The following is a 72089-nucleotide window of genomic DNA, read 5'->3' as shown; positions in this document are numbered from 1 at the left end:
CCCTCCAAGATATCATGGACAAAGACCATTCTACAATGCATACCAAGCAAATAGACATGGTGGACAACCTTATAATCACCAACAAGCCCCACCCTCTGCTTATAAGCCATCCTCTTAACGTAACTTTGAACCACCACACTCACAAGCTCCTTTTCACCATTCACTACCGTATGATCCTCATTTACTCCAGTTCCAATCCAATCACTCCCAAACACCACCACTTCCCCCTGTGCCATATCCAAATCTATCACCCCGAGAATCAGAGGTTCGCCTCAAGGAAACAGTAAATCGACTTCAAACAACCCTTCATCAACTGGAGCAAGCAGTAAGTCAATTATCTGCTAGACGTTCGAACATTCAAGGACATCCCACAGCCCCATGTGGACAATCTAATGAAGAGCGTAGCATGAAGGAAATACTAGAAACTCCAGTAGACAAGACAGAGCATGGTTTCGTACTGGAACAAGTAGAGGAAGCTGTCATTATTGAAGAAGAAGAGTTGGTTGAAGACTTAGGAGACGCTGAACCTCCATGGGAATCCAAAGTTGTGGAGCATTCTGTCAAGGATGTTACAATTGATGCTAAGGAGGATTGTGCGCAGTCCCCAAGGCAGGTATTTCATGAAGAACTAGACAGAATAATCCAAGAAGCAAGTTTCCTTGATGACAATAATCTCAAGTCAAGTTCTTCTAGTAATGAACTTGCATCCACAAGTGAATTCTCTGAGATCGAAGAATCTTCCCCAAGTGAATACGAAGGCGATGCGGAGGTAGATTTCTCTCAACCTCCAGTCTATGACTTAAGTGATGAGGAAGACATAGATAGCTTTGATCAGGACATGGATACATTTGAAGAATCTTGCAAAGAAGTGAAGAATTTCACAGAAGAGCACAAGGGAGTGGAACTCACAGAACCACTGGAACCACCTATCCCAAGGCCATTACCACCCAATACAAGTTTCAAATGGGTACAATCCTTAACCTTTAACTGTATTTTTCCACTTGAATATGGTTTGCTTGAAACAGATGGCCAGCTTAGAGCTCTCTGCGGCTTTAATAGTAAGTGAGAAATAGCTCGTACTCAGAGCTGGTGCACAAGGTTTAATAAGGTTCCACGCTTCAACTCGAAGTGCACGGATTGGCATCATGATCAATCGGATGGATCTCGAAAAATGTTTGGTTATTCTGGTGAGAATCTAATTTCTAAACCGCCCGAATGGAAAAGTATAGATCAAGATGAAGGTGGATTCAAAAGCCAAGTTTGGGATCCTGGAATCTATTCTGACAATCATCACCCCGGGAGCCTGAGAATCTATTTGAAGCTGCTCAGAAGCTTCACATGCCTAGTTTGGGACCCCGGAGGCTATTGGCATTCCAAGCATTGGTGGAGATTTCTGGATGAATTTAAGCACAAGCCACCATAACAGGAAGCTCATCCAATGTCCAACTTAAGGACTTTAACTAAAAGTGCTAGGTGGGAGACAACCCACCATGGTATGATCGTTCCTTTTTCAATTTTTTTTATTATTTAGTTTTATTTGTTTTCAAGTCTTATTTCATTTTATTATATTGAACCTGGAGTTTTGCATCGCATTCATATTAATCATTGCATTCTGCATACTGCATTAAAAAAAAAAGGGTGCGCGACGCGACCGCATCATTCATGCGATCGCGTCAAGTTGCGAAAAACACTTCCTACGCGACCGCGTCATTCACGCGGCCGCGTGATCTGGAGACCGGCGTAAAGATCCAACGTCCAGAAAGTTAGGCTGGAATCGTGCGGCCATTGTGCGTTTTGCACAAAATGCCCACGCGATCGCGTCGCATGGATTGCACAACCCCCCAAAAGGAGACAGAGAGTTGCGCTGAAACGACGCTGGATTCGTGCGTTTAGCACAATTTCCAGCGACGCGATCGCATGCCCCAGGCGATCGCGTCATTCACTCTTTTTGCCCTCCACGCGATCGCGTCAACCACCATTTCAGCCCAACCACGCGACCGCGTGCCCCACGCGATCGCGTGGATTCAAATTTATAACCCCCCCAGTTACGCGAACCTTACCAGTCGCGCCCCCCCTAAACCCCTCTCTTCCCTCTCTTCTTCTCCAATCACACCACCACCACCCAGCCACCACCACCGAACCACCATCACGCCGCCGACCACCCAGACGCCGCCGCCACCCACCCCCTTCCTCCTTCCCCCTTCTTTCTTCTTCTTCCTTCTTCTTTCTCCTCCCTCCACCGCCATTGCCCCCCTCCACGAGCACCACCCATCGCCGCCGCCCCGTCACCACTGCCCAGTACCACCCACACGCCCCCCTCCCTTCCCCTACTACCCCTACCCCCATTACCCCTACCTTTCCCTCCCTCCCTCCGAACAGCAGGCACCGCTGCCGCGCCACCCTCTTCTGCCACGCCGGACGCCACCGCCGTCATCCCCAGCCACCTCTCTGCCCCACTATCTTTCTTACGCCTACCAGGTTCTGCGAACCCTTCTATCCTTCGTAGTTAATTCATATTTTTCTGTGTATGTTCGTCATTAGGCTAGTTAGATATGCATGTTGTAGTAGATTTTAGGTTGTTAGGTAGCCTAGGATGTGGTTAGTGGATTTAGGTCTGTTTAATTGCGCTGTTCGTGTTTCTTGTTTCATTATTTTCGCAATTCTGCTGTTGCTGTGATGTTAGTTTTGTTCATATGCTGTAATTTCTTGTTTCATGCTGCTCTTTACTCTGATTTTTCATGTTCCTATTCCTTATATGTAATTGCGGCTGTATTTTTGATTCATATGAACTATTCTGTTGTTGTTTATTTTCCGGGACAATCCAATTTTAGCCGGAATACTGCCCAAATCTCTGTAAAATGTTTCCATTCATGTCTTGATTTTGGCATTTTCAACTGTGCTTTCCTTAGATTTAACCAAAATAATTCATGAATGCCAGGGCAAGCTTTCTTATTCTTTTTTATTTTCTGGTTCATAATTTGCATTTTTGATGTTTGATTCCAATTTTTGCTATTTCTATATCTATTTGAATCATCATCAACCTGTTTTCCTTATTTGGATATGAGTTACTTATAGCTTCTAACTGTGAATACTTGCTACTTGGAATATTTTCATTATGCCACTTACTTTAACCCACTTTTTACTAACTCACTAATGTTAACTTCCTAAACTCTTTTTCAATTCTAACCAACCTAACCTTTCAAAACTTCTCTTCTGCTTTTCTTTCACTTTCTTTTAACATTCTAACCATGGCATGATGATAATTTTTCTATTTAACATGAATTCAATTACATTTTTGGATTGTGAATTCTCCTTTTCGGACTTTTAACTCCTATACAATCCTTAATGCACATTTACTTAACTCATTTTCCCTATCCTATTGCTCTTTTGCCACTTTGTGTTTCTTTTGACTATTTGCCTATTTATTTTCCTATTTTTATTATATCCTGGTTTTTTGTCTTTCAGGATGTCTGCCAGCCAAAGAAAAGGGAAAGCAAAGGCTACTACTGGCAAACGTAAAAGAGGAGAATTCGCCATGTCCATCCTGGACATCATGCACGATGACTCCTGGCGGGAGAAAAATTTTACCCCGCAGGAGAAGGCCGACCAGCTGCTCCCTGCTACTGATCCAGTAAAGTTTGCAAACTGATACTGTGAGCTGAAGTATCCGGTGTTTGCAGCCTCCAGAAACCTATACCTGGAGAGGACTCTGAAGATCCCAGAAGAACTCCAGCAATACACCTCTGATCAGATCAAACAAAGAGGCTGGTTCTTCCTGGAGAGAAACCTGACTGAGGTCAATGCATCTTGGGTACGGGAATTCTACTGCAATTACTTCAAAACCTCCCTAGATGCAGTGAACCTTAGAGGAAAGCAGATTCTGGTCACTGAAGAGGCCATTGAAGATGTTCTGAAGCCTCTGCCTAAAACTGATCAGCTGGATGGTTATAAAAAAGCTGAAGAGGACATGCGCTTCATGAAGTTTGATTGGGATGCAGTCAAGGCCAGGATAGCCCTTGACCCGACCGTTCCTTGGATTATGGGTCAGAACACTACCATGCCAAAGGGAATCAAGCGGATTTACTTGAATGATGAGGCTCGGCTATGGCATCAGATACTTAGCAACTTCATTATGCCGAGTACTCACGAGACTGAGATACTAGCCGCTATGATCACCTTCCTATGGTGTGTGATGGAGGGTAAGGACCTGTACCTACCACGCTTTATCCGGTACTATATGGCCAGGGTCCACGTCTGAGGCACTCTTCCCTTTCCTTATCTGATTACACAGCTAGGCCGTCGAGCTGACGTGCCTTGGGAGGATGCTAATGAAAAGCCACCTGCTGTAGAATGCAAGAAGATTATCCCTCACAGCAGGAACTTTCTGGCGTTGGGCTACAAACCTCCTTTCCTCACTGCTACTGCTGAGACAGCCACACCATCTGCCAACCCCTCTTCTTCCACAGCTACCCCTACCACCACCACGCCACCTCCACCTGCCCCAGAGCCCGTCTATCATCTAGTGCACCGCCTGTTTCGACGGCTTGACCAGATGGAGCATCGCAGCAAGCGACGCTATGAGCACCTGAAGCTGATGATACGATCTGGCGACATCCCCTCCGAGCCTGACACACCATCCGAGGCATCTGAGGAGGAAGCAGATGATCACGAGGCAGAGACCCATCCAAAGAGCGAGGCTGCGCAGGCAGGCATAGAGCAGGCCGCATCACATCAGGAGGCTCCGCCTCAGATTCAGGCTGTAGACCCCGAGATCCCTATCCAGTCAGCACCTCCTCTGCAGCAGGTAGATCTTCCGACCACCACCACAGAGACTCCAGCTACCCGTCCTTCCAGTGATGACACCCCTTCACACCCTGCTTGAGTGAGCATCAGGGACGATGCTTCATTTTAAGTGTGAGGAGGCCGCCATCTCTGGCGTATTTTTTTGGTGAACCACTACAGACTCTTTCATTTTATTTTGATACTTTTCTATATTTTTATTTTTATTTTCTCAGTACTTATATATATTGCTATTTTTATGTATTTATTCTATATTGCACTTTAGTTCATATTTTAGCCATTTAGTTTAGTAGCAATTCTAACTTATTAGTTATAGAAATTGTGGATTAATTAGTATAGTTTACCCTTTTTAGCATAAGATAGCTTAGTTTAAATTGAAAAATATAAAAAGGAAGTAAACTAGGGACTTGAACATAATAGAAACAATCCACACACCTTGTATATATAGCATTACATGTTAGTTAGTTAACAACATTTCATCAAGGAGAAACACTAGAACTTTAAAGCCACCTTAAGTTTTACATTGAGAATAATGGGAATTTTTAACTAAACCTGCATGACATGCATAACTGATAAATGATTTTTGAGCTAGAGAACACACAGCCTGTGAGTTTTGAGCTTAATTGTATGGTTACATTCAAACCATAATATTTTATCCCCGTGTGTTCCACCCTTCTTATTTATTCTGGTGTTCTTTATTTTGTTTTAATCTATATGTCCGATTATAGAATAGAAATACATACCAAGAGAGTGATTGAGGCCATTGTTTAATTTTAGCTCACTTATCCCAAATTAGCCTACCCTTTACATCACCCTTGTTAGCCCCTTGAGCCTTTAAATCCTCCTTTATTCTATCAGCCACATTACTAGCCTTAAGCAGAAAAACAAAATAAAAATCCCAAGTTGAATCCTTGGTTAGCTTAAGATAGAAAGTGTGTAATTGTTTAAGTGTGGGAAACCTATTGGGAACATGGATGATAAAAACAAAAGGTAGAAAAGTTGAAAAGAATAAAATTATTCAAATAAAAATTTTGAGAAGCATGCTCATGTAAAATCAAATAATTGAATTACCATGTGCATTAAAAAAAATGTTATTTTTCAGTAGTTAAATAAAGGGGACACAAAAAGAATTTCCCAAATGTGAAATAAAGCAATGCACATGGGATAAAAAAAATAATAATAAATATTGAAACATGAGCATGTAACATCAAAAGTGGGAAAATATGGGAACATAGGTAAAGAAGCTTTGCTTTACAAAGTATGTATGTTAGGTGAGATCTTAGACTAATTAAGGATTCACTTATTAGCTCACTTAGCCTTATACATATACCCTTACCTTTACCTTGGCCCCATTACAACCTTAACTAAAGACCTCATAATTTTTGGTATGTCTATATTCTATAATTGTTGATTGGTTAGATGAAGAACAAAGTTATAGAAAGTAAGAATAAAAAGAAGAATAGAGTGATTAACCCAATAACCACTGAGTGACTAGAGAGTAAACACAAAATTCAGTGAGGGTTCAATAGCTCATTAACATATATCTCTGCTGAAATTATTAATTGTCTTACAAGTTTATAAAATATTTTTCTCTCCCATTCCAATTGTAAAGGCACTTTATCAACTATCTAAGGTTTGGCTATATGTATATATATATGACTCCTTGAGAATGTGAATTAATTCAACTACATGCAAGCTTTATATTCAAGTGAATAAAAATTAGAATTGCATGATGCATCATTCATTTAGGTAGTTGCATTTAGATTAGATTGCATTGCATGACATTCTACCACTTTAACCTTACATTACTCTTTATCTTGGACTTAGCATGAGAACATGCTATTGTTTAAGTGTGGGGAGGTTGATAAACACATATTTTATGATATATTTTATGCTTAGTTTGAGTGATTTATTCAATCCTTCACCCACTTATTCATATTAATTGCATGGTTTTACTTTCCCTTCCTTATTATGTGATGTATGTGAAAAACATGTTTTCTATGCTTTAAAATTAATTATTTTAATCACCTTTATTTCCATTCGATGCCGTGATTCGTGTGTTGAGTAGTTTCAGATCTTCTAAGGCAGGAATGACTTAAAGGATGGAAAGAAAACATACAAAAATGGAAGGAAAGCACAAAACAGAGTTTTTGAAGAAACTGGCAGCCACGCGATCGCATGGGCGACGCGGCCGCATGCCAGCGCGAAAAGGCATTGATGCGGCCGCATGACTGACGCGACCGCGCGCCTCGAGCAAAACACATATGACGCGGTCGCATGACTGACACGACCGCGTGACAAGAAAAACTCTGAATGACGCGACCGCGTGACCCACGCAGACGCGTGATAGAGGCCACGCACCAGAAATTGCAGAAAATGCTCATAGCGAATTCTGAAGCCCTTTTTGGCCCAAATCTAAGTCCAGAAGGCATAGACCAGAGGTTATGAAGTGGGAGAATGCATCCATTCAAAGAGAGTCTCCACTTTAGTTAGTTTTCATGATTTAGATTTAGTTTAGAGAGAGGTTCTCTCCTCTCTCTTCTCTCTTTAGGATTAGGAATTAGATTTAGGATTTTATTCGCTTTCAGAATTATCTCTTTATCAGGTTTAATGTTCTTTTACTTTATATTTATCTCTTACTTTCAGATACTTTAATGCTTATATTAGTTATGTTGCCTATTTGGCTTATGCCCCATTCATGTTATGATTTTCTTAATTAATGTTATTTGAGGTATTTCAGTTTAATATTGCTTTCTTCTATTTACATTATTGTTACTCCCATCTGAAGACATTTTTATTTCAGTAGATTTACTTTTCTCTTTTTGGTCTTGGTTAAGAAATCAGTAACTCAGGAGTTATCAAACTCAAACATGATTGATAATTGTTATCTTTGTTAATTAAATTGAACTTCAATAATCCCAATCTTTTCTTAGGAAATAAATAGGATTCGAAGATCAAACCAATTAATCCCTTGACCTTCCTTTATCTTAGTAAAGGTTAACAAAGTGGAATTAAGATTCAATTCTCATCATCATTGATAAGGATAACTAGGATAGGACCTCTAATTTCTCATACCTTGCCAAAAGTTTATTTACAGTCATTTATTTATTTTACTTGCCATTTAAATTACTTGTTCTTCATTTACTTTATTTGCTAATTAGACTATTCGCTCCTCATTCTTAAAACCCCAATTTACAATCTTCATAACCAATAATAAGAACATACTTCCCTGCAGTTCCTTGAGAAGACGACCCGAGGTTTGAATACTTTGGTTATCAATTTATTTAGGGGTTTGTTACTTGTGACAACCAAAACGTTTGTACGAAGGGATTTCTGTTGGTTTAGAGACTATATCTACAACGCGACTATTTTTATAAAATTCTTTACTGGCAAAAATCTCCGACGTCATGAGGGCTGGGCGGTGAGGCGGTGAGGGCTGGGCACAGCTGGCGGTGAGGCGCTGGGCACGGCGGTGAAGGCTGGGCGCAGCTGGCGGTGAGCAGGCACGGACCCACCTTCATGAATGGGGGGCACTTGCCCCAGTGACATTTGATATTTTTAAACCCAAGAAATATATATATTAGATGAGGGGTTAGTTTTCTCCCCCCCGTGCCAAACACGTTTTTTTTTATAACTTTTTTATTAAAATAGGGGTTAGTTTAGGAATAATATAAAAAAAATTTATTAAAAAGGACGATTTTAATACAAAAAAAACGTTAAGGACGATTCTAAATCAAAAATTAGATGAGGGACGATTTCGATTCTGGTGAAAACTTTTTGGGACCAATAGATATATTGGATGTTCATTTTACTAGGTGTACGGATTGTTATTTTAATATTAAGATTTATGTGGGTAATTTAAAAGTGTAATGTGTTTTTATTTGATTGGTAGTTTTTCATGTTGTTCAAAATAGTCATTCTTTACTTAGTACTCTCCTTTATTTATATAGTTATTATTAGATTAAAAAAAGGGAGAAAAGAAAAATTTACAAGAGGTGTAAATATAATTTAATCTCACATTAAAATTTGTAATTTCAAGTCACTTATTTATAATTAAATATGTTTTTGCTCTCAATAACATATTTTTTGCCAACTCTTCTAAAGTGTGTATGAATATTATTAGATTGGTAAAAGCTGCAATATGAGAAATTCAAGAGAACCGTTTTTATTAATGCATCTTTTATATTTTTTTTTTATATCATCACAAATAAGGAATTTCTAGAATTATTTTTATTTTTTTTAATATTGCTCTATTTCAAGCACCAATTATTTGGAACATGATTCAATTGATCATAATCGAAAATAAATGAAAGCCAACAAAATTAGTGTTCAACAACTTACGAATATTTTTATGACTTTAGATATGTGATTATTAATTTTTTTAGAAGAGTTGACAAGAAATATGTTATTGAGAACAAAAACATATTTAATTATAAATAAGTGACTTAAAATTACAAATTTTAATGTGAGATTAAATTATATTTACACCTCTTGTAAATTTTTCTTTTTCGTTTTTTTATCTTATAATAACTATATAAATAAATTACTATTACTGAAACTTTATAATAACAAAAATAGATTGAATGAATTATATAATTTTTTAAGAATAAGTTCATCTTATTAGAAACAAAAATCTATCTTTTTTTTTGGATGTGAAACAAAAATCTATCTAAATATAGCATACAGGTAACATTCAATTTCATTATTATATTTACAAGCCCACAATCACATGAAACACATATATTGATCCAATGTAATAAGCCCAAGACACAATAAATTATTATAAAATACTATTTTATTAATAAATTTATTAATCTGCTACGATAAAAAAGAAAACTTTATTGATCTTTCTACAAAATTGTAAGTGACAGTTGATGGAAAAATGTCAACATTAATTTTAAAAGATTTAAAATTGTTCAGTTCACCAGATGTCTTCTCTATAAGTGTGCCACGATAATTCTATAGGTGTAAAAAACTTTTTTTTATATATCATAAAATTCACCAATAAATAAAACTTTTGAGCTCTGAATATTATTATGGTATAATTAAATATAACATTACTTTGAAATGAAGATATAATACCCTCATTCGACCTTAATATGCATATTTTGATACTAATTGGCACCCACATTGAGCTTAATCTTATTATCTCAACATTTAAATTATTGGTGTTGTAAAATTTAGTGAATATACCAAAAAATATTTTAAAGAATAAATTAATGTTTTTGAAAAGTGTGAGAGATGTGATGAAGACCACGTCCTAGGAGCTTTTGTTTCATTATTAGAGAATGTTACATCAATATTTTGTAAAAAAAATATTTTTCTAAAATTTAAGATTTAGTTATATTATTTGTTAATATTAATTGAGGAATATGATATTTCTGAATATAATTAATAAAAAAGTTTTTTTTTCTTTTTATAATAATACACAAAACTACAAAGTCTATTAACGTTGGTAAATATTCATAAACTAAGAAAATTAATGTTATACTCATAAAAGATGAGTTTCATAGACAAACTCACAAAAATATCTAAATGTTAATTTTTTATTAATTTTTTAATAAAATTTTCAAACTACCTCACCATAACCCCATTCTACGGCACTTCCTCTCTTCTCACTTCTTCTTTTCTCTTCACTTTTTCTTCTCTCAAAAATCCTCATGGTCACATAACTTTTCTCCTATTTTTTTACTGCTATCCGCCACCTATTTACTTTGTTACCGACAATATCCTCCCCTCTCAGATTCTCCCTCTCACTCTTAAGGTGACTACAACACTTTCGTTGCATGCTTGTGACCCAACCTAAGGAGAACGTCGCCGTGGCACGCCTATTCCGGCCGAGGAGAACATTATCGTAGTACCGTTGTCGCGCACTTAAGAAGAGAGAGGGGTGGTGGTGCTGCATGCAGAAAAAGTGTTTGATAAACTTATAACTAAACCAATTGAGGTTCGATCCTTCACCACTACCACCATTGATTTCGGCAGGAGTAGTTTTAGACTCTATGATAAGGGTTTTAAAGATGCAGGATAGGTTATAAAAGGTTGAAAAAATAAGTTGAAGTTGAGGGTTTGGGAATTTTATTAAGTTGAGGGTGGAGTAATTTAAAAATTTTATTAAAAAATTAACAAAAAATTAAAATTTTAATATTTTTGTCATACGAAATCCATCTTTAATCAGTACAGCATTAATTTTCTTAATTTATGGATACTTTTGTCCGTGTTCTCAAACTTCACAGGTGCTTTTAGTAGTTTTTTGTAAAACTTATGATTATGAAAATGAATAACAAATAAAGCACCATTTTTTATTTCCCAGTGGTTCCAAGTTCAAAGCATTGTGTGCAAGAGCAGCTCAACTTCTGTCTCTATTTCTGTTCTCTCACACGGAAACGGAGGCAGCTCCGTATTTCTGAAGAAGCAATATGCAGGTATGAACCTTCAATTTCACCTCTTCCTTTGGCTGAAGTTTACGTTCGATCGTTCCTTTTTCAGATTTTTGGGGATTTTATGTAGGCAAGTGATAGGTTTAACATCAATTCCCAACTTGAGCATCTCCAAGCTAAATATGTTGGAACTGGTCATGCCGATTTGAACAGATTGTGAGATTTCTTTGTTCCTTTTGGAGAAAAAGAACTTTCTTTTTGGCATTTTTATATATTTATTATGCGTATGTGCAGTGAGTGGGCGGTGAATATTCAGCGTGATAGCTATGCTTCATATATCGGGCACTACCCTTTACTTGCATACTTTGCTATTGCTGAAAATGAATCCATTGGGAGAGAACGCTACACCTTTATGCAGGTTATGCTTTGAGCTCTTTTTCTTTTTCTTTTCTCATTTCAGTCACTTTATTAATTGCAAGATTCAATTATTATTATTGCCATTCCTTTTGATATATAGATTGTAGATTGTATTATGCCTGTGTTCCTATATCTGCAATTTGGCTTGTTTAATCCGTTGTCCTGTTTGATGATTAAGTTCTTAACTCTTGAGATATGCTCCAGGTTTTGGCTAGGGCTCATGAGAAATTGTTGTTACTGCTATCATCCTACTTAATTCTTTTTCATGGGAGTGTTAGCCCTGCCCCCGACAAGTGACACCTCCCGTACTATAGTTTTTTTTTTCATTTGTGCTGCACATGGTCGTGGTCATAGTTTAACAATAGGTCTCTGGTTATAACTTCTAAGAATTATAGGTGAATGTTGCTTGCCTTATATTTTGTTTTTATTTCATATTGGTTGGACATTGGTTTCTCAAATCATCGCTGTTCATAGATGTTTATTCTGAAGCTTCTAGTTTTTTCTCTCTTTGGTCATCTTCTTGATATGTAGAACTATATCGTAAACTTGATGTTAGAAAAAGTTGAAATGGTTAAGTTGTAAAGTGAGATAGGAAATCTAGATGGGTTTGGGATGGAATACATCCAGTTTTTATTTCTTAAAAAGGTTAGATTGTGAGAAAATATATAAAGTAAGGATGTTGAATCATACACCTCATTGCATCACAAACTGTATGCCTTCAAAAGGTTGTGCCAAGCAATTTGGAAAAGTTGGCACTTTAAATTTTAATTGTATATTTATTATTTTAGTTTATGTTTGATTGGGCATATTTTATGCTTATTGTTACTACATACTATGAGTGATCCATATGCGAATTCTTCTCTAGGTGTGCTAGCATATTGTAGAATTTCTTACTCGTTTTATTGATGAATTCAACTTTGTGTGTAGAAAATGCTCCTACCCTGTGGTCTCCCTCCAGAAAGAGAAGAAGATTGAGAATTTTCATCTGGATTACAAAGAGTAGATCACAACAGTTTTATCCTTTGATAATTCATTGTACTGTGCTATTCTGATTGAAAACATATGGTTGTTGATTAGAGGTTACTGAATCATCTTTCTCTATCTTGTAGACGCTTAAGATTTGGTTATAATGCAGCTTGGAATATTAGCTCGAGATGTTCAGTTTAGCTTATATTTTATGTTGGTTTAAAGGATAGTCTCTATAAATTATGAGCTTGTGTATGTGCCGAGGTAGATTTTCCTGCTTCATGCCCCCATTTTACTTTTCTCTAGCTAACTTGGTTCCTCATAAGATATTTATTGATGGATATTTTGCTCATTTGTTTTTGTTAAGTACCAAGTTTTGTTTGTGTTTATGGTCCATGTTATAATAGCTTAGTATTAATATTGTGAAAGATCCCATTTTTGAAGGTTCTCCTACCCTTAAAAACTATGGTGAAGTTAGGCAGAGTTTGGCAGCTGGGCAGGACACATACAAAGCAGGAAATTTGTATTTGTATCTTGTGTGGGCTACCAAACACAGCCTTATATAATAGGAACAAAATTAAGATTAAGGGTTCTGTTTAGTGTAAATAACTACATATGGGGATTGGAGACTACTACAGATAATCAGCATACCAAACTTGTAACCCTGCTCTGTGGCATTTCTCTTCTCTTTTTTATTGATGACTGCTGTGACCTCTGCATGTGAAGTAAGGTCTAAAGGGAACACATTAATTTTGAAGTGTTAATGCCTTTGTTGTAGAATTTTTATGCTTATTGGTTTAGTTTGTGGCATTTCTGAGTGTTATGTTTCCACCGATGAGCGATGAGAGGAATATTTTCAGGTTGACTTATTTAGTGAGGTCTTAAGGAACTCAATGAATTTGAAAGTGATTTCCAATGCCTGGTTAGATAAATCAATGTTTAGTAGTTTGCTTTGTGACATTTCTAATATTTTCTCATCTCCATTCATCACTAACAAAAGTGCTATACTTGAGTAAACTATCAATAGCACCCTCGAATTATTAGAATGTTGACAAAAATAATTCTACTTTTATTAATGACAAAAATATCCTCTAAATATTTAAAAACATTATAAAAATATTCAATTGTAAAGAAAATCCTTCTCTAATAATGAAATAGGCTGGTGTGGCAAACGGAAATGTCAATATGGCATCCGATACATATTGAATCCTATTAGGTTTTCAATACCCCAAATCGAAAATCCTAATTTTCCTAATTTGAAACTCTCTCTCTTCCTCCCTCCCTTCCTCTCTCTCAATATAATCTTCCGATTCTACATAGAATTAATTCTCAGAAATTATGTATGAGAATTCGTTAAACATTCGAGAATCACCTCATTACGACATAATAAGGTCCAATCCGTTAGTGTTTTTAATATGTTTAGCCCACTTTGGACCAAAATCTTTAGAATTAGTGTATGATTTTTAATTTTAAAAGTTTTCTTAAGATTTCCTACTGTTTTTATTATTCTCACACAGTACCAAACAGACTTAAGCCGGTACTGTCGACCAAATTACCGATATGCGTTTTTACGCAATTTTCTGCTGAAAATTACATTTTCCCACTTAGAAAAATTTACTGAATTCAAATCTCACCGTTAAATTTCTAAATTAAGACTTATAATATCTTGAACCTATTCCGAACGATTAAATTATTTTATATTATCTAAACGGTTGATAGGAATTACGGTTCTTACACTTAGCTCTCTCTCTTTTTCTCTCGGCCAAGGCTCCTCTTCAAGCTTGGATATTGTTTGGCTTTGTGAACTTAGAGGAGATGTTAGTGATGTCTTTAGCTAGAAAAAATGAAAACCTCTCATGGCCTAAAAAGAGAAAAGTGGTGTTGTTATTTCTCACCTAGTTGCTATTTTTCAAGAAGCTCCAAAGGAAGATGGTGAAGAAGACCAAGCTCATTGGACTCCTAGGAAGATGGTGATGCGAATTCAGAATTTGGATGAAGAAGATTGGCGAGTGTAAGATCAGATTTTTGTTGAGGAAAGCTTCATGAAGGTTGAAAGAACTCACCCTCCTCCTTGCTCACTCACTCTCGGCTCACTCTCCCTTTCTTCCTTCTATCACTTTTTCGATCTCCTCTTCCTCTCTTGTTGTTTTCTCTAAGTTTCTCACTCACTCACTTCAAGCTTGGTGGAAGGGATTGATATGAAGATTGGATGGTAGAGAAGGTATTGAATATATGAAACTCCATGAACTCTCTCTCACACTCTCGGAATCTTTCCTCACCCTTTCTAGCTTCTTTCTTGTGTTTGCGTCTAAATCATGCAAGGGCTGAAGTAATAAATATGAAGATGGAGTGGAGGAGAGGGGAGGAACGTTGCTCCTCATTAAGGGGCCACACTTATTGTCATGCATGCTTAGCCAAGTTTTCATATACATTAATGCTTGCCATTGGTTTAAACTAACACTTGGTTAGTTTGGTGGGGGAGGGAGAGCTTCTGTCATGATGGAGAGAGGAAGAACTAGACTGGTTTTTATTGGAGTGAGAGAGAAAATCGGTTTGGTTTAAAAGAGAGTGGGTTTGGTTTGATTCAATTTAAACTCGGTTAGATTTTAACTAAGTTTGTTACTTCAGTTCTTTATTTTTCTCTAGATAATCTTCCTAGTGGATTCATGATTTTTATTAAGGAGAGTTCCTTGGTGTATTGGCCGAATTATTTAGGAAAGAGAAAGAAGATAATGGTTTAATGGCTAAACCGTGAAATTACTGTTTTAAACCGTGTTAGTTTAAACAATCATCATCTGGGATATTGGTAGCAGAGAGTATCTCAGCTCCAAAATATATTTAGGATATTTTACTAAAGCTAAATCATTCAAGAAAAATTAGTAGTAAAGTTTTTGTAAATGAATTCGAACTCGACGACTGAAATTCATCATTATCGATACAATTTTTGGCTTTTGACACGCTTTTATTTTCTAATATACTTTCTTTTGTTTAACTTATCTTATCTAAGTACGCCTTGTTATGTTGTAATGAGATGATTTTCAGATGTTTAACGAATTCTCATAACATAATTTTTGAGAATTAATTTTATGGAGAATCAGAGTGTGAATTTATCTTCTTTTCTTTGAGGTTTCTAAAATGCGTTGTTAATGGAATGATGCAGAAAAAGAAAAGCAGTGATGAAGAAGAGGAAGAGAATGTGGCAGCTATGGTATTGGTTCATGGAAAAAAAAGATTAATTTAGTCATTTTATATCAATTAATTAGGAAAATGAGAGTTTTTAATTTGAAAATTAAACAATAATGATATATTAGCATCTCCGTTTACCACCTTAGCCAATTTCTTTAACGGAAAAGATTTTTTTTCTCACAGTTGAGTATTTTTGCAACATTTTTAAATATTTAAAGGACATTTTTGTCATTTTTTAAGCATTTTGATCATTCGAAGGGCGGAATTAGTAGTTTAACCGCTATAATTTTAGGACAATTGAAAAGATGAACGAGCCAATGAAGTTTTATCCGTCTTTTATGTCAAATGTTTCTATTTTTCATTTTATAGTTGATGGTAATCAATGGCTAAGAGAAGGGAGGGATTGAATCTTGACATTCTTTTAACTTTTCTTGAAACTTTATTCTCTGATGAGGAATATAGGAAAAATTCAGGTTTTGTCTCCTGATACAGGAAGAGCTAGAATAAAGTAGCGTCAAAGAACAGTTATTGTGAGAAGTTGCTAGGTAGAGAAAACAGGAGACACTTTACTTTTATCTCCTAAGTTGTAGAACCATAAATAGAGAAGAGAGTAGAGTGTAACACATAGATGTATCCTGGTTCGGCTACTCCCTGCAATGTAGCCTACATCCAGTCTCCATCACAACAATGATGGAATTCCACTATTTTTCAATAGATAACAATCACCAATTTTTCTAGGATCTACCCAATCCTATATGGGACAAGTCCAGATTCTAAGCCACCCTGAACTAGATTAGGACTCACCCTAGCTTTCAACAGCAAAATGCTAACCTAACTTGCAAGGGGATCTTCTCAGGATCATAACACAAAACAGAAATTCTAACAAAGGATTTCTGAAATAACTTAGGCTTTTTCTCCAAATCTAGCTCACTGCCTTTTTCCACTCATTGGCTTTTTCTTATAAAATTCACCATATTTGCCTTTTACTAATGAAACTCAGACAGACTAAACTGAGAAAAAGAATTACAAAATGAGAACCATGAAGGAGAAGAACAAGAATAACTCAAGGAGCTATGGGAACCGAAACCAATGTTCTATCTCTCTTGCTTCAATACTTGGCCATTCACCCCTATCATAGAGGAGTGATGCTTCCATGGCTTGAGGCACCTTCAACACATGGCTTGTCTTCTTCTCCAACAATCAGAATTAGCAGCGACGTGGTCAGAGGAGAGAGAGGGGACCGAGGCAATGACATGCAATCTTACCTGTCTCTTTCATCATTTTTCCTCAAACTTCTTGAATCTGAGCCGTGTATCTTTGCTTTGACCCCAAGTTTGATTTTTGACCATACCGTTGATGAGCCATTGAACACCTTTGACTTCTCTGTCTTCATAGTTGCATGAAAGGTGCTTGAGACATAGAAGATTTCTTCACGGTTTCTCATTGAAGCACGAATAAGGAAACCACCTTTTGTGATCTTCTGTTCCGTTGAGATCATCCCTTTGTTGTAGCCCTTTAACTTTCCCTTCTTGCTTAAAAATGGAAGCTAGCTTTTCATTCTTCTTTATGCCCTAGCTTCAGATCTTTTCTCTTTCTTCTTTCTTGTTTCAGAGATTGATGTGATAAGAAAGAAAGGTAAGAGAGAGAAGAGAGAGTTTGTGGGTTCGGTGGAAGTGAAAGAGGATTCAAATGAATTTTAATTTGTTTACCTGGTTAGTAACTATGTTGAAGTGAGATGAGTTTGTGTGTGGTCACCAAATTGGGCTTAGATCTTTATTTGGGCCAAATTTGATTTCCTTCATTTGACTAGAGACTTGATTTGTTTCTGATGGAAGGATTTGTGATGGTAACCGTTCAAACTTTGGATTTAAGTATGGAAAGAATAGAGTGGAACAACTGAGTTTGGTATAGGGCCATTGACGAACGAATTTCTGCTAGTAAAGAATTTTACAAATAAGTTCTTGTTGCTAGTATAGTTTCTAAACCAACAGAGAATCCTTTCGTACAAAAACTTTGGTTGTCACTTAAGCAAATCTAATGAAAATAAACCGGAGTATTCAAACCTCGGGTCGTCTCTCAAGGAATTGCAGGGAGGTGTATTTATTATTGGTTATGGAAAAGTATCGTTTTGGGTTTTTGAAATATGGAACAAGGAAAGTAAATTGCAAGAAAGTAAATTAATAGCTAGAAAAACTCTTGGCAAGGTATGAAAACTGGACGTCCTATCCTAGTTATTCTTATCAATTGTGATGAGAATTGTTCATTGCTCCCACTTAGTTAACCCTTACTAAATAAAGGAAAGTCAAGTGGACTAATCAATTTGATTCCTCAAGTCCTAGTCAACTCCTAAGGAAAGACTAGCTTTAGACGGATCCAAACCAACCAGCAAATTCCAATCATCAATCAACAAAGGAGTTTGATAACTCAAGTGTCTCCAATTACTCAACCAAAGCCAAAATGGCAAAAATCTAAATTAAATTGAAGGCATCAATAACATAAATAGAAGAAAGCAATCATAAATCTGAAATACCTCAAATTGCATTAAATAAAGAAATCAAATCTAACATGGAGTTCATAAACCAAATTGGGAAAATAAATAAATCAACAAGAGAAATAGATAAACTAAAGTGATAGAATAAATAAGAGTAGAAGAGAAACTAATTAAACTAAGATAGAATCTGAAATTAAGAAAAGCTAATCCTAAAATCCTAAAACCTAAGAGAGAGGAGAGAGCCTCTCTCTCTAGAAAACTACATCTAAAACCTAAATTTCTGAATAATGGAATGCCTCTTTTAATCCCCCCATTCTGCAGCCTCTATTTTGTGTTCTCGGGCTTAGAATTGGGCCAAAAGGAGCCCAGAAATCGCCTCCAGCGCTTTTTGCAGATTTCTGCACGTGGCGTCTGTCACGCGTACGCGTAAGTCACGCGTGCGCGTCATTTGGCGATTTTCCTTGTCACGCGTACGCGTCTCTCGTGTTCTGCGCTAGGCACGTGTCCGCGTCGTCCATGTGTGCGCGTCGCTGCCAGTTTCTCAAAACTTTATTTTCTCGCGTTCCTTCCATTTTTGCACATTTTCTTTCCATCCTCTAAGCCATTCCTGCCCTATAAAGCCTGAAAATACTTAACACACATATCACGACATCGAGTGGTAATAAGAGGGGATTAAACATAGCAAATTTAAGGCCAAAGAAGCATGTTTTCAATCATAGCACAAAGTTAGGAAGGAAAATATAAAACATCCGAATTATATGAATAAGTGTGAGTTTAGTGGATAAAATTCACTCAATTAAGTACAAAATATACCACGAAATAGTGGTGCATCAGCCATAGTGTGTGAGTGTATGTGGGCTGGTTTATGCTTAATGGACCAGTTTCCATTTTCTTGGGTTAAATGGATTAAATGATTTTTTGCGCACTAAACAAAATACATCACACAACCAATTTGATAATAATCCTAATAATGTTTCGTCATCACTTTAATCATGTTTTAGTTTTCTAATATTCAACAGTCTCCCTCTTGATGACAAAGATTATTAAAATGAATTGAAAGAAAATGAGATTAGTTTTAAGAAATTTCCCTTTGATGAAGCTCCCCCTTTCTTTGATCATTAAGCTCTCCCTGAATGTTTTCTTTTCATCAACTATTATCAACATGCTATTTACAGACAGTGTGCCATATATTCAATGATTCATGGAGTTTATAATCAGGCTTTCACAAACAACAATTTAAAGTAGCAAATTTTCACTAATGACAAACATTAAGAAAAACAGAGGCAGTTTTTTTAGGAAGCCATGCTCAATTCATTTTTTCTTTTTCTTCTCCCCTTTCTGCTATCAAGAAGGGAAACCTGCAAAAAAGATCAGATCAACAAGCATGCTAATATATCAAACAGTTAATCATCATAAATAGTCTAAATCTATTAAAGTGATCCAAAAGAAACAGTGTTGAAACAGTGTTCAGTAAGCTAGAAGCAGCAAAATAGAGTGTCAATCAGAACTATAAATAACAACAAACTATTAATCTCACAGTAGCAGTAAGAGACAAATACTCAGCATCAGAATCCTCATCTTCAGTGCCCAAGACATCTTCCTCTTACTCAGATAACACTTGATTCTCATCCAATGAATCGAGGTACTTTAGAAGTACTTCAACTCTGTCTTGAGATTTTAGCAAAGATTTCTCTTTTTGGAGGCCAAGTTTTTGAATTTGTTTGCTGAAGTAGACCATCTGTTTGGTCATATTCACAAAATTCTGAAGTATATCTTTAACTACCCCATTGATAAAGTATTTGTGAGAGCTAGAGGTGTGGTGCACGAAACTGGCTCCGCAGAATTCACACAGATAGACCGGCAAGTAGACCAGATCGTCCAAGTAATGCCTTAGGTGAGTGAGGGTCGATCCCTTGGAGATTGTTGGTTTGAGCAAGCAGTGGTTACCTTACAGATCTTAGTTAGGCAGATAGAAATTATAGTTTGTCACAAAAAATGCATAAAACAGAATAAATAAATAAAACGCCACTAGATAGGTGTGAAATCTATGATAGGAGAATGGTTGAGGCTTCGGAGATGCTTTGTCTTTACGGATTAACTTTTCTCATTGTCCACTTCAATAACTTTCTGATTCCTTCAATGGCAGCCGTAAGCGATTAACTCATGTCCTCTCAGAGTTAAACCCCAAAATGGTCCCTGAGATTGGCGTCGTGCACTAAAATCGTCCCTGAGATTGAAAAAAGTGCACCATATTAGTCCCTGACCCATTTTCCATTAACGACGTGATGACATGGCATGATAACGTGGACTGTAAGTGACACGTGTCACTTCATGATTTGGCCATGTGTAATAGTATGATGATGTGGTGACCAGTGACACGTGGCATGCTGACATGGATGGTTGTGCCACGTGTCTGTTTGTGCCACGTGTCGCAATAGTATTCGTCCACGTGTCATCCATTATGTCATCGTTGTATATGCACCAAATTAGTCCCTCACTTTGCATTAAGTGACTCATTTTAGTCCCTGAAATTGAATGTCGTGCACCAAACTATTTGACGTTGAGCAAAACCGTCGGCTAGGAATTTTTATCTCAAAATAAGATTTCTTTCGTTGTAAGTATAGTTCCAAGCCAACAAGTAATGCTCAAATCAAATGTAAAGGATGTCACAATTCAAATCAAATATAAACCGAGAGTATTAAACTTTCGGGTCGTTCTCCCTAGGAGTTACAATGAAATGTATGTTATTGGCTATGAGAGAAATTGGGAGATTGGGAATGCAAGAGAGGCAAGAAATGTAAATAGGCAAGAAAGTAAATAGGCATGCAAGAAATTAAATGGAAAGCAATTAAAAAGCGCTCTTGGTGAGAATTGGAGAATTTAGGGATTCATATCCTAGTTGTGGACCACAAACATGGCAATTGTGTGGAATTAATCCCAATTAGTCAATCCTACTTGAGAATTAGTTAAAATGGCATAATTGATCCCAATCCCTAAGTCCTAAGTCAACACTAGTGGGTCACTTAGAGTCAAGAAAAACCAAACTAATTAACAATTCACACACAATGCGGAATGGACATTGATAAAACACTATTTTATGGTTTATCTTGTACTTAATTGAGTGGGTTTTATCCACTATTCTCACACTTACTCATAAAAATCGCATGTTTTACAATTTCCTTCCTGATTTTGTGCTATGATTGAAAACATGCTTCATTGCTCTTAAATTTGCTATGTTTAATCCTCTCTTATTACCATTCGATGCCTTGATATGTGTGTTAAGTGATTTCAGGGATTACAGGGTAGGAATGGCTCAGAGGATGGAAAGGAAGCATGCAAAAGTGGAAGGAATACAAGAAGTTGAAGGAACTGCAAAGCTGTCAGCCTGACCCTCTCGCCCTAAAATGGTCATAACTTGAGCTGCAGAGGTCCAAATGATGCGGTTCCAGTTGCGTTGGAAAGATAATGTCCTGCGCTTCAATTTGATATAAAATATGTCATAGTTTCCCTGACGATAAGTATTAGGATTTAGATGTAGTTTTTAGAGAGAGAGGTTCTCTCCTCTCTCTTAGGATTTAGGATTAGGATTCCTCTTAAAGGATTTAGGATTATTTCTTCTCAATTTCCAGGTTCAATGTTCTTTTTATTTATTTTTTCCAATTTAGTTCATGAATTCTCATGTTTAACTTGATTTCTTTTATTTAATGCAATTTGAGATATTTCAGATTTATCACTTCTTCTATTGTTTGTTATTAATTGATGTTCTAAGTTAGATCCTAACTTGATTTTGGAGTTGATTAATATTTGGAGACCTTTGAGTTGAATTACTCAAGAGTTAAATTGTAATTGGGCTTATTGTTGGCTGGCTCTCTAGTCACTAATGCTAATCCTTCCCAAGGGAGAGGATTAGAACTTGTGAATAGAAGTAGACTTCCAACTTACTTGACTTTCTTTTACTTTACTTGGTAAAGGATAACTAAGTAGAAGCAACCCTCAATTATCAATTGATCTTGAGAAAAATCCAACAAGGATAGAACTTCCGATTAATCTCTCCTAATCAAGGCTTTTTATTGTTATTATTTTATTTCCTCTGCCATTGCTATTCTTACTTTTTATCTTAATCCGAAACCCCAAAACAAACTTTTTCATAACCAATAATAAGAACACCTCCCTGCAATTCCTTGAGAAGACGACCCGAGGTTTAAATACTTCGGTTATTAATTTATTTAGGGGTTTGTTACTTGTGACAACCAAAACTTTTGTAAGAAAGGAATTCTTGTCGGTCTAGAAGCTATACTTACAACGGGAATTTATTTGTGAAAATTCTAGATCGCGCGAGAGTTTCGCTCTTTCAAAATAGCGCCGTTGCCGCGGAATTGCAAACGTGTGCCTTATTATTGGTTAATGTAAATATTTTCTTTTGCTTGTTTATTTATTTTTATTTTTGTTTTTATTTTTGCTTTTTCGTAAATTAAGAGGTTATTGGTTTTTATTTAGTTATTAAAAAATTTTCAAAAATTTGTTCTTGGTGTTCATCTTGATCTTCAAGTTGTTCTTCGTGTTCATCTTGACATTCAAATTGTTCTTAGTTGTTTTTTTTATTTTGATCTAAAAAAATTTTAAGTTTGGTGTTATTTTATTGTTTTTCTCTTTTCTCATTTAATTCAAAAATATATTTTCTCTTTATTTTAATTGAATTTTCGAAATTTTCATTAAAAAAATATTCAAATTTTTTTTAAAATTTTTATCTTATCTTATCTTAGTTTTAAATTTCAAAATTCAAATCTTTTTCAAAATTCATTTCTTTTTCAAAATCTTATCTTATCTTATTTCAAAATCAAATTTCAAATTTCAATATTTAAATTCCAAAATTCAAATTTCAAAATTTAAATTTTAAAATTTAAAAATCAAACCTTTTCAAAATTTAAATCTTTTTCAAAACTTTATCTTATATTGTTGACTTTTACAAAATTCAAATTTCAAAATTTAAAATTCAAATTTAAAATTTCAAATTTCAACTTCAAAATTTAAATTTCAATAACCTTTTAATTTAAATTTGTTTTTATTTTCATTTTTAATTTTTATTTGCTATTATGAGTTCTCACCCCATCGCTTTAAGTTTGGTTCTAATGTTGTTGTAAGGAATGGAAACTATAATGAAAATAGGCATCAAGGTTGGAAGAATCAAAGATGGGAGGAGCCACAAGGATTTGATCAACCCTCTTGACAACAACCCCCTCCAATGCACTATAACCAACAACCATTCTGTGATGCATACCAAAATGATGACTATGGTGGACCCCCTTGTAGTTACCAACAAGCCCCGCCATATGCTTATGAACCATCTCCTCAACACAACTTTGAACCACCATACTCACAAGCCCCTTACCACCAAACACCACCATATGACCCTAACCTGTATCCACCACACCAACCACCATATGAACCACACCCAGAACCACCACCTCAATATTCACCATCTTCATATCCTTATCAAGAAGAACCACCTTCCTATTATGAACCCTTTCTCCAAAATAATGAACCCTTATATCCACCCCAATCTCCAATGGATGACATCCTTCGTGGTCTTCTTCAAGGGCAAGCGAAGATGCAAAGGGATGTACTGGAACTCGCGACTGCCTTAACCAAGGTAGTAAATAAATTAGCTTCTCAGCATCTGAGCACTCAAAGTACTCCCATGGCTACATGTGGAGAATCAAAAGAAGAGCGTAGCATGAAGGAGACACTAGAAACTTCGGTGGACAATGAAGAACATGGCTTTATATTGGAACAAGTGGAGGAAGCTATAATAGTTGCAGAGGAAGAAGTGGTTGCAGACTTAGGAGATGCAGAACCTCCATGGGAAAGTCCAGTCATAGAACCTCCTTCCAAGACATTTGAATTTGATGCCAAAGAGGGTGTACAACCTCCAAGGCATATCATGGCTAAAGACTTTGAAGAGGTTGATCAAGAGATGGAGATTAAAGAAGAAGAAGCACAACCTCCCATGCCCTTCGAAAGCAATGAAGAGGATATTGAATTGGAAGAAAGCTACCAAGAGGAAGAAGTTGAAATTGAAGATGCTTACAATGAGGTGGAAGTTGTCAAAGAAGAGCATAAGGGAGTGGAGCTTGAAATCACCTTGCCAAAGTTGTTGGAGACCTCTCCGCCTAAGTCACCATCATCCCTCACAACATTCAAGTGGGTAAAATTCATATCCCTTAGTTTTCTCATCCCACTTGAATATGGTTTACTTGAGACAGATGGTCAACTTAGAGCTCTATGTGGTATTAAGAGTAAGAAGAAAATGGTTAGTGGTAGGAGTTTCCCTACAAGGTTCAATACGGTTGCACACTCCAAGTTGAAGTGCAAATATTGGTGTAGAGCTCGATTGAATGGGTCTAGGAAGTTGTTTGAACACCTCGGTGAGAATTTGGATTGCTTATCACCCGGATGGAATCATGATGATCAACAAGAAGACGGGTGCAAAAGCAAGGTTTGGGACCCCGTAATTCATTCCAACAATCAACACTCTTGGGGCCTTGTCACTTGCTTCAACTTGCTTGAAGATTTTCTACGCCTAGTTTGGGATCCCGGAGGCCATTGGAATTACAAAAATTGGTGGAGATTCCTAGATGAGTTCAAGCACAAGCCACCATAACAAAGGACTCCCCAAATGTCCAACTTAAGTACTTTAACTAAAAGTGCTAGGTGGAAAACAACCCACCATGGTAGGATCGTTCCTTTTTCAATTTTAATTTTATTTCGTTTTGTTTATTTTTAAGTTTTATTTTATTTTATTTCATTGAAACTGGAATTACTCATAACATCCATATTAGCATTGCATTCTGCATACTGCATAAAAAAATAATAAAAAAAAAACACGCACGCGACGCGTCCGCGTCACATGTGCGTTGGGAAGAAAACAAAAATGAACAGAAAGTCACGCGAGAGCATGGCTGGAGGCGTGCCTTAGGCACAAACATGCCCACGTGACCGCGTCAATGACGCATCCGCGTCGTTTGCGAAATAGCCTCCCCACGCGTCCGCGTCACCCACGCAAACGCGTGGCCCTGTGAAATCGACGTAAATGGGTGTATGGCAATAAGTTATGATGGAGTGGGGCTGGAACCATGCTAGAAGAACAAGCCCTACCACGCGAACGCGTCCCCCATGCGTCTGCGTCATTTTTAAAAGAAAGGCCATTCACGCGTGCGCGTCAACCACGCGGACGCGTCACCCTGAATTTTGGCAATGATCATATGAAACAGAGAGTTGCGTGAATGCGAGGCTGCTCTCGCGCCAATCGCACAAATCAGGCCATGCGATCACGTGACCCACGCGTCCGCGTCACCTGAAAATATCACACACCACGCTACCGCGTTACGCATGCGTCCGCGTCACATGCGACGCACAACTTATCCATATTAGCGCCAACTATCTTATCTTTTCTTCCCCAAAACCAAATCTTTTCTTTCCCTTCTTATTTCTTTCTTACTTTATCTCTTTAACCTCTCATCCCTCTTCACTTCCATTCTATTTTATTTAATTTATTTGCATACTTTCATTCATTGCATTATTTTCATTGGTGTTAAAAATTTATTTGGGTCATTATTTTCTATATTTTGCTTGTGGATTATTAAAGGAATTGTTTGACAATTATATATTACTTTTTAAAGGGTTGCTTGCATATTCAATTTAATACATTCAATAACTTATTTACCATGCATGCTATGTGTTTGTGAAAATGCCCGTATGGCATTGTGCACTATTTTTAGATTTCTTTTATTCTACTACTCTAAATGCTTGCTTTTCACAAAACTCTTTTTATATTTTATTAATTAAATATAATTGTTATTACAAACATGTTGTTAGTTTGAAAGACTTGGTAATCTAACTTGGACATTGAATGCTTGATCTATGCTACTCATGCCTTTGCCAGCATGCCAATAAACATCTTGCATTTAATTGTCATTACATGCACTTGCTATATTTCCATTGATGAACTTTTCACATGTAGTCATGACCATGTGTTAACGTTATTCTTCTTTATTGTGCATTGATTACCACCTTTTCCGCTCTCTTCCTTGCTCTAACCCTTAGCTTTAAAAGTTACTTTCTTTTTTCCTTTTTCAGGATGGCTACCAAGAAGGGTAAAGAGAAAGCTACTCCCAAACCACCGACAAGGAAAGGAACAAAAAGAGCCCCAGCTGAGGAACCACAACCCCCATCCACTTGCACATCTTAGCATGCACCGAGGACGGTGCAATCTTTAAGTGTGGGGAGGTCGATACCGATCTCCATGGGTTAGTTATTTTCTTCTCAACACTAGTGTCTTATTTTCTTTTTTAGTTCATTGTTGCATCTGCATATTTGATTACATGTTTTCTTGATTTTATGCATTTAGTTACTACTTGGTTGAAGTAATATTTTCTTTTTCAAGAAATTTTTATAGTATTTCACTAATTTAAATTAAAAAAAATTTTGTGTTAAAACTTGTTTGAAGTTGTATTTGGAACATAGTTTAAAAAGGTAAGAACACACAACCTGTGAGATTTTGAGCTTATTTATATGGTTACATTATTTAACCATAAATATTTTATTCTTGTGTGTTTGCTTCTCTATGATTGTAATCTATATTTTGTTCCATTCTATATGTCCACTATTTAGTGTATTTACATGCTTGCATATGATTGAGGCCATCATTTTATTAGCTCACTTATCCCAAATAGCCTGCCCTTTCAACTACCTTTGTTAGCCACCTTGAGCCTTTTTAATCCCCATTTCTTCTATATTTTACCACATCACTAGCCTTAAGCAGAAAAATAATTAAATACCCCAATTGAATCTTTGGTTAGCTTAAGATAGAGATTGTGTATCAACTAAGTGTGGGGAAACTGTGGGAACATGGGTTAATAAGGGAATGTGTTATATTTTTAATTTGATAAAATATTGGAAAATTGGGTACCTACTCATGTGAGACCAGAAAAATTAAAAAAATCCATGTGCATTGATAAGTTATGTTTATTTTTCTATTTAAAAAAATTATTAGAAAAAAAATATTCAATAAATAAGTAAATAAATAAGGGGACAAAATTACCCCAATGTTAAGTTAATGAAAGATCAATGCATATGTGATAAAGTTAAAGAAAAGTCAATACATGAGTATGAGATGCAAAAGTGGGAATTTTGGATAGTTAAGCATGATTTTAGAAGTACATAGAGTGTGTGTATAGGTGAAGAGTTTAGGTTAATTAAAGATTCATATTTTAGCTCACTTGACCATACATGTATCCTCACCCTTACTTTAGCCCCATTACAACCCTGAAAAGACCTCATGATGTTTGCATTGGTACATTAAATATTGTTGATTGGTTAGGTGAAGAACAAAGTTTAGAAAGCATAATTAGAGAAGGAAAGAGTGATTACCCTATATACTTGAGAGACTAGAGTGCATATACACCATCAGTGAGGGTTCAATGCTTGATTCTATGTTCCCTGCTTTTATGAGCTATCTTCTCACAAGTTTACTTGTCTTTTATTGTATGAATTGAATTAGTGAAATTTGATTTATGTTTGTCTTGGAGAACTTATTTACTTTTAACCAAGTAGGTAGAAACATTTTGCATGTAGTTGCATTCACATAGATAGGTTGCATTTCATGCATTCTACCATTCCTCTTCACTCCTTTATAGCTTCTCTTGAGCTTAGCATGAGGACATGCTAATGTTTAAGTATGGGGAGGTTGATAAACCACTATTTTATGGTTTATCTTATGCTTAATTGAGTGGGTTTTATCCACTATTCTCACACTTACTCATAAAAATCGCATGTTTTATAATTTCCTTCCTGATTTTGTGCTATGATTGAAAATATGCTTCATTGCTCTTAAATTTGCTATGTTTAATCATTTCTTATTACCATTCGATGCCTTGATATGTGTGTTAAGTGATTTTATGGATTACAGGGCAGGAATGGCTCAGAGGATGGAAAAGAAGCATGCAAAAGTGGAAGGAATACAAGAAGTTGAAGGAACTGCAAAGCTGTCAGCCTAACCCTCTCACACTAAAACGATTATAACTTGAGCTACATAGGTCCAAATGATGCGGTTTCAGTTGCGTTGAAAAGCTAACGTCCTGGGCTTCAATTTGATATATAATATACCATAGTTTCCCTGACGATAAGTGACACGAACGCGTTATCCACACGGACGCGTCGCAGTGACGAAAATCAGCGTGGCAGATTTCTTCTCCAGCGATTTCTGGGCTATTTTCGACATAGTTTTCAGCCCAGAAAACACAGATTAGAGGCTATAAAGTGGGAGAATCCATTCATTCATAATCATCAACTCATATTCACATAATTATTAGGATTTAGATGTAGTTTTTAGAGAGAGAGGTTCTCTCCTCTCTCTTAGGATTTAGGATTAGGATTCCTCTTAAAGGATTTAGGATTATTTCTTCTCAATTTCCAGGTTCAATGTTTCTTTTATTTATTTTTTCCAATTTGGTTCATGAATTCTCATGTTTAACTTGATTTCTTTTATTTAATGCAATTTGAGGTATTTCAGATTTATCACTTCTTCTATTGTTTGTTATTAATTGATGTTCTAAGTTAGATCCTAACTTGATTTTGGAGTTGATTAATATTTGGAGACCCTTGAGTTGAATTACTCAAGAGTTAAATTGTAATTGGGCTTATTGTTGGCTGGCTCTCTAGTCACTAATGCTAATCCTTCTCAAGGGAGAGGATTAGAACTTGTGAATAGAAGTAGACTTCCAACTTACTTGACTTTCTTTTACTTTACTTGGTAAAGGATAACTAAGTAGAAGCAACCCTCAATTATCAATTGATCTTGAGAAAAATCCAACAAGGATAGAACTTCCGATTAATCTCTCCTAATCAAAGCTTTTTATTGTCATTATTTTATTTCCTCTGCCATTGCTATTCTTGCTTTTTATCTTAATCCAAAACCCCCAAAACACACTTTTTCATAACCAATAATAAGAACACCTCCCTGCAATTCCTTGAGAAGACGACCCGAGGTTTAAATACTTCGGTTATTAATTTATTTAGGGGTTTGTTACTTGTGACAACCAAAACTTTTGTAAGAAAGGAATTCTTGTCGGTCTAGAAGCTATACTTACAACGGGAATTTATTTGTGAAAATTCTAGATCGCGTGAGAGTTTCGCTCTTTCAGACATCCACAACTCAATTCCACCCAAACACCCAATTTTTCAACCAAGAGTGTGAAAACTAAACATGCAAGGAATTAAAAGTCAAAGCAATAAAAGTCAAAGCAATTAAATGCAAGGAAAGGAAACTTCAAATGCAAGAAATCTCTTGGCAAGTAATTGAGAGCTAAGGTTACCTATCCTAGACATTGACCACAAATACATGGTGATTATGAAGAGTTAATCCTACTTAGTCAACCTTACATCGAAGATAAGTCAAATAGGCATAGTTGATTTCAATCCATAAGTCCTATGTCAACACTAAGAGGTCACATAGAGTCAATGGAAACCAAATCAACTAACTACTCTAATGTATCAAACAAGAATGGACATCAATGACTCAAGAATTACCAAAACCAATAACTTCAAGCCAAGAGTAGAGAAAAGCTAAGTAAAAACTAAGCCAATCATTTTATCAAATACTTGGTGTGCATGAAAATAAAAGAATATTAAAATACATTAAAAATAAACTCTAACTACCAAAAGCAAGAAAATGACAATAACAAGTAAAGAAAGCAATAAATGACATGAAAACATAAATTGCATTAATTGAAATTAAAAGTAACAAAGTGTTCATAAAAATGGAAAATGACATAAAAGAGAAATTAACAAAGGAAATGAAGAAGATAAAGACAAGAAAGCATAGAGACATAAAGGAAACTAGATGAAAGCAAGAATTAAAAGTAGAAATTACAAAGAAAATAAACTAAGAACCTTAATTTCTAGAGAGAAGGGGGAGCTTCTCTCTCTAGAAGACAACCTACATAATGCTAAACTAATCCTAATTGTTCCTCCCTTCATTTCTCTTCACTTTGGCCTTAAATAGCTTCAGAAATGGGTTGGATTGGGTTCTGGAGGCCCAAAAATTGCCCCCAGCGATTTGCAATTAATGACCTCACGCATATAAAGTCGTGCGTATGCACGATCTACGGTGCGTACGCACAATTGCGCAAAATTCCCATCGTGCGTATGTACGACATTTGGTGCGTACGCATCCTAGCACGAAGTCACCGTTGTGCGTACGCACGCATCACTGTGCGTACGCACCTTTGCAGCAGCTACCAAACTCCGTTTTCTTCATGATTTCTCCCTTTTTGGATGCTCTTTCTTCACTTCTTCAACCCAAACTTGCCTTGAAAACCTTAAATCACTCACCAAAATCGTCAAGACACCAAATGGGATTAAAGTGAATAAAATTGGCTAAATTAAGCATAAAAGAGAATGTTTTCACTTTCAAGCACAATTTAGGAAGAAATCTCAAAAGCATGCTATTTAGATGAATAAAAGTGGGTTTATGTGATGAAATCCACTCAAATCAAACTAAAATATATCGTAAAATATGGATTCATCACTAGTCTCTTCACCAGTTTTTTCTATTTTTTTTAAATTTAAAATTTTTAATATCTTGGATACACTAATTTCAATTCTATTTTTTAATATATCATTTTAATACAAGTGCTTTCATAAAAATTTTTAAGATTTTAGTTTTAATTATATAATTTTTTAATAATTTAACATTAATAAATTTTATAATATATAAGTATGTTATTATAAAAAAATAATTATATGATTGATTAGACACATTTTTTCTCATAAAAAAACATTTGTTTTTAACAAGAAATTAATAATATAAAATAAACATTTTTTTCTTATAAAATACACGTTTTCGTTATGTGTAAATGAGCTAGATTGAAGGCACTTCAAGCACCCTTACTACCATCTCTGACCTCTGCAGTCTAGACGAAAGAGGTCGGAGATGGTAACGAGGGAAGCTTGAAATGCCTTCACGTCAACTCCAAAACGGCGGTTAGGGGTATCCGCAGGAAAAAAAATCTTTTATAAAAGCACTGAAAGAGGTCGGAGATGGTAGTGAAGGTGCTTGAAATGCCTTCACATCAACTCCAAGTCAGCGGTTAGAGTATTCGCAAGAGAAAAAATATTTTATAAAAGCACTTTTATTTGAAGAACATGTGAAAAAATAGAATTGAAATTAATACATTAAAAAATATTGAGAATTTTGAATATATAGAAAAAATGAGAAAAAATTAGTGAAGGGACTAGTTTGGTGCACAACATTCAGTTTCAGGGGCTAAAATGAGCCACTTAATGCAAAGTGAGGAACTAATTTGGTGCGTCTACAACAATGACATAATGGATGACACGTGGACGAATACTGTTCCGACACGTGGCACAAACGGACACATGGCCAAATAACATTATGACACGTGGCACAACCATCCACGTCAGCATGCCACGTGTCACTGGTCACCACATCATCATACCATTACACGTGGCCAAATCATGAATTGACACGTGTCACTTACAGTCCACATCATCATGCCAAGTCATCACGTCTTTAATGGAAAATGGGTCAGGGACTAATATGGTGCAATTTTTTCAATCTCAGGGACGTAATTGGTGTAATTGGAATCTCAGGGACGACTTTAGTGCACGACGTCAATCTCAGGGACCATTTTGGAGTTTAAATCCATTAAGTTAACCTCCTCCACTACAGCAAACCACCATGTTGCAAGTGACTCATGTCCTCTCATGAAGCCACTGCTAGGTTTCTCACTGTAGCAGAAGATGAAGCTCTAAGCAATACACTCCCCTTCATGATCCTACTCAAGGTACCACAGACAAGGCAGATCTTCCGCATCAGGGAACGTTGCTTCTCAAACTCTAGCCTTAGCGCCATAGAGACCACTTACCCACGGTCAACAAGATTTCATGTCACGTATCCAAAGTTGCCCAGGTACTCTATTGGAATCTGCAATGCAATCTCTAGCTTTGGTTCAACGCTATCCAGGTCAGGACTTGCACGGAACCCATGTAGAACAAGGGTGATTGTCACGAGTCACCCTCAATTCATAAGATGAAGAACGAGAATGCATAAGAGAATAGAATCAGACATATTAAACTAGAACAATAATATTATTAATCCATGAAACTTAGCAGAGCTCTTAACCTTAACCGTAGGAGGTTAGACACTCATAATGTTCAAAAATACAAAATGGGGGGAGGGAGAAGAATGGCAGCACCCCAAACAAGGGTGATCTTCCCCTATAAATACTAATATGCTAAGTAGGAAGTATAGAAATAAGACAAACTAGTCTTGTAGTGTGAAAATCCACTTTCCGGGCCCACTTGGTGAGTGTTTAGGCTTAGCTAAAGGTGTCTCCACGTGCTAGGACTCCTTAGGGGCATTGAACGCCAGCTTGGGACTCCCTTTTTGGGCATTGGGATGCCAGCTTCTCCCCTGTGGGCATTGGACGCCAGGAATGTGACTGGTGGCTGGCGTTGACCGCCAGTTTTTGGCCTTAATTTCCAAAGCAAAATATGGACCATTATATATTTCTGAAAAGCCCAGGATGTTAGCTTTCCATAGCCATTGTGAGCGCACCATTTGGACTTCTTTAGTTCTAGAAAAGCTCCTTCGAGTGCACGGAGGTCAGATCCTAACAGCATCTGTAGTCCTTTCTCTGTCTCTAAATCAGACTTTTGCTCAAGCTCCTCAATTTCAACCAGAAAATACCTGAAATCACCATAAAACACACAAACTCAAAGTAGAATCCAAAAATATGAATTTTTCATTAAAACCTATGAAAACATAATAAAACTTAAACCAAACATAATGAAAACTTTATGAAAATGATGCCAAAAAGCGTATAAAATATCTGCTCATCAGAACACCAAACTTAAACAATTTCTTGTCCCCAAGCAGCTGAAAACAAATTAGGATAATAGGAAGAGAAGGATACAATAAATCTCAGAGTTCTCAATGAAGCTCAGTTTCAATTAGATGAGCGGGACTAGTAGCTTTTTGCTTCTAAATAGTTTTGGCACCTCACTTTCCTTTGAAGCTTAGAATGATTGGCATCTTTAGGAATTCAGAATCCAGATGATATTATTGATTCTCCTAGTTTAGTTCTTTTTTATTCTTGAACACAGGTTCTTTTGAGTCTTGGTCGTGATCCTAAGCGCTTTGTTTTCCAGTATTACCACCGGATACATAAACGCCACAGACACTTAACTGGGTGAACCCCTTAGGATTGTGATTTAGCTTTGCTAGAATCCCCAGCCAGTGGTGTCCAGAGTTCTTAAGCAAACTCTTTGCTTTGGACCACTTCTTTAACTGCTCAGTCTCAAGCTTTTCACTTGACACTATCACACCACAAGTATATAGTTAGGGAGGCAGCTCATTTGAACTGTTTAGGCCAAGATTTGTTTCTTTTAGGCCCTCCTAACCATTGATGCTCAAAGCCTTGGACCCTTGCTCTTGCCTTTTGGTTTAAAGAGCTATTGGCTTTTTCTGTTTCTTTCTTTTTCTGCTTGCTTCTTTTTTTTTGCTACTTTTCTTTCTCTTTCTCTTTGCTGTTTTTTCTTGCTTCAAGAATCAATTTTTGGATTATTCAGATCACCGATAATACTTCACTTTTATCATTATTTTTTCAAGAGCCAACATTCTTAACTTCAACCTCAAAACATGCACTGTTTACTCATGCATTCAGAAAATAAAAGCAATGCCACCACATCAAATAATTGAACTATTCTTAATATAAAATTTGAAATTTATGTATCATTACAGCTTTTAAAAAAAATCAAAATTTTATTTAAGTTCAATGAGATGATAAGAGGAACATTTTATAGCTAATTGGAAAATAAAAACTTAAATTCTAATAATACTCATGCAATTCTGAAATTTAAAAAAAAAAATAGAAATTTAAATAAAGAACTTAAAGACTACGTGTGATCATGTAAATCTAAACATAAGAAACAAGAATTAGAATAGGCACAGGAATAGAGAGGTAAAAATCAACCACCTTAATCATGGGAGGTGTTAGGTTCTTCAGGGGATAATTTCTGACACTCAGTTCTTCTAGCTCATGCCCCTGCTTCTCTTGTTCCTTGACCAGTTTGCAAAGTATGCTAGTCTGGTCTTTTTACTCCTCTCTTAATTGATCCAAGGTGGTTTGCAATTGTGCAACCAATGCCTCTAGCTGGATCCAATATTCAATTGGAGGGATCTCTAGTGCTTGCTCAGGCGCCTTCCTTTTGGGTTGGTCAGCTGGTACTTGGGCGCTTTCCATCACCTGCTTGGTGATTGGGCTTTCTACTGGGATAAATGAGTCTTCGTTAATCATGACTCCAGCTTCTTTACATAAGCGAAAGATAAGGTTTGGATAGGCCAATCTGGCTTGAGTTGACATCCTGTTTGCAACCTTGTACAGCTCAAAGGGAATCAGTTGGTGGACTTCCACCTCATTTCCCATCATAATGCAGTGGATCATCATAGCCCTTCTGATGGTAACTTCAGAACGGTTGCTAGTAGGGAGTATGGAACGCCCAATAAAATCCAACCAACCCCTAGCAACTATTTTGAGATCTACTCTTCTCAGTTAGTTTGAATTACCTTTTGTGTTGTTGATCCACTTAGTTTCAGGTAGACATATGTCTTCTAGAATCTGATACAACTTTAGATTAGCCACCATCCTCCTATTAAAGGATTCTGGATTATCCCTTTGTGGAGGTAACTTGAAGATCTCTCTCACCTTGTCAAGATGAAAATAGAGAGTCTTCCCTCGCACCATGGTGCGAAAAGTATGGAATCCTTGTCCATCCTTCTTTTTCTTATCTGTCATCCACAGATTTCCATAGAATTCATGGATCATTGTTATTCCAACATTGATCTCAGGATCAGCCAAGATCTCCCAGCCTCTCATTCGAATTTGCTCTTGGATCTCCGAGTACTCATCTTCTTTTAATTTGAATTTGGCCTCTAGGATCACTGTCCTCTTGCACATTATTTTGTAATAATTTTCTTCATGCTGCTTTATGTATAATCTGAAAGGTTTGAAAACAACTGTTTGGTTGTCTTCTTTCTTACTTCTTGAACTGGGATTTCCACTTTTGGGAGCGATGGAATTCGAATGGAGTGAGAAGGAAATGCTTTTTCCACACCAAACTTAAAAAGTTTGCTCGTCCTCGAGCAAAAGAGAGGAAAGAAGACGAAGAGGAGAAGAAGAATTCGAATGGGAGGAGGATGAGGATGGCCGAATGGTATAAATAGGGATGGAGAGGGTGGGATTTCGAAATTCAATTAGATAAAAGATAAATAAGATATGATTCACACTTTAGTAAAAGATAGAAAAAGATAAGTTTTTAAAATCAAAAGATATGAAAAAGATAAAAAGATAAGATAGAAGGTATGAAAAAGATTTTAAAGTTAAATAAAAGATTTGAAAAAGATATGAAATTTTGAAAAAGATATGAGGTTTTGAAAAAGATTTGAAAAAGAATTAAAAAAGATTTGAAAAGATTTTAGATTTGAAGGGAATTTGAAATTAAAAGATGATGGTTAAAAGAATGTTGTTTAGAAGAGATGATTAAAAAGATAAAAATTGGAAAAGATAAGTTTTGAAAAAGTCAACAACTTTCCTAACCTGTTTTGGGCATTTGAACGCCCAAAATGCTTTGATTCTGGCGTTCAACACCATGCTGATGCTCTTTCTGGGCGTTGAACGCCCAGCCAGTGCCTCCTGGCTGGCGTTCAACACCAACCTGCTACTCTTCTCTGGGTGTTGAATGCCCAGCCAGTGCTCCCTGGCTGGCGTTCAACACCAGCCTTGCTTCCTCCCTTCAGAGTGTTGAACGCCCAGCAGTGCTCCCTGGCTAGCGTTCAACGCCAGAATTGTTGCACCTTAGGGGGCGTTCAATGCCCAACCAGTATCTTCTGGCTGGCGTTGAACGCCGGTATTGCTGCCTCCCAGGGTGCTCTATTTTCTGCTCTAACTACTTCTGCTTCTGTTTTGACTACTGCACATGATCACAAACCTAAGGAAATTAAACTAATATAATTGAAATATACTTAATGGAAACAGAAATAACTTTACTTATGGTTGGGTTGCCTCCCAACAAGCGCTTCTTTAACGTCACTAGCTTGACGGTACTGCGCTCATGTTAGCAATAGGGTGGATTGGTCTTGCTCAATCTCACCACCCAAATAATGTTTCACTCTCTGGCCATTAACAGTAAATCGTTTATCAGAGTAATTGCATTGGAGTTCTATATGACAATAGCGTGATACATTAGTAATCAGCAAAGGTCCCATCCAGCATGACTTAAGCTTTCCAAGGAAGAGCTTCAGTCTAGAATTGAAGAGCAGAACTTTCTATCCAGGTTCAAAGACTCTAGAAGAAATCTTTCTATCATGCCATTTCTTGGCCCTTTTTTTATAGACCTTTGCATTTTCAAATGCAGCGAATTGGAATTCATCTAACTCATTTAGCTGGAGCAACCGTTTCTCTCCTGTTGCCCTTGCATCCAGGTTCAGGAGTTTGGTTGCCCAGTAGGCCTTGTGTTCCAGCTCCACTAGCAGGTGGCATGCATTTCCATACACCAATTGATATGGTGATTTCCTATAGGGGTCTTGAAAGCTATTCTATGGCCCAAAGGGCATCATCAAGCTTTCTTGCCCAATCCTTTCTAGAGGTATTCACCATTCTTTCCAGGATTCTCTTTAGTTTTCTATTTGAGACTTCAACTTGCCCATTTGTCTGTGGATGATATGGAGTGGCCACTTTATAGAGGACTCCATATTGGCTCAGACCAGAGTTAAGCTGTTTATTGCAGAAATGAGTTCCTCCATCACTGATCAGTGTACTAGGGACACCAAACCTGCTGAAGATATTCTTTTGAAGGAACTTCATTACTACTATTGTGTCATTTATGGGTGATACGATTGCCTCAACCCATTTAGACACATAATCTACTGCCACAAGGATGTAGGTGTTTGAGTGTGAAGGTGGGAATGGACCCATGAAGTCTATACCCATACATCAAACAACTCAATCTCTAGTATTTCTTGCTGAGGCATGTCGTGACCATGAGGGAGATTTCCAGCCCTTTGGCAACTGTCACAGCGACGGATAAACTCTCAGAAATCCTTAAAGAGTGTGAGCCAGTAGAAACCACTTTGGAGAACTTTAGTGGCTGTTCGCTCTCCTCTAAAGTGTCCTCCATAATCGGAGCCATGGCAATACCATAGAATTTTATGTGCCTCTTCTTCAGATACACAGCGGCGGATTATCCCATCCGAGCATCTCTTAAAGAGATATGGTTCATCCCACAAGTAGTATCTCACATCATGAATGAGCTTTCGGGCTTGTTGCCTACTATATTCTTTGGGGATGAATCTTATAGCCTTGTAATTTGTAATGTCTGCAAATCAAGGTGTTGTCCGGATGGCAAAGATTTGTTCATCCGAGAAGGTTTCAGATACCTCAGTAGAGGGAGGAGATGTCCCTTCTACTGGTTCAATTCGAGATAAGTGGTCGAGCACTTGGTTTTCTGACCCCTTTTCTGTCTCTGATTTCTATATCAAACTCTTACAGAAGTGATGCACCACTATTTCGTGGTACATTTTGTGCTTAATTGAGTGAATTTTATCCACTAAACTCACACTTATTCATTGAATTCGCATGTTTTACATTTTCCTCCCTAATTCTATGCTGTGATTGAAAACATGCTTCTTTGACCTCAATTTTCCTATGTTTAATCCTCTCTTTTATACCATTCGATGCCATGATCTGTGTGTTAAGTGTTTTCAGGCTTTATAGGGAAGGAATGGCTTAGAGGATGGAAAGGAAGCTTGCATACATGGAAGAAGCACAAGAAATAAAGAAGATAACCAGCGAGCATCGACGCGCACGCATGGCTCACGCGTGTGCATGAATTGGAGTTTTGCACGGCGATGCGTGCGCGTGCCTGACGCATACGCGTGACAAGGAAGTTTGCCAAACGACGCGTACGCGTGACTGACGCATACGCGTGACATGCGCCACGTGCAGAAATCGCAAAAAATGCTGGGGGCAATTTTGGGCTGAGTTTGGACCCAGTTCTCAGCCCAGAAACGCAGACTAAAGTCAGGGGACAAGCAGAGACTCAAGACACATCGAATCATTCACACATTAGTTAGGTTTAGATGTAGTTTTCTAGGGAGAGAGACTCTCTCCTCTCTCTAGGTTTTAGGATTTCTCTTAGTTTTAGGTTTATTTCTTCTGAATTCCAGGTTCAATGTTCCTTTAATTTAGTTTCTCTTCTACTTTCATTTGTTCTAGCATTCTAGTTTATTTATCTTCCTTGTTGATTACTTTATGTTGCTATTTGGTTTTTGAATTCTCATGTTTAATTTGATTTTCTATTTAATACAATTTGAGGTATTTCAGATTTATGATTGCTTTCTTCTATTTATGATATTAATGCTTTCTTCTATTTTAGAGTAGGCTTCTAACTTGGCTTTGGAGTTGATTAATATTTGGAGACCCTTGAGTTGGAAGACTCAAGAGTTAAATTGTAATTGGAAGTTGTTGGCTGGCTCTCTAGCCACTAACGCTAATCATTTCCAAGGGAGAGGATTAGGACTTGTGAATAGAAGTTGGCTCCCTACTTGACTTTCCTTCATTCGTTGAGGGTTAACCAAGTAGAAACAACAACCTATTATTATTATTAATCTTGGGAAATCCAACAAGGATAGAACTTCCGATTAACCTTCACCTAGCCAAGGCTTTTTATTTTAATTACGTAAAACCTCTTGTTAATTTTCATTGCTTTAATTTACAATTATTTACTTTTCCGTTCTTCAACTCTTAAAATTTCTCAGAAAACTCATAACCAATAATAACTACATGTCCCTGCAATTCCTTGAGAGACGATCTGAGGTTTAAATACTTCGGTTTATTTTTATTGGGTTTGCTTAAGTGACAACCAAATTTTTGTATGAAAGGATTATTATTAGTTTAGAAACTATACTTGCAACGAGAATTTGTTGTGAATTCTTTACTAGCAAAAATCCATTTATCAAAATGGTGCCGTTGCCAGGGAATTGCAAACGTGTGCCTTATTATTAGTTACTGTAAATATTTGCTTTTTGCTTGTTTGTTTGTTTTTGTTTTTAATTTTTATTAGCTACTATGAATTCTCACCCCTGTCGCTATGAGTTTGGTTCCAATTATGTTGCAGGGAATGGGCGCTGTAATGAGAACATGCATCAAGATTGGAACAATCAAAGATGGGAGGAGCCACAAGGATTTGATCAACCCTCTTGGCAACAACCCCCTCCAATGCGCTATAGCCAACAGCCATTCTATGATGCATACCAAGACAATAGTTATGGTGAACCTTTTCGTGACAATCAACCCCCACCACACTATACCTGTGAGCCCCTCCTCAACATAACTTTGAACCACCATACTCACAAGCCACCCACTACCAAACACCCTTTTATGATCCTAATCCTTACCCACCATACCAAGAACCTTATGAGCCATACTTAGAACCACCCCAATCCCAACACAATTACTCCCAAGAACCACCACCTCCTTATTATGATGAACCACCCTCCTATCATGAACCTTTCCTCCCAAACAATGAGCCCCCATTTCCACCCCAATCTCCAATGGATAACACTATTGGAGTTCTCCTTCAAGGACAAAGAGAGATGCAATGGGAGGTACTATAACTCACGGCTGCCTTGACTGAGGTAGTAAACCGATTAGCTTCCCAACATTTGAACACTCGAAGTACTCCCATGGCTACATATGAAGAATTTAAAGAAGAGCGTAGCATGAAGGAGGCACTAGAAACTCTGGTGGACAATGAGAAACGTGACTATGTATTGGAACAAGTGGAGGAAGCCATAATAGTTGCAGAGGGAGAAGTGGTTGAAGACTTAGGAGATGCTGAACCTCCATGGGAATCTAGAGTTGCAGAGTATTCCTCTAAAAAGATTGAAATTGATGTCAAGAAGGCCAGTGCACAACCTCCATGGCATATTCCCTATGAATACTTGGATAGGATAGATCAAGAAGCAAGTTCCCTTGGTGATGAGGATCATGAATCAAGCCCTTCTAGTGATGAATCTACATCCGCAAATGAGCTCCTTGAATATGAAGACTCTTCTCTGATTGAGTCTGCGAATGATGTAGAAGTAGAAGTCATTCGAAAAGGATGGACGGGAGTTGAACATGCGTTGTCAAGATCATTGGAGACTTCTCTACCTACGTTGCCATCTACTCCTTCATTTGAGTGGGTAAAACTTATCTCTATTCGCTTTACTGTCCCACCTGAGTATGGTATTCTTGAAACGGATGGTCAACTTAGAAGGCTTTATAGAATTAAGCGTAAGAGAAAGATGTTTAGTGGTTGGAGTTGCAAAAAAAATGGTAAAAAAAATGATCCTTTCTGGTGGTGTTATTGAGCCTCCTGTAGTCAATGCACATATACCACCCTGTAACTGTCCTTGTAGGAATCAGTTCATTCTTTTCATTATAAACCAGTGTCATGCCTCCCTTCTTGGGAACAACTTGGACAGGGCTCACCCAGGGGCTGTCAGAGATGGGATAGGTAATCCCGACCTCCCATAATTTTGTGACTTCCTTCTACACCATTTCCTTCATGGCTAGATTTAGTCGCCTTTGTGGTTGAACCACTGGTTTGGCGTCATCTTCCAGCAGGATCTTGTGCATGTATCGGGTTAGGCTAATGCCCTTAAGGTCACTTAGTGTCTACCTAAAAGCTGTCTTGTGTGTCTTTAGCACTTGGATTAGTGCTTTTTCTTCCTGTGGTTCTAAGGCAAAGCTTATAATCACAGGATAAGTGTCACCATCTCCAAGAAATGCATATTTTAAGGAGGATGGTAATGGCTTGAGCTCGAGTTTAGGAGGTTTGTCCTCCTCCTTAGGAGTTTTCAGAGGCTCCTTTATTTCCTCTGACTCCTCTAAATCAGGCTAAGCATAAAAAAAGATGTTGTTCAGCTCTTCTTCGAGTCTCTTTGCCATATTCACTTCTTCCACCAGGGAATCAATGATATCAATACTCATGCACTCCTCTGGAGTGTTTGGATGTTGCATGGCTTTGACAGCATTTAGTACGAACTCATCCTTATTGACTCTCAGGGTTACTTCCCCTTTCTGAACGTTAATGAGAGTTCGTCCTATAGCTAGGAAGGATCTTCCTAGAATGAGAGTTGCACTCTTGTGCTCATCCATTTCCAGTACTACAAAATCTGTGGGGAAAGCAAAGGGTCCAACCCTAACAATCATGTCCTCAATCACGCCTGATGGAAGCTTAACAGAGCCATCAACAAGTTGAAGACATATGTGGGTAGGTTTAACTTCGTGAGTTAAATAGAGCTTCTTTATCAATGATGCAGGTATTAAGTTAATATTTACTCCAAGATCACATAGGGCTGTCTTTGTACAGGCATCCCCTAAGGTGCAGGGTATCATAAAGCTCCCAAGATCTTTGAGTTTCTCTGGTAAGCACTTTTGCATTACTGCACTGCATTCTTCAAATAGGAGGACTACTTCTGCCTCTCTTCAGTCCTTCTTATGACTTAAGATATCTTTCATAAACTTAGCATAAGAAGGTATCTATTCAAGAGCCTCTGCAAAAGGGATCTTGATCTCAAGTGTCTTAAGATAATCCACAAAGTGAGCAAACTGTTTATCCTTTTCCGCTTGGCGAAGCTTCTGAGGATATGGCATCTTAGCCCTGTACTCATCAACTTTAGTTGATGTTGGTTGGATGCCTACAGAATCGGAAGTGGGGTTAGTAACTTACTTAGGAAGGGTCTTATCTGCACTTGCATGTGTCTGACCATTCCTAGTTGGGTGTTCAACACTCTTGCTGCCCCCTTCTTAGCGTTCAACGCCAGGAACACTGTTCCCTTATGGGCGGTCAATGCCAAGGGTGGGTATTCCTTCTTGGTGTTGAACGCCAAAGTGTTGCCCCCCTTTGGGAGTTCAACACCAGGAGTGAGCACCCCTTCTTGGCGTTGAACGCCAATGACATTCCTCTAAGGACGTGCAACGTCCTCAGGGGTGTCTTGGACAGTTGTCTGGTTGTCCTCTGTTAGCTTTTCTTCTTCTAGTCTCCTGTTGCTCTGAAGTTGGGTGTTTAATATTTTCCAACTCCTCAATTAGATTGCCTAATATTCATCTTTTATCTGCTTAGATAATTGCTGCCTTGTCTGACTTAGCTGGGCTTCTACATTCCTATTGCAAGTCTGAGTTTCTCGCGAAGCCTCTTGCAACTCCAGCAACTGCTGTGCGAGGGCGTGTAGCTACTGAGTCAATGGGCCATCCTATTCTGGAGGGTTAGACTCAGTAGATATTGACTTAACTTCTCCTTTCATGGAAGTCTCATCAACAGAGTATAGATTTTGGTTCATGGCGACTGTCTCAATAAGTTCGTGAGCCTCTTCAATTTTTTTCCTCATATGTATAGAACCACCAGCAGAGTGGTCTAGAGACATCCTAGCCATGTCTGTGAGGCCATAATAGAAGATGTCTACTTGCACCTATTCTGAAAATATTTCAGTGGGCCATTTCCATAGCATTCTTCTATACCTCTCCCAGAGATCATAAAGATATTCATTAGTCTCTTGCTTGAAGTCTTGGATGTCTAGCCTTAACTGAGTTAACTTCCTTGGGAAAAAGTATTGATTTAAAAACTTGTCTACTAGATGCTTCCCTGGTTTCAAGCTAGATTTAGGTTGGTTATCTAACCACCTCTTTGCTTGATCTCTTATAGCAAAGGGAAAGAGTAGTAGTCTGTAGACATCCTGATTTACTCCCTCAATTTTCCAGGAACTCAGTAGGCTCTTCCTGTGGAAGTCCAGAGTACTGGCAATTTTGCTGCACCAGAATAATGAGCTGAGAATTTAGCTCAAAATTACTTGCTTCAATGGAGGTATACTGATACTTCTCCCATAGAAGGCAGGAGTGGGGGCCATATAGGATCCCAAAGTTCTTCTAAACTGTTCATTCCCATTTGGGTTCATGGTGAAGAAAGGTAGGATTGGATATTAAGAAGTAAAAAGGAAAAATAGAATTAAAATATTTTTGTTTTTATTTTATTTATTGATTAAATTCAAAAATAACAAAGAGATTAAAAGCAAATTAATTAACAAGATTTGAAAATTAAATGGATGATTTTCGAAAAAGAAGAGAGAGAAAGAGGTGATAAGTTTTCGAAATTAGAAGAGAGAGGAATTAGTTAGGAAGTTTTGAAAAAGAAGAAAGAGAAAACAGATAACTAAATATGATAAGATTTGAAAAGGATTTGATTTTGAAATTTGAATTTTAAATTTTGAATTTTAAATTTTAAAATTTAAAAATTGAAATTGAATTAGAAACAGATAAGATTTTGAAATTTGAATTTTAAAATTTAAATTTTGAATTTGAAATTTAAACTTTAGATAAGATAAGATAATGGTTTGAAATTTAAAGAAGGATAAGCCAAAGATAAGATGAAGAATTTAAAAAGTTTTGAATTTTAAAATTTAAAAGAAAGATAAGATAAGAAAGAATCAAAATTAAAAGAAAAGATTTGAAAAGATTTAAAAAGATAAGATTTAAAATTTAAAATTTGACTTTACTAACAAGAAAATACTAATCTTAAAAAAATTTTAAATCAAGAAAAGTAAGCAAGGAATTCAAAAATTCTAAATAAAGATAGAAAAGATATTTTTTATTTTTTGAATTAATGAAGAACGCGAAAAATAACCAAAAGACACCAAACTTAAAATTTTTATATCAAAAGAGTAATAATTTTTGAAAATTAAGAAAACAAACACCAAGAGACACCAAACTTAAAACTTTAAAGATCAAAACAAGAAAAGAAACAAGAACAACTTGAATACCAAGAAAGAACACTAAGAGCAATTTTCGAAAATTTTAAAGAAAAGATCAAGAACACACAAAGGACACCAAACTTAAGAATTGACGTTAAACTCAAACAAAAGACACTATTTTTGAAAATTTTTGGAAAAAGAAACAAGAAAGTTCAAAAAATTTAACAAGAACAAGTACAAAAGACTCAAACAAAAGACAAAGATTAATAAAGAAAAGAAAAGGTTTTCAAAACTCTTTGAAAAAAAGCAAATGACACAAAACAAAAGTAAAAAGTACTTAATCTAAGCAACAAGATAATCCGATAGTTTGTCAAATTCGAACAATCCCCAGCAACGGCGCCAAAAACTTCGTGTACAAAACTGGCTCCGCAGAATTCGCACAGATAGACTGGCGAGTATACCGGGTCATCCAAATAATACCTCAGGTGAGTGAGGGTCGATCCCACGGAGATTGTTGGTTTGAGCAAGTAGTGGTTACCTTGCAGATCTTACTTAGGCGGATAGAAATTATAGTTTATCACATAAAACGCATAAAATAGAATAAATAAATAAAACGTTACTACATAGGTGTGAAATCTATGATAGGAGAACAGTTGAGGCTTTGGAGATGCTTTGTCTTTCCGGATTAACTTTTCTTACTGTCCACTTCAATAACTTTCTGATTCCTTCAATGGTAGCCGTAGGTGATTAACTCATGTCCTCTCATCAAGTTAACCTCCTCCACTGCAGCAATCCACCATGTTGCAAGTGACTCATGTCCTCTCATCAAGCCACTGCTAGGTTTCTCACTATAGCAGAAGATGAAGCTCTAAGCAATCTACTCCCCTTCATGATCCTACTCAAGGTGCTACAAACAAGGCAGATCTTCAAGATCAGGGAATGCTGCTTCTCAGACTCTAGCCTTAGCGCCACAGAGACCTCACTTACCCACGGTCAACGGGATTTCATGTCACGTATCCAAAGTTACCCAGGTACTTTATTGGAATCCGCAATGCAATCTCTAGCTTTGGTTTAACGCTATCCGGGTCAGCACTCGCACGGAACCCGTGTAGAACAAGGGTGATTGTCATGGGTCACCCTCAATTCATAAGATGAAGAACGAGGATGCATAAGAGAATAGAATCAGACATATTGAACTAGAACAGTAATATTATTGATCCATGAAACTTAGCAGATCTCCTAACCTTAACCTTAGGAGGTTAGTGACTCATAATGTTCGAAAATACAAAATGGGGGGAGGGAGAAGAATACCGGCACCCCAAACAAGGGTGATCTTCTCCTATAAATACTAATCTGCTAACTAAGAATTACATAAATAAGATAAACTAGTCTTGTAGTGCAAAATTTCACTTTCCGGGCCCACTTGGTGAGTGTTTGAGCTGAGCTAAAGGTGTCTCCATGTGCTAGAACTCCTTAGGGGCATTGAACGCCAGCTTGAGACTCCTTTTTGGGCGTTGGGATGCCAGCTACTCCCCTGTGGGCGTTGGACGCCAAGAATGGAGCTGGTGGCTGGCGTTGAAGGCTAGTTTTGGGCCTTCATTTCCAAAGCAAAGTATGGACCATTATATTCTTCTGGAAAGCCCTGGATGTCAGATTTCCATAGCCGCTAAGAGCGCGCCATTTGGAATTCTGTAGCTCCAGAAAAGCTCCTTCTAGTGCACGGAGGTCAGATCCTGACAGCATCTGTAGTCCTTTCTCTGTCTCTGAATCAAACTTTTGGTCAAGCTCCTCAATTTCAGCAAGAAAATACCTGAAATCATCATAAAACACACAAAATCAAAGTAGAATCCAAAAATATGAATTTTGCACTAAAACCTACGAAAACATAATAAAACTTAAACAAAACATAATGAAAACTATATGAAAATGATGCCAAAAAGTGTATAAAATATCCGCTCATCAAGGTGCCCGCAACCAAAGGTGGAGGGAGGCTTTCAACTTCACTTTCGTCCATAACCGGATCCTTAGTGGCCTTAGAGCTTTTCTTTTGGTAGGTTTCACTGCACCGCCACTTTTAAAAGATAAAATTTTGTTCTCTACGGCCTCATTGCTTAGTTCAACAGAAAAATGCTCAAAGACAAGTTGAAAACATTCCGTATGGGAGTGAAACATTTGTATCACTGGTAACACAGTCAATCATGTGATGCATCATGAGATAGGCAAATGAGATTGGAGCAAGATTGAGGATTGCATAAAGAACCAAGGTATCACAGATGGTGACCCTTTGATAGGATCCACTTTGAGGCAGGATAATATGGGTAATGATGCGATAAAGCTAGGTTCTAACTGGGTCTAAAGCTCTGTGTGTGGGTATCATTCCATCCATGAGTGAGAAATTATCACATATGTTAGCAAGATCATCCTTATGTGATAAGCTCAGATTATTGTCCCATTTACCAGGTACAAAGGCTTTCACCCTTATATACTCATAATCAAGAGCATCACTTAGGGATTCTTTATTCAAAATGATTTGACAGCCCTTAACATATGAATGAATGTTTCCATCATGATACAACATGTTTGCATAAAATTCCTTAACCAGGTTAAGATACACAGGCTTTTGGATTATGGAGATGTTTTTTCTATTTTAACAGATAAAAATTATCTTTAAAGTCTATACCCTTGTCAGTCAGGGCATCCAAGTCAGTGACATAGGATGAACACAGAGTGCATTTTGAGATTACCTCTTTGTGAAACTTAAAGTTCATGCATGATGAAAAATGAAGAGGATCATAGCGAGAATGGAAATATTTTCTAAAGTGGCATTTGAAATCAAGAGAATCAAGATTAGGAGGTTCTGTGATAAATTGAAGTATAGGTCTTTTAGTACTTTTAGAATGACGACTAGATGGGGTTGATCGTCCAGAAGGACGAGAGGATGAACGAGGAGGAAGAGACGGTGGACATTCCTCTTTTGTCATTGGTCTTTTACCTTTAGCTGCTTTAGCTCGAGATGAATCAGCCTCCTGTTGTGCAGATGACGGCCTGGGATTGGTAGACCTAGTTCTTGCCATAGAAGCTGGAGGTTGAGAGAAATAAGAGGAAGATGAGTGTGAGTGAATATGTATGTGAGTGTGAGACTGAGGCCTAAAAGGAGGAGGATTGCGAGGAGGATGATAAAAACCTATGTCTCTTCATGTGACCACTTTCTTTCTCATCATGAAGAAGAAAAAGGTAAAGAGGAGAGAGAATATGACAATGTGAAATAGTGGGAAGGAGAGAAGTTTTCTTGATTGAAAAATCACCTTAAATGCAAAAGGAACTTCCTTGAAAATTTAAACTAATAAAACGGGATTCAAGGGATTTTAAAATCTAAAGAAATCAGTTTTTAAGTGACAAGTCATGATGATTTGAAATGTAACTGACAAATTTAAGTTAGGGCAAAATAAAATAAAATAAAATAAAAAATTCCTCCTTTAAGTTGATTATCAAAACTAGCATGAGGCCCAATTCATTAAACAAAACCTTTTTCTCATAGGCCCAGAGATGGTGTTACGGAAACATATTAGGCCACCATGGATTAATTAGTTTCAATTTTATACCCACAAAAATGTGCAGTACATCGTTTGAGCCTCACGAAACACAGAGGAAGTCATCATCTACCTAGATTTGTCTTCCTGCGACTTGTGAGACAAAAACAACCAGAAAACTCTTTAAGTACAATTAATTCAAAAACTTGGCATCAACCATTCCTAAGGAAGTTCTCAGTTTACAAAACCTATCTTCACACAACGGTTTAGTGAAGATATCAGCAATTGATCTTCCGATTTTATAAATTGAATATCAATTGTTCCCTTTGCACATGTTCTCTTATAGAATGAAACCGAACTTCAATGTGCTTAGTTCTTGAGTGTAAAATAGGATTTTTAGAAATATCTATGGCACTCAAGTTGTCACAAAGCAAATGGATACTGTTGACTTTCAGTTTGTAATCGACAAGCTGAGTTTTGAGCCAAATTAACTGAGAACAACAAGAGGAAGCTAAGATATATTCGGCCTCTGCTATTGACAAAGCAACAGTGGCTTGCTTTTTTCTTGACCAAACGTTCAAGGATTGTCCAAGGAAGCAACAGATTCCTGAAGTGCTTCTCCTATCCACTCGATCACCTGCAAAATCTGCATCACAATATCCGACTACACAGAATTCATCAGTTATAGGATACCACAGACTAAGATCAAACATGCCTTTAACATATCTAATGATCCGTTTTACATCAGAAAGATGTGTTCTTTAGGGTGAGATTGAAACCTAGAGCATACACCCACACTTTGAACAATGTCCAGTCTAGAGGAAGTTAGATACATAAGTAATCCGATCATTCCTCTATACCGAGTTTCATCAACATCTTTCCCATTTTCATCCTTGTCAAGTTTGGTATTAGGATGCATTGGAGCACTCATTGGTTTGGAGTTTTCTAAACCAAATTTCTTTACTAATTCTATGGCATATTTACCTTGGTGTACAAAAATACCACTAGGAGTTTGTTTGATTTGTAATCCAAGGAAGAATGTGAGCTCTCCCATTATACTCATATCAAACTCACTAATCATTAGTTTTCCAAATTCCTCACACAAGATTTCATTTGCCAATCCAAACACAATGTCATCCACATACACTTAGACAAGAATGAAATGATCATTGGACTCTTTAATAAAGAGAGTAGTATCCGTAGTGCCCCTTTGAAAACCATTTTGTAACAAGAAAGACCTAAGCCTTTCATACCAAGCTCTTGGAGCTTGTCTCAAACTGTAAAGAGATTTTGAAAGTTTAAAAACATGGTTTGAAAACTTATTATTTTCAAAGCCGGGGATTGGGCTACGTACACTTCTCTATCAATAAAGCCATTTAAAAAAGTACAATTGACATTCATTTGAAAGAGTTTAAAACCTTTATGGGCAGCATAGGCAAGCAATAATCTTATTGCTTCCATTCTAGCCACCGGAGCAAATGACTCATCAAAGTCAATGCCGTCTTCTTGATCATACCCTTGGGCCACTAATCTAGCTTTATTTCGAACCACACTACCATTCTCACCCAATTTATCTCTAAAGATCCATTTGGTGCCGGTTACCTTTTTACCATTTGGGCAAGGCACAGAAGTCCAAACCTCATTCTTTTCAAATTGGACTAACTCTTCTTCCATTGTCTTAACCATGATGGATCTTCAAGAGCTTCCTTCACATTTTGGGGCTCTATTTGTGATAAGAGAGAAAATTTGTTAATTTTGACTCTCTTTCTACTTGAGGATCTAATAGTGAATCCATGGGATAGATCTCCAATGATGAATTCATGTGGATAGTTTCTCAAGAACTTCCATTCTCTGGGCTTTTGAGAGGTGATTTCAGTTTGCCTTTGATTCGGTTCTACAGTGTTTACAGTTCTAGAATCTCCAGCTTCAGTAGGAGACAAAATAGAATTGTCTCTTGTATTTTGATCTGTAGAGTTAGAGCCAGCATTTTTCACAGTGGGGACCGATTTATCTTTCCTTGATCCTTTTGTGAGTTCAAATCAGCTTCAGTTCCTGCATCATCTTCTACAACAGTACCTGGAATGATGTTAGTATCACAAAATGAGACATGTACAAACTCCTCTATGATTCGATGTTCATTGAGATAAACTCTATATGCTTTACTAGTGGTTAAGTAATTAATAAAAGAACCCTCATAAGACTTTGGATCAAAATTTTCAAGATTATCTTTAGTGTTCATACAAAGCATTTGCATCCAAAAATATGAAAATACTTAAGATTAGGAGGTATTCCTTTCCAAAGCTTATAAGGTGTTTTCTTTAAACCTTTTTTAATGATGGTTCTATTTAAAATGTAACAAGCTATGTTTACAGCCTCTGTCCAAAGAAATTTTGGAACTTCATTTTCACAAAGTATTGCCCTAACCATTTCTTGGAAACTTCTATTTCTCCTTTCAACAACTCTATTTTGTTGGGGGGTTCTAGGACATGAGAAATTATGAGAAATTCCAAATTCATCACAAAAGATTTCAAAATCTTGATTTTCAAACTTTTTTTCATGATCGCTTCTTATGCAAACAATTTTCAAATTCTTTTCATTTTGGAGCTTTTTGCAAAGAGTTGAAAAAGCAATGAAAGCATCATTTTTATGAACCAAGAAAAGGACCCATCCATATCGAGAATAGTCATCAACCACTACTAAATCATAATGTTTGCCTCCTAAGCTTTGAGTCCTAGTAGGACTAAAAAGATCAGTGTGTAGCATTTTCAATGGCCTTTTGGTAGAGATGTCATCCTTGGGCTTAAAAGAAGATTAATTTGTTTGTCCAATTGACAAGTATCACAAGTGACATCTTTGTCAAATTTGATGTTGGAAAGACCGCTAACCAAAATTTTCTTTACAAGTTTAGAGATTTGGAATATACTTGCATGTCTTAATCTCTTATGTCATAGCCATTTTTTGGATTCCATAGAGGTAAAACATGCTACATTTTGTTCTTTTAGTTCCTCTAGAGTAAGTCCATACACATTGTTGCATCTTTTAGCTTCAAACAAAATTTCACCAAATTTTTCACACACAACCAATCATACCAATTTCTTGAAAATAACCAAATATCCTAAGTCACATAATTGGCTAATGCTTAGAAGATTGTGTTTCAATCCTTGACTAGGAATACAACATTAATGAAAGAGGAAAAATTTTTACCTACTTTACCTATGGCCAAAATTTTACCTTTATCATTATTACCGAAAGTCACAAAGCCTCCATCGTATTTGTCAAGCTTGATGAAGAAAGTAGACTTTCCGGTCATATGCCTAGAGCATCTACTGTCCATGTACCACATGTCATCCTTCTTTTTGGATGCTAGGCAAAACTGCACAAAGCTCTTAAGTAACTTTAGGTATCCAAATCTTTTCAAATTTTTTAATGTTAAACCATCTTCTCTGACCAAGATTATTATATTTGCCAACTATTTTGTAGATTTTTTCATCAATTTTCCTTTTATGGATGAAACATTGAATAGGAAAATGACCTTCTTTATTGCATGTGACAAAAAAAATTTGGTTGCTATTTTTTATGGAGATTTGGATTTTGAAATCTTATGTCTTTAGAAGTGGAAGCTACATTTTCAAATTGTGAAATTTTGAAAACAGTTTTTAATTTTTTACAATAACCCAAACCTACTTTTTCATAAAGAGGTCTTTGACTAGCCAATAATTTATTTTAATTTTTAGAACTTTGAGCAAACTTGGCTAGATCTTGTTCTAGACCTTTAATCTCTTTATGAAACCTTTTATTTTCTTCAAAATAGTTTAAATATGCAATCACTGAGTGCTGTTTTTCACAACCTTTAAGTTCAGCCTTAAGCGGTTTGTTTTCTTCAACAAGATCAACAGTGGTTTTGGCTTTCCTCAATTTATCTTTGAGAAATACATTTTCAGCTTTTAAGATGTCATTTTCATATTCAAGTTCATGATACTGATTTAGAAAACTTATCAATTTTTCAGTGAGATGATCAATCATGAGATGAAGGTCTTCATTAGATGGTTCAATAAAAATCACCTCATCAAGTTGATTGTGGTCGGCCATAAGGTAGGCTTGAGAGCTGTTGTCTGAATCTTCATCTTCATCTGAATCATTCTCCAGATCTTTCCAAGAGGCTGTAAGCCCATTTTTCTTGTCTTTTTGGGACTTGTCTTCTTTCTTCAATTTTGGATAGTCATATTTGTAGTATCCTACTTCTTTACAGTTGTGGCAGATGACCTTGCTTAGGTCCTTCTTTGGTCCTCATGAACTGCTTCCCTTACTTCTTCATCTTAGTTTCATCATTCTCTTGAGTTTTCTAACAAAAAATATAAACTCTTCATCTGATAAATCATCACTAGATACATCGCCCAGAGACTCAGTACATTATTTGAGAGCCATTCCTTTCTTTTTTGTATCATTTTTTAAGTGAGTGATTTCATAAGTAAGTAATTTTCCTCTCAGTTCATCGTAAGCCATTTGACTAATATTACCACTCTTAGATATGACTGTAGCTTTGGTTTTCCACTCTTTTGTTAGACTTCTTAGAACTTTTCTCACTAGCACTGGTTCAGAGTGTGTAATCCTCATAGCATCTAAGCCATTGATGATGATAGAAAATCTTTCGAACATATAATCAATGGATTCTCCTTCCTTCATAGAGAACATCTCGTATTCTTTACACAGCATGTCAATTCTAGTTTGCTTGACTTGAATAATGCCTTCATCTGTGACTTGAAGCTTATTCCAGATCTCCTTTGCTATTTTGCACCTTGATACCTTTCTGTATTCCTCGAAACTGATTGCACAGTTTAGCATGTTGATAGCTTTGGCATTGAGCTCTATCTTATTTTTGTTTTCATCGTTCTAATCGGCTTTAATATTGGGAATGACAACGCCATTTGTGCCGGTTTTGGTTGGGACTTGAGGACCATTCATGATGATTTTCCATATGTTGTAGTCTGCCGATTGAACAAAGATCTTCATTCTTTCTTTTCAATAGTTGTAGTTTTTCCATTGAAGAATGGAGGTCTGTTGTTTGATTGACCTTCAGTCAAAGTGTATGCCACCACGTTGGAACCATTGTTGCTTGCCATCAGGATCTTTCCTCCAAGCTGCAAACCTTGATCTCTTTGAAACCAAGCTCTGATACCAATTGATGGTAATCAGTGGCTAAGAGAAGAGGGTTGAATCTTGGCCTCCTTTTAACTCTTCTTGTAACTTTATTCTCTGATGAGGAATACAGGAGAAATTTAGGTTTTGTCTCCTGACACAAGAAGAGCCAGAATGAAGTAGCGTAGAAGAACAGTTATTGTGAGAAGTTGCTGGGTAGAGAAAACAGGAGACACTTTACTTTTATCTCCTAAGTTGAAAAACCAAAAATAGAGAAGTTGCTAGGTAGAGAAAACAGGAGACACTTTACTTTCCTCAAGCTTGTTGAATCTGAGTCGTGTATCTTTCCTTTGGCCCTAAGTTTGATTATTGACTTTTGATGAGCCATTGAGCACCTTTGACTTCTTTGTCTTGATAGTTGCATGAAAGGTGCTTGAGACATAGAAGATTTTTTTATGATTTTTCATTGAAGCACGAATGAGGAAACCACCTTTTTGTGATCTTCTATTGCATTGAGATCTTCTCTTTGTTGTAGTATTTTAACTTTTCCTTCTTGTTTGAAAATGGAAGCTAGCTTTTCATTCTTCTTTATGCCCTAGCTTTAGATCTTTTCTCTTTTTTCTTTTTTGTTTTAGAGATTGCTGTGATAAGAAAGGGAAGAGAGAGAAGAGAGAGTTTGTGGGTTCTATGAAAGTAAAAGAGGATTCAAATATATTTAAATTTGTTTACCTAGTCAGTGACTTTGTTGAAGTGAGATGAGTTTGTGTGTGGTCACCGAATTGAGCTTAGATCTTTATTTGGACCAAATTTAGTTTCCTTCATTTGACTAGAGACTTGATTTATTTCTGATGAAAGAAATTGTGATGGTAACCGTTCAAACTTTGAATTTAAGTATGGAAAGAATAGAGTGAAACAACTGAGTTTGGTATAAGGCCATAGAGTTTAAATGTCTGTGAGCTGATTTATGCTTAATGGACCAATTTTATTTTTCTTGGGTCAAATGGATCAAATGATTTTTTTGCATACTAAACAAAATATATCACACAACCAATTTGATAATAATCCTAATAATATTTGGTCATCACTTTAATCATAATTTAGTTTTCCAATATTCAAAAATAGTCATCGGAACTTGGAAGGAATTAGTTATGATGATCGCTTGAATGCCTTCGTATTTGATTATCATACATTACAAATACAAACCTGATGCACCCTATATATTCATGTAAAATTGAAAAATAAATATTTAACTAATAGTTGGTTATCAAAAAAATTAACAGTACAAGTAATCTTAATAACTTATTTCAAATAAAAGTACACAATTAAATCAAATTAATTATTAGAAATAATTTTCAAGAATTTTGAAAATGTTAGTGATAAAAAGTAGTTATAGTTCATCGTTCGGAATGGTTACTCTTGATTAGCTAAGCAATGCTTTCCATGGAGAGATTATGTGAATTGGGATTGGGTGTGAAAATCTAATATTTCAGAAAAGGCCAAATTTCTCATTTGGCTTTATCTCCATGATGCTCTTCCGACTTAGATCTTTCGGCATATATAAGTGCAGTTTGGCAGTTAATGAGATTTGTCCCAGATGTCACGAAAGGGCGGAATCAGTTGCTCACTACATTAGAGATTGTGCAAAGCTAAGGTGGTATGGAATACTCTTGATCCTTCCTTATTGAAAAATGCTAGTTTAGGTTTCTTTAGAAGCCTGAATTCGAAAGGTTATGCGTGTAAAGAAAGTGGGGGGCATGCCTAAACCCTAAACCCTAAATTATCTAACAAAAAAATAAGAATAAAAAAAATCATCTAATAATCAAATCAAATAAAAAAAGATAACTATAAAAATACAAAAGATAACCTTTGCTTCTCAAAACACACCACGCTACTGCCTTTGCTTTGCTTCTCAAAAAATTAGGTATTTTTTATTTATTTAATTTAATATTATTTTATATTTTATTATTTATTTAATTTAATTTTTTATATGATAAAAATATTATAATATTTAATAAGTATTGATATTATTGTATTTTGATAAATTCATAAAAAAAATTTAATAAATATTATAAATTTTAATATTTATCCTTCTAACTTTTTTTTTTTACATATTTTACAGAATATATATTCAAATTTTTATACAAAATAATGATGAAAAATCAAAGAATTGATGTATTTTTTAAGAGAAAGGCTAATATTCAAGAAGGGGAACATATAACTTCTACAATATTAACACTTGTAGATAGTTCTTCTACTATAATGAATCACGAAGAAAGTGAGATACAACCTCCAAAAATTCAAAGAGTTGCATCTGATGAGTTTGATCTTAATTCTTTGGAACGAGACCCTGGAAAACGGCTTCAAATTTGGCAATATCACCCAAACCAGAGAGATGAAGTTAGACGAGCTTATCTTAAATGGGGTCCATATCAAAAACATCTTGACAATTATCCTCTATCTGGTACGAAGCATCCAAGACGATTTCAATATGCTTGGTTTGGTATTTTTCCTTCATGGTTAGAGTATTCACCTTCTGAAGATGCTGCATATTGTTTATTTTGTTATTTGGTTAGCAAAAAATCCAGTGGACATAATGGGTCAGATATTTTTATTAGTAAAGGGTTTAGAAATTGGAAAAAAGTTAATGATGGAAAGAATTGTGCTTTTCTTAAACATATTGGAGATCCTTGCTCACCACACAATAATGCAGTTGGAGCATGTCTAGATTTATTGAATCAGGCAAGTCACATCCAAAATGTAATTAAGGATCATACTTCTGAGGAAATTCAAAAGAATCGATTGCGTCTAAAATCCTCCATTGATGTAACTCGTTGGCTTACATTTCAAGCTTGTGCTTTCAGAGGCCATGATGAGACTCCTGAATCAAAAAATCGAGGTAATTTTCTTGAAATGATAAAACTCATAACATCTTACAATGATGAAGTTGCAAGAACTGTGTTAGAAAATGCTCCATATAATGCTAAATATACTTCACATCAAATTCAAAAAGAAATCTTGCATATACTCTCAAACAAGGTGAGAAAGTATATTTGTGAAGAAATTGGAGATTCCAAGTTTTGCATTGTAGTAGATGAAGCTCGTGATGAATCCAAAAGAGAACAAATGGCACTTGTTTTGAGATTTGTTGATATACATGGTTTTATTCAAGAGCGTTTTCTTGATCTTGTACATGTCAAAGATACTACATCATTAACTCTAAAACAAGAATTGTGCGGCATTCTTTCTCGGCATGGTCTTGATGTCTCTAATATTCGTGGTCAAGGATATGATGGCGCCAGCAACATGAGAGGAGAATGGAATGGGTTACAAGCATTATTCTTAAAAGATTGTCCTTATGCTTACTATATCCACTGTTTTGCTCACCGATTACAACTTGCATTAGTTGCTGCATCAAGAGAAGTTATTCCTGTACATCAGTTTTTTTCAAAATTGACTTTCATCGTCAATATCATTTGTTCTTCTAGTAAGCGACATGATGAGTTACATGCTGTCAAGACAGATGAAATTGTCCATTTATTAGAGATTGATGAACTTGAAACTGGTAAAGGGGCAAATCAAATTGGTACTTTGAAACGAGCAGGTGATACTCGATGGAGTTCTCATTTCTCTTCTGTTTGCAGTTTGATAAATATGTATGGTACAACGTTGACTGTTTTACAAAAGATTATTGTTGATGGATCAACTTATTCTCAGCGTGGTGATGCAGATAGTGCTTACAATACCCTGACTTCATTTGAGTTTGTATTGATCTTGCATTTGATGAAAGATATGATGGGAATAACTGATATTCTTTGTCAAGCTTTACAAAAGCAGTCTCAAGACATAGTTAATGCTGTGCAACTAGTTCATTCTACAAAAACACTTATCCAAAGCATGAGAGATGACAGATGGGAGGAATTATTAAAAAATGTGAAATCATTTTGTGAGCAACATGATATTCTAATTCCTTATTTAACTGCTTCTTATGTTGCAAGGCAAAGACGCTCGCGTCACCAAAAAGATCATATTACAGTTGAGCATTATTTTAGAGTGGAGATATTTTTAGTCACAATTGATAAGCAATTACAAGAGTTAAATAGCAGATTTAATGATCAAGCAATGGATCTACTAAGTCTGAGCTCTACTCTCATGCCTAAAGATGCTTACAAAAATTTTGACATTGCTAAGATTTCTACTCTTGTTGATAGCTACTATCCCGAAGACTTTACTGAACAAGAGAAGATTAATTTGCCTTTTCAGCTTCAGCATTTTATTCTTGATGTTCGTCAGCATCCAGAAATGAAGAATTTGTCAACTATTCATGAACTGTGTAGATGTTTAGCAGAAACAAAAAAGTCAAAAGTATATTACTTGATTGATAGATTGATTCGTCTGATATTAACTCTTCCAGTTTCTACAGCTACTACAGAGCGATCATTTTCAGCAATGAAAATAATAAAGACAAGGTTAAGAAACAAGATAGAGGACGACTTTCTTGCGAATAATTTGGTTATTTATATTGAGAAAGAAATTGCTGAAAAGTTTAGTTCTGACTCAATTATTGAAGATTTTAAGTCATTAAAAACTCGAAGAGTACCATTATAAATTATTTTATATTTTTTATCTGTAGAATTATTTATTTATTATCTTATTAGTAACAAACTTAAAGAATAATTATATTTATAAATTTTATTTTGATATAAATATTATTATTAAATTTTTATGTTAAGTTTCTGGCCCCCAAAATTTTGGTTCAAGCTCCGCCACTGAGTTTTTGGTCTTTGAAAGGGTATGGTTTTCTTCACATCCATCAACTTATTGCTCAAACAAGAGAGAGACCTTGTGATGAAAATTCAAGAGCTTGTCATTAACAGGTTGGTTTTCTTCTTCCAACACTACGTGCCTCATTTTTTTTTTTTTTTCGTCTTTCTTTTCCTTTGTCAAGTCACAAAAAATCTATGAATCAATTTCAGAATCTTCTCTGACAAACTCTCTGCATTTCTATATCCACACTCTCAGCTCACGAATGAAGGAAGCAGTAATTAGTAGATTCTACCATCACCATGAATTACAACAAAAATTCTTACAATGTTATTCTCGGTATGTAACATTGTTTATATCTTGTAAAAGCATACAACATTGCATTTAAAATTTAAAGGTTTTCCTTCTCATGAATCAAAACATTATTTTCTAGATCTATATGGCTTACACACACAACACACTAATTATATTAAGTATATACCAAAAATCAATCATCAATCAATCATTGTGTATAGAAATACAAATTTGACTTCCCATAAATAATTTATTATGTTACGGTAAATAAGTTTGATCATTTGTCTACTGTAAATTTGACTATTCTTCTATTATAGGTTTGATTATTCTAGTTACTAATTATTTAGTTGAGAAATATATAAAATAATATGTATAAATATAAAAATTCATAGCGGTTGATTTTTAGTTTATATGCATCATTTTTTCATATCTAACTTAATATGTGAGTGTGTTTACTTATCATCTACAAATGAACATCTCATCTCATTTACAAATGAACCTATAAATTATCTGAAAAAAAAATTGATTTAATCATGCTTAGAAAATTTACATAAAGCAATCATGGAGTAGTGGAAAATACAAGATGTTTATGAAGAAAAATTAAACAAATTTCAGTCTCAGTTCCTTTCTTCTATCTTGTTAGAACAGGGTTAACGTGTTGGTCACATTAGAGGGATACTAAAGGAAAATCATCAGCTGTAAACGAAACCATAGCAAATGTATGTATATGTGACTGTGATGCAGATTAATTTATTCTTTAATTAATCTCTGGCATTCAAAAAAGAAGAATCAGTGTCAGTTACAATTGCACTAGTTTCACCAACTGAGATACCGTAGCTTGGAGTCTCACTTATCTCTCTCTCTCCCCTATGTTGTTGGTAATGTTGTCTCATCATCTCAAATTTCTTCTCATCCAATAAATCATTTGTGCCTGGCATAACATCTGGAACAACTGTGCTTCCTTCAAGCATGCTTACCACTGAAGCCATGGTGGGCCGGAGCACCGGAGAGGCATTGGTGCATAGAAGAGCCACTTTGATCATCACCAGTGCCTCCTCTTTGTTTAAGTCTTCACCCAACCTCCCATCAACAAGTTCCAACAGATTGCCTTTTTCTTTCAAGAGATTTGCCTGTTAAAGTAAAACTCAAACAGCTTTTGATTCTAAATTCAGTCACCAAGTTGAAACAAACAAGCCATTCTTTTCCTCTCATTTTCCTTTTGGTACATCAAGTCCAATGAATTTACAGCAAATTTCATTTTATGTTTTAGTTTTGGTGCAAGAATGTTGCCATTTTTATCAGTGAAGCAATACAAGCATCATAGTGAACAAGATTTTGTAATATTTGCCTGGATAGACACCAGAATTTCTAAAAGTATGAAACACTGATCACATATACATGGACAACTTCCATTTCAATTACTTCAAGAGTTTTTAGAATGCATAATAAATGCATATATGTTGTTGAAAGTTGAACAAGATTCAGTATACAGTTTCTAGACAACAAAATATGCTGCCATTCTAAATAGTCTCAAGGGCAATTAGATTAACATGAATGTTAGGCATTAAGGTTGCATTTGTTTACAAGTACGGGACACTGCGAGACAGGGACACAGAGACATAAAATCGTATTGGGCAGATGAGACATAGACAGAGACATTGTGTTCAAAGACACCGAATTAGTGTATCTTGTATCCATCCTAACAGGAAAAACACATAGATACTAACAAGAGAAACAACTTATTTTTCATTTTTTCTTTCATTATTCTTGTTAATTTTTCATAATTATATTTTTTATTATTTTATTTTTCTTCTCAAATTTTTTGAATGAAAAAAATAAAAATAAATTGAACTTTCATAATTTGTTCTAGCTTATCACCAAACCAAATATAAGAACACTAATTTTTGTGTTTCTATTCTTTGTGTCTTATTCTCAATGTCTTGTTTTGTACTATTCTCAGAACCAAACATAGCCTAAGAAAGCATGAGAAAAGAAGTTACCCAATCAAGTAGAGAGAAGAATTCATCTGTGGGGTTGGTAAGCGTATTGCTCTTCCCACTAACTATTTCCAAAGCGACTATTCCAAAACTATAAACATCAGCTTTGTCCGTCAAATAACCATGCATCGCATACTCCGGAGCGATGTACCCACTGCGACATTGCAAATTCATCAATTACAGAAACCAGAGCACAATCATTTTTCATTTTAAATCCAAGATAAGTAGGGTAATCCAAAACTGATGAGGTATTGTTTTCTTTCCAGTTGAAACAAATGTATGAAATATAATTTGGAAAAGAACAATGTAAAACAATATGAAAAATATAACTCACTAAGTTCCCGCTATTCTGGTGCTTATGTGTGTTTTGTTTTGTTCATCAAGCTTGGCCAAACCAAAATCTGAAATCTTCGGGTTGAGATCTTTATCCAGCAACACATTGGTGGCTTTAATGTCCCTATGAACGATCTTCAATCTTGATTCTCCATGAAGGTAAGCCAAACCTTTAGCAATACCGACACAAATCCTCTGTCTTGTTTGCCAGTGTAATCTCAATTCAGTTTTCCTGTCATAATTTCCATCTGCAATAAATATAGTAGCATCTACTCATGAATATACTACCAATACAACATTAAAAAATTTTAAGAGAAAAAGCAGTGACACTTGAACTTAGGGAGAGAAATCACCGAATAAAGCATGTGCAAGGCTATTATTCTCCATGTATTCATATACAAGCAACAACTGATCCTCCTCCATACAAAATCCATAGAGTTTAACCAAGTAAGGGTGCCGCAAGGCAGAAATCATTCCAATCTCATTTATAAACTCACGATTCCCTTGCACTGATTTATCGGAAAGTTGCTTAACTGCAATTCTTGTGCCATCTGATAAGACACCCTGCATTTTGTGGCATGGAATTAATGTTTTGAAAAGTTTTTTTTTTTTGGGGGGGGAGCATTTGTCCAGTTACAGTGGATCTTCTTTCATCATGTTCAAGTAAAACTATTGGACAGTGTTTTAAAATCAACCTTGTACACAGGACCAAATCCTCCCTGTCCAATCTTGAAGGCTCTATCAAAGTTGTTTGTTGCTGCTCTTATTTGCCTTAATGTGAATATGGTAGTTTGTGAGTTTATGTCCTTGAGTTCTGCCATCAGAAGCAAACAAACATGTTGTATAAGGAATGTTATACATCATTAATAATGTATATATGTTCGTAGATCTGACATTATATTGGATAATAATGGCCTTATTGGATCCACCATCTCAATGCTGTTACTTTAACAAGCAAGATGATAAATAAAATTAATAGGTACATGACCAATTTATTGGAAACAATTTTAAATTCAGCGGAAGCAAAATTCTATTGTGTGTATGATACTCTTGAGTGTGTCGTTGGAAAGGTTGGTAATTATGATAACCAAAGTTTTTTATGGGTGATGATTACCTTTAGGCACTGAACTTTTTTGTTCAAAACAGTGCTTCCACCAAAGTATGCCAAAAATCAATATGATAATAATTGCTCCTGCAACAACAATGGCAACAATAGCGCCTACAGACAAGCCACCACCATTCACCGAAGGAGGAGGTGGTACAAAATCTGCTTTGTTACATGTAAGAACTTTAGATAAGATTAGATAATGGAGGAGATGGCACGAATAAGAAACTTTGAACAAGTACAGCCCACCTGGATCAACAGATATAGCTGATATAAGAGGACCGTATACTGATCCAAATGGAATAGTAGTTGTCCCTTTTCCAGCCCAATATAAACGGATCTCCAAGGCTTTAGCATTCACAACAGCAGTGAAATTTTTTATTACTGCCTTCCCAACACCCCCTGCTTCCTTTGCAATATTGAAATCCTTCAACACTAACTTTCTCTGCAACATTAAAATCCATATGCTTCATGATTAGTACGGCATTCAAATTCAAACTTCATGCCTTGATCTGGTTAGGAGAAAATGATTTATAATAATAAATCCTCCAATGAATTTAAATCTGGCATCATTAATTTTCTGAGACTAGTACTCTCTAAAGACATTTGTTGAATAATAAACATCACATTTCCAAAGGTATGAAAGTAATGCAACCATGCACCTGAATGTAGATGTCAAATACACGCGTTCCCAGACTGCTATATGTTTTATCATCTGTAAACATTATCTCCGCAAAATGAAGATTTACTGTGTAGTTTCCATTTCCCAGGCAAAATGCATAATAAGTCAGAGAAACGGGAGAAACACGTGCATCCCTATACAGTTCATCATTTTCCATTGCAAGTTTATTTGTAGTAGACCATGTGTAGTAGTCTGCACGACCACTGTCGAAGAAGTGACCGGTGGTAATGAGTGCCCAGTTTGTTCCTTCAGAGAGAAATCTTGCTGGTCCAGTCGTACCCGAATCATCATCATATGTCTTATTTCCAATAGAAACTACTTGCTTTCCACCACAATTTATATAGAGAGAGTACCAAGCTAGGATAAGCAGAAATCGGTGAGCAGCTACTAAGGGAATCAAGCAGCATTAGAAACTAAAAATAGAGAAAAGGTATTTATTAAAATTATTTATTTCTACTCTGTGTCTGTTGCTTCTTTTTATCTTCCCTTTTAGGAATGAATGAAATCTTAGTCTTGAGTTTGATCCTGAATGTTGTTAGCCCCAAAAGTTTAAGGTTTCATGTTTTGTTCCTGACAAGAACTTGATAGCATCATTCTAAACTCAGCAATCATAGAACCTAACACATTCTTCATGAAAGTATGGCAAAACGTGAAAGGCTAATCTCCATTTCTCCTTGTGCCTCAAACTTGAAAAATATATAAATACATTCAAAGCTAACATATTCCAATGTTCAAGTGACACTTAATTCTAAAGGAAATACTTGATAAACTTACTTTTAGTACAGCCAGTGTTTTGCAGACATGAAATATTTCCTCTGAAAGAATAATAGGAGGGAAGGACACCAAAAAAATGTCAGAGCGTTTATAAGCATTGTAAATTCAATAATGAAGCCTGGTGAGTATTAACTTACATGCTATTGCCATTCACGGAGGATGCAAACAAGTTCCTGTGGAAAATGTTTTATGGCTAGAATCAGATATACTTCTAAAATTTTACACACATAAAGAAGAAAGAAGAAAGTTAAAAATGCATAAATGCATGGATACTTACGTGCTTCCCTGTTGACAACCTGGCTCCTCTGACTTTCTTATGCTGAAGTTGTTAAATGAGAGATCTCTAAATAAAGTTCATGGAATGGGTTCAGAATCTAAGAAGCAGCAATACATTATATTTATGTACTATATTTATTGACTTCATAGAACATTTATTGCTTAACAAAATCGTAACAATATCTGATAGACATCCATTCTAGCATCAATTCTTGTCTAACGCATTTTCCCTAGGTCATATAGAAATTTAAACCTATTTTTAAGGGTAAGTGATTTATTTCAACAACAATATATGTCACTAGCAAGACATTTATTTCAACAACAATATATGTCACTAGAAAGACATAAGCTTAAGATGTGTTAAGATTTATAGTACTCATGCACTACTTCCCCCATTTATTTACTACAAATGTCACCAGTTTGATATCAAATTGGTATATCTTCATGAACCAATTGTTTATAATATAGAATTAATAGAATGGAAGGGTATACAAGGCTACTTTTTTACTTGTATAGGTGGAGCACCAAAAATCTTGAAAATATTTCCTTCAAAGTGCTTCAGTTGCTCTGATAACACAACCCTAGACCATATTATGATGAACCAAAAGCATAGTATGGCACGTTACCAAAAAGTTGCCTTTTCTTCATATTCCAAAAAACATGCTTTATACTTTATACTAAACAGAGAGAGGGAGGGAAAATAAACCGAGCATATATGAAAGTGCAATGAATGGTTCAAGCTTCTGGAGATACTCTCAAAATTTATGTATTTTGAAATTTGATAAATGCCAAAGTTGTGTCTTTGTCCAATAAACAGAGTTGAGTTGAAATCTTGAGGATATAAAGCACAATCATATCAGCTAAGAGTTCCCAAATGTGTAAAATAAAAAATTCATATTCACTCAAAGGAGAAAAGGAACAATAACTAGTGTAAGGGCAATATTTAAAAAGACAAAAATAAAAATGATAAATTTAATTCAAGGAATAGTGTACTAGCATTTGGAAGACAACTTACACAAAATCTGGTTTAGATATCCAATCGGGCAGTGGTCCAGTTAGAAGGTTCCTAGTTAAAAATCTATCAAAACCAAGATAAAGATGTCAGTTCATAGAGTTTAGAATTGTTTATGAACTAAAACATCAATAAATAAGCTCATCCAATTAATTTTTACAGTCCCCAAGGTCTCTTCTATTGCCTTAATCGATTCCACTTCACCAATATCATTTTTAATGCAGTTACAAACATGAATCAATTACCCAAATGACAGTTCTTCTATGAAACTAAAAACATACTGGTAATGCTACACAAATTCCAGTGATACTTTTCATGTTATTTCAAATGATTGGATCATATTATTAGCAAAAAGACAAATAAGATACAATCTTATTTGAACAAGATAGTACTCAATACTTTCAATGACACAGTCCTACTTTCCAAGGGGAGCAATGCAGCTAGAGCTATCTGAAAATTGTACTTCCAAATTAAATGGAATAGCACCACCAAGCTAAAGAAGACCTTTTCCCCATTTAGGTGTAATCCTATAATAAAACAAGGACAGCATCTTACAGCATGTCCATTTTCTGTAGTTCAGCAAAGCTGCTCGGAATCTGCCCACTTATTTTGTTGTAGCTGAGATCTCTGATAATGAAATTATATCAACAATGTTATAAAACAGAAACAAAAGATGGTTCTTAATTCTATATGCTGCAAAAGAAGAAAGATGTTGCAGTTCTTCACCATATTAATGAGAAAAAAAAAAATCAATCCACACTTACAGAACTTTCAAATTAGTCAAGTTCCCAAGATTTTCAGGCATTGCTCCAATAATATTGCAACTCCTCAACATTCTGGGAAACATATAATACTTCTCTTATTTACAAAAGCAATGAGGCACGATTATCACTTCTTAATTTAAATAGTTGAAAAATTTTCCTTGGAAAGAAATTGACTCACGCAGTGAAATAGTACTCACAGTGTTTGCAAATTTGTGATTCTATCAAGTTGGGGAAAAGGTGAATCGGATCCATTCAAGTCACTAATTCTCCTGCATATATCATATTCTAAACATGGTCAGAAAAGCTTTGTTTCTTGTTTGTTTTTCTTTTTTCTTTTTTTTTTTCCTTAAAATGAACTTGCTTTTAAAAGCCGGCAAAAATAAACCACTTATACTTACAAGTCAGTAAGGTTCTTCATAAGTGAAATTCCTGAAGGAATTGGTCCACTGAAGCCACTACCCTGGATTACCCTATATTTTTTTAAAGGAAAAAGAAAAACAACATTGAGTCATGAAAAGTTGACAATAATGAATAAAACAATAGAAAAGCAGTTGACGATCACAAAGCAAAAGGGAAAAATTTTCTCACATTGTCTCAACACTTCTCCAGTTCTGAATAAAATTGGGTATTGATCCAGAGAATTGATTGTCACCTAGTCGACTGCATTACAAGATGGTTAAAAACTTAAAATTAAATACTAGAATAAAATACAGTCTGAAACAAAATAGGTAGAAGAAAAAAGAAGGAAGCTCACATGTTCTTCAGTGTAGTGAGGTTAGCAAATGATGCAGGCAACTCTCCAGTGAAATTATTGGAAGTAAGAAGTCTAAAACCAATCAATCAAAGAACAAACCATATATTTAAAACTTTAGAAGTAGAAACCAATCAGTAAAATAAATAATAAAATGGTAACACATTGATTTTCTGAAATAATAATAGTAACAATTGTAAAAGGCTTACAGTGTTTCAATTTGGGGAAGGCTCCCAAGCTCCATAGGTAGATTTCCAGATAATTGATTGAACTCCAGGACCCTATCCACTAAACTTTAAGTTGCTCCCAACAATTTCCATTGGAATGAAAAAAGGAAAACAGAAATGCTCTGTTGGAAAACCAGAAACTTACAAACTTTTGAGAGTGGTTATATTTCCTAGTTCCTTTGGGATTGAACCTGTTACTCGATTTCCATAAAGAGAACTGGCAAAAGGGAACATTAATATTTAATATTAGAATCATGTTTCATACGAAAAGCAAAAGACAGTTAACAACTTCAAACTAAAACAACATGCACATGAAAATGATGTAATGAAGAAATTATTAGATTTACACCCTCTTAGTGTCCTGTAAAATTCTACTAACTCATTTCAATATTTGACAAAGTTTAGATCATAAGCTAACTAGTAGTAGACATTATCATGAATCATGAACCATGATTGAAATGTCAAGCACTGAATGGAATTAGTATAACCGTATCTGATGGGCTAAGAAAGTGAAACATTTCACACTAAAAATATCTATAATCATATGCTCTACACAGACCATGCTACGATGCATGGGATTGAACTTCGCAGATCATGCATCAAGGTAATCCAATGGTATAAATTTGCATCCTGCACCTTAACGCAAAATCACTCTCACACTATTCAATACCTTAGTGCACAATGCACCAACTTCAACTTGGTGCATCTAAGACATTTTCATCTTCCTCATACAAGGAAGAAAAATATGAGAGACTAAATTAAAGGAATGAGAAAAAGAGAGAGAGAAAGAAATTACATGTTGACAAGATTCAAGGAACTCCATTGCTTTGGAATTGTGCCGTTAAGGTAGTTGAGGGTGAGATCACTATAACAAACAGTGAAAACCAAGTGAGAGCAAAGATAGTGATGAAATTTGAAAAGAGAAACAGAAAATGTGAGTGTGGAACTAACATTTCTTGTAGGTAAGGCAACCTTGCAAGCTGTGGCGGAAGACTACCAGAAAGATTTTGTGATTTCAGAACTCTGTATAGGCCATATATTTTTTCATCAACTGCCATACTCGCATGTCCCATCACACTTGTTAACGTATTTATTTTTGAAAAGGATTTTTTTTATTGATTTTATACATTGAGAATATAAAATAACAAACCATAATACTAAAATTCAAGAAACGGACAATTTATTATGCATAATTCTGTTTGTTAGTTATCATGTTGGGTGGCTACTTCCTATGAGGTAGCATCTGTCTAAACTTCCATTGGGCTGCATAACAATTCTTAGGGTTTAGGATAATTTATTTGGAATTTTGTTTTCTAAAATAAAATTTTTTATGATACACTTATGATATTTAGCTATAGAAACTATTTTTACCTATGTGACTCTACCTAACAAGTTTTACATTGCTAACGACTAGAATTTAAACTCAAAATATTTTACCTAATTATTTAACACTAGAAGCGAAATATTGTTGAATGTGGATCTAGAAGCAACGCTTACATGCTAACTACATGGCAGAGAGTGTGATTAGAGAAAGAACAATCACAAGTTACTGCATTTAGTTCTGAATAAGATTTTGAAGCAGGGGAAGTCCAATTCCTTTCTCCGCTACATGGATCTACGCTGAAGTCCCAATCCTTCTTCCCAAGCGTGTTCCCAATCTCTTTGAGAACTTCCACTGAATTCACAATATCAATTTTATAATAATTAAGAAGCAAATCAAAGTCACCATTGTTCGTGTGAAACTTAAATAATATACATGAAAATAAAATATATATATATATATATACATTTGTTAATTACCTTCCTGTTGTTTTAGAGTGGCTCCAGAAACTAATGGTGATGCAAGGAGGGAGAGAAAGAAGATAGTTATGAGTTTCATGCTTTGAAGTTTGAAGTTTGTGCAAAATTTGCAGGGACTTGAAAGTAAATAAGTTAGGCAATTAAGCATAGAAAAGTGCAAAACAGCAAATGGTTTACGGTTCTACTAGCAAATTGGAACACAACACAACACATGCTCCTGCACAAGAAGCTCATTATAATAATAATATATATATTATCAATCATGCTAGACTAGGTGTTCATAAAAAAATTAGTTGCTAAATTATTTATATAAAATGTATATTAAAATATAAAATATATATTAGTAAAGACTAGAGCAGGAACTTTTTCTGTGTCCACACCATCCTTAAGCTGTGTTTGACACTTTGACTACTGTTCGTTTCTCTCAGAAAACGAATGCACAAATATAAAGATACTCGTAAACACAAACAATATAGATGTAGGTAAATATATGTAATTTATTTAGTTGTTAAGTTAGTAATAAAAAAATATAAATTTATTTGTCATTGAAAATCAAATTTTATTTCTGATAAAAAGAAAATTATTGGTGATAAAGATAATGACAATTTTATTTGTCATTGAAAATCAAAATTTATTTCTGATAAAAAGAAAATTATTGGTGATAAAGATACTGACAATAGAAAATAAAATTTTAAGAATTATAAAAAAAAACAATTTTAGTAATAATTTGTAAATCTCATGTTTAATATTTACTTAACTTTCTAACAGGACAACAAATACAATATTATATTTTAATAAATAAATAATAGACGTATATTACTGGTTTCTATCTTTGATATAGAAAAGAATATTATTATTTTTATAATGTCATTTATTTTTTTTATAAACTCATACAAATATACAATGAAAAAAATCATGTGTAGATTGGCATTAAGAAAAATAGAAGTGTATTGTCATTTTTTTCTCTAATAAATATAAATAACAATCAAACATAACATAAATTATCAAGTAAAATATTTAAATATTGTATATCTATGAGGTCATTTCACTTGAGATTTTTTTTTTTTAAGTTAAAATCATTTTTTTTAAAAATTCAAAATTTCATGTGAAATTACATGAATAATTCATTATATATTATGTACATGATATAATACTTTGGTTTTACTTGTAGACAGCGTTTGCAGACATTATTGGATCGTGGTACTATTAAATCTGGTTTATGGCCTCAGTCCACGCCTAAGTTTACCGTTTACGGATGTGGCCCAGCCGCCCAGGCCTAGAACATTGAAAAGTAAATAACGGGTGCAGTTAATTTGATCAAGAGTTTAAGAATAAAGGACCATTTTGAGAAAGAAAATTGAAAAAGTAGGAGCAAGACTTTAAAATTATGTGGTATTTTTTTTTTTGTGACTGAACATAACACAAAGAAAAAACACCTAAGAAAAAGAGTAGCACTCCTCTCTAATAATAATGTCTAAATTATTAGGGGGTTGTAACCACTCTAGGTACACCTGCTTGTTTAAAGCAGCAGTCTTAGCCATTAAATCAGCCGCTCTGTTTGCTGTACGCTGGATGAGCACTAAAGTAGCTGTCCAATTGCGCTGAAGCATCTCTTTGATTTTGCCAAGCAGATCAGAGTCATTCGTAATCATGCTGGTTGTGCCTCGCGAAACAAGAAGAAATGCATCAAGATTATCAGTTTCACATATGACCTCTTTACACTCGCAATCCCAAGCCATAACAAGCCCTCTCCAAATAGCATGAAGCTCACAAGAGAGAACACTAGAAAGAGGTATACTGGCAGAACAACCTTTCATCCAAATTCCCATGCTGTCTCTAATAATACATCCAAAGCCCGCTAATTGCCCATTTTCAAAAACGCTTGCATCGCAGTTCACTTTACACACATTCATTGGAGGTGGTTCCCAGTTATATTGCAAAGAGGAAGGAATAATATGTTTTTGGTTGGTAACAACCTTAGAGAAATCGCGAGCAGCATGTTGAACTAAGTGAACAATTTTCTCCTTACTCCATGGATCATCTTGATGGAAGATGTCATTGTTCCTATCCCTCCAAATCCACCAAAAGGCCGCTGCAAAGAGAAACTCATTTTTGTTGAGGTTAGAACGAATCCAAGACACAAAATCCAAACTAGAGTCCTCAGCGGTCATTCCCAAATTTAAGCTAATCCAAATCTGACGAGCTTTTTGGCAAGTCCTAAAGCAGTGGTTAATATCCTCTAGAGCAAGATAACATCGCTGACAAAAATCAAAAGTAGCAAGACCTCTTTGAAACCGGTAACTAGTTGTGGGAACTTCGTTGTTGAGACAAAGCCAGAGCAGACACTTTATCTTCTCCGGTATTCTCAAGCGCCAAAGCCAAAGCCAATTTTCATTATCGTTCCAGCCAAATTTCTTCTTCAATAGCCATTCATACCCGCTTTTAGTCGAGTAGGTGATAGTATTTGAGTTTGTCCAAAACCAACCTGTTTTATCTCCTGCCTGCTTGATAGGATCAAAGAGCATCAAATCAAGTTTAACTTCTTCCGGAATCATTGTGCAAAGAATATCCCACTGCCAATGTCCATGGTACCAGACATCTTCTAGCTTCAAGTGAGAATCAGAGATGTGTACAAAAGGAACCAAAGGAGCTAGCGTTCCACATGGTCGCCAAGCATGATACCAAAAGGATTGAGACATCCTGCCTGTACACCAATCAAAACCATCACGAAGCTTTTCTATTGTCTTATAAATCGCTCGCCAAGTGCTTGAAACATTATTAGAAAAACTGGATGAAAAGCAAGACCTCCCAGATAAATATTTTGCCAACATAATTCTTACCCAAAGCTTATCATTATTATGCAGTAATTGCCAAACAAGCTTTCCTAATAAAGCAAAATTTACACACTGGGTATCTCTAATTCCCAAGCCTCCATATTTTCTTGGAGTGACAACTTTGCTCCACTTGACATAATTTAAGCATCGCTCCCCCACCTTTCCCTTCCACAAGAATTGTCTAAGCACAGAATCAATCTTTTGACAAATCGAAGTAGGAAAAAGAGTCACTTGCATCTGATAAATAGGAAGAGAAGAAGCAACAGATTTAATTAAGCAAAGCCTGCCTGCTCTGTTAAGGAGCCGACCTTTCCAACTAGCCAGCCTATTCTTGATCTTCTCTAAAGAGTCCGAAAAAATAGACCTAGCAGCTCGAGGATGGTTAAGGTTCACCCCCAAGTATTTGCCTAGGTCACTAGTAAAAGGAATATGAGAAACACCAGACAACATTTCCTTCCTTCTATTAGAGATATTTCTAGAACAAATAGCTTTAGATTTTTCAATGTTAACCTTCATACCTGAAGCTTTGCAGAACAACTCCAAGGTGTGCACAACATTCCGAACTTGATTTTTCTTCGCTTTACAAAAAAGGAGGAGGTCATCTGCAAACATCAAGTGAGAAACTCTAGGTCCTCCTCTAGAAACAGCCACATCATCCCAAATACCCTCGTCAACTTGTTTGGAAATGAAGCACGCCAATCTCTCCATGCACAAAACAAATAAATAAGGAGAAATTGGATCTCCTTGCCTGAGCCCTCTGCGAGGTTGGAAGCTGTCCAATCTATTCCCATTCCAAAGGATGGAAAGATTTGAAGCCTGAACACAATTCATTACAAGCCGAATAATTAGAGAAGGAAAGCCAAAAGATTCAAGAGTGTGCTCAAGAAAATTTCAATCAACTCTGTCATAAGCCTTTTCTAAATCAATCTTAAAAGCCATAGCTCCTTTTCTAGACTTTGTCCGCTTAAGAAAGTGAAGAACTTCTTGGGCCACAATAATATTATCAGGCGCTCCTCTACCATGTATAAACCCTCCCTGAGTTGGGCTAACAATCTCATCCAAAAAAGGTCGTAATCTATTAACCAGCACTTTAGTCACTAGCTTATAAATAGGGGTGTGCATGGTTCAGTTTTTTCATAAACTGAACTGAAACTGCACCAAACCATTTTAAATGGTTTAGAAACTGAACCAAACTGCTTTGTCATATAAGAAACTGGTTTTAAACCAGTTTATAATACAGTGCACCAGTTTAAACCAGTTCATAAAAATAAAACTGGTTTTAATTAAAAAAACCAGTTTAAACTGGTTTATGCCTAAAACTAGTTTTCACACCCTCTCTCTCCCTCTCTTCCTTTCCTCTCTCTTTCTCTCTCTCTCTCCTTCCTCTCTCTCTCTCTCTCCCCTTTTCTCTCCCTTCCCCTCTCTCTCTCTCCTACCCTCCTCTCTCTCTCTCTCTCCCCCTTTTCCCATTCTCTCTCTCTCTCCTACCCCCTCTCTCTCCCTCCTCTTTCTCTCCCCTTCCCCTCTCTCTCTCTCTCCCCCTCTTTCTCCCCTTCCTCTCTCTCTCTCTCCCCCTTTCCCACACTCTCTCCCTTCTCTCTCCCTCTCTCTCCTTCCTCTCTCTCCCCTTTTCTCTCCTTCCCCTCTCTCTCTCCTACCCTACCCTCTCTCTCTCCCCTTCCTCTCTCTCTCTCTCTCCCTTC

General features: G+C 36.0%; 3 protein-coding genes across 8 annotated transcripts; 2 read left to right on the top strand and 1 right to left on the bottom strand.

Moving 5' to 3' along the window:
* The first annotated feature begins 11136 nt into the window (after positions 1–11136).
* On the top strand, positions 11137–12752 carry LOC112772111 (uncharacterized protein At4g14342). Its single transcript, XM_025816994.3, has 4 exons — positions 11137–11225; positions 11311–11396; positions 11475–11598; positions 12525–12752. Exons 1-4 carry the CDS (start codon positions 11220–11222, stop codon positions 12570–12572), a joined length of 264 nt encoding a protein of 87 aa, XP_025672779.1. The 5' UTR covers positions 11137–11219; the 3' UTR covers positions 12573–12752.
* A 42617-nt stretch (positions 12753–55369) lies between these two features.
* LOC112771138 (uncharacterized) lies at positions 55370–57381 on the top strand. Its single transcript, XM_029294906.1, has 2 exons — positions 55370–55373; positions 55487–57381. Exons 1-2 carry the CDS (start codon positions 55370–55372, stop codon positions 57379–57381), a joined length of 1899 nt encoding a protein of 632 aa, XP_029150739.1.
* A 1174-nt stretch (positions 57382–58555) lies between these two features.
* On the bottom strand, positions 58556–67969 carry LOC112771136 (probable leucine-rich repeat receptor-like serine/threonine-protein kinase At3g14840). 6 transcript variants are annotated; one of them, XM_025815768.3, is made up of 24 exons: positions 67553–67969; positions 67250–67427; positions 66704–66775; positions 66549–66617; positions 65898–65969; positions 65735–65806; positions 65529–65600; positions 65363–65434; positions 65173–65244; positions 64972–65043; positions 64775–64846; positions 64566–64637; positions 64014–64076; positions 63000–63065; positions 62860–62895; positions 62723–62763; positions 61929–62305; positions 61516–61711; positions 61276–61428; positions 60857–60975; positions 60515–60725; positions 60163–60409; positions 59832–59982; positions 58556–58961 (listed from the first exon to the last, which is right to left on the bottom strand). In XM_025815768.3, exons 1-24 carry the CDS (start codon positions 67698–67700, stop codon positions 58593–58595), a joined length of 3072 nt encoding a protein of 1023 aa, XP_025671553.1. In that variant the 5' UTR covers positions 67701–67969; the 3' UTR covers positions 58556–58592. The 6 variants fall into 6 exon arrangements, with proteins under 6 accessions (XP_025671553.1, XP_029150948.1, XP_072081903.1 ...); XM_029295115.2 differs by having other exon boundaries at positions 61276–61380; XM_072225802.1 differs by having other exon boundaries at positions 61276–61380; positions 66704–66803; positions 67553–67650.
* Positions 67970–72089: the final 4120 nt, after the last annotated feature.

This window comes from Arachis hypogaea, chromosome 18 (assembly GCF_003086295.3).
Source record: "Arachis hypogaea cultivar Tifrunner chromosome 18, arahy.Tifrunner.gnm2.J5K5, whole genome shotgun sequence".
In the NCBI taxonomy this organism is placed as follows: domain Eukaryota; kingdom Viridiplantae; phylum Streptophyta; class Magnoliopsida; order Fabales; family Fabaceae; genus Arachis; species Arachis hypogaea.
The sequence above is the reverse complement of the archived record's forward strand: the minus strand, read 5'-3'. Positions and strand labels throughout refer to the sequence as shown.

Excerpts from the sequence above, each read along its gene's own strand:
- LOC112771136 (XM_025815766.3), bottom strand. The coding sequence starts at position 67,700 with ATGCTTAATTGCCTAACTTATTTACTTTCAAGTCCCTGCAAATTTTGC. Across the intron at positions 64,638-64,774 it reads TTGACTAATTTGAAAGTTCT|AGATCTCAGCTACAACAAAA; the intron begins GTAAGTGTGGAT and ends TTTCATTATCAG. Across the intron at positions 60,726-60,856 it reads GATTTGGTCCTGTGTACAAG|GGTGTCTTATCAGATGGCAC; the intron begins GTTGATTTTAAA and ends CACAAAATGCAG.
- LOC112772111 (XM_025816994.3), top strand. Across the intron at positions 11,397-11,474 it reads CATGCCGATTTGAACAGATT|TGAGTGGGCGGTGAATATTC; the intron begins GTGAGATTTCTT and ends GCGTATGTGCAG. Across the intron at positions 11,599-12,524 it reads AACGCTACACCTTTATGCAG|AAAATGCTCCTACCCTGTGG; the intron begins GTTATGCTTTGA and ends CTTTGTGTGTAG.